General features: G+C 43.7%; 6 protein-coding genes across 7 annotated transcripts in view; 1 reads left to right on the forward strand and 5 right to left on the reverse strand.

Moving 5' to 3' along the window:
• otud5a (OTU deubiquitinase 5a) overlaps positions 1–4764 on the reverse strand; it is a 16521-nt gene extending 11757 nt beyond the window's left edge. The window contains exons 1-2 of one of the 2 annotated variants that reach the window (XM_083920293.1): positions 3952–4764; positions 399–489 (exon numbers count right to left, since the gene is read on the reverse strand). In XM_083920293.1, coding sequence (XP_083776419.1) covers positions 399–489; positions 3952–4533 — 673 coding nt within the window. In that variant the 5' untranslated portion in view covers positions 4534–4764. Of the gene's footprint in view, positions 1–398; positions 493–3951 lie in introns of both variants that reach the window. The other variant, XM_083920292.1, reaches the window with a different exon arrangement.
• Positions 4765–9248: 4484 nt separating this feature from the next.
• On the reverse strand, positions 9249–24416 carry LOC310951849 (leucine-rich repeat neuronal protein 1; the record flags this gene model as incomplete). The annotated part of the gene is made up of 13 exons (XM_083920289.1): positions 24381–24416; positions 18368–18514; positions 18143–18288; positions 17956–18057; positions 17181–17365; positions 14856–15098; positions 14652–14774; positions 14273–14395; positions 13015–13429; positions 11825–11957; positions 11572–11747; positions 10349–10507; positions 9249–9758 (listed from the first exon to the last, which is right to left on the reverse strand). Exons 2-13 carry the CDS (start codon positions 18447–18449, stop codon positions 9249–9251), a joined length of 2397 nt encoding a protein of 798 aa, XP_083776415.1. The 5' UTR covers positions 18450–18514; positions 24381–24416.
• Positions 24417–28205: 3789 nt separating this feature from the next.
• On the reverse strand, positions 28206–42931 carry elk1 (ETS transcription factor ELK1). The gene is made up of 11 exons (XM_083920291.1): positions 42022–42931; positions 39094–39302; positions 38171–38359; positions 37906–38079; positions 37590–37709; positions 36929–37306; positions 35969–36098; positions 35718–35872; positions 35548–35631; positions 35197–35298; positions 28206–33959 (listed from the first exon to the last, which is right to left on the reverse strand). The coding sequence occupies exons 1-11, from the start codon at positions 42044–42046 to the stop codon at positions 33861–33863; spliced, it is 1665 nt and encodes a 554-aa protein (XP_083776417.1). The 5' UTR covers positions 42047–42931; the 3' UTR covers positions 28206–33860.
• A 1113-nt stretch (positions 42932–44044) lies between these two features.
• Positions 44045–47793, reverse strand: uxt (ubiquitously-expressed, prefoldin-like chaperone). Its single transcript, XM_083920301.1, has 6 exons — positions 47533–47793; positions 47002–47083; positions 46288–46355; positions 46041–46148; positions 45742–45805; positions 44045–44692 (listed from the first exon to the last, which is right to left on the reverse strand). The coding sequence occupies exons 1-6, from the start codon at positions 47637–47639 to the stop codon at positions 44630–44632; spliced, it is 492 nt and encodes a 163-aa protein (XP_083776427.1). The 5' UTR covers positions 47640–47793; the 3' UTR covers positions 44045–44629.
• Positions 47794–49715: 1922 nt separating this feature from the next.
• Positions 49716–56871, forward strand: cdk20 (cyclin dependent kinase 20; the record flags this gene model as incomplete). The annotated part of the gene is made up of 9 exons (XM_083920448.1): positions 49716–49743; positions 50004–50113; positions 50842–50955; positions 51913–52101; positions 52361–52482; positions 53559–53621; positions 54807–54930; positions 55447–55602; positions 56677–56871. The coding sequence occupies exons 2-9, from the start codon at positions 50039–50041 to the stop codon at positions 56869–56871; spliced, it is 1038 nt and encodes a 345-aa protein (XP_083776574.1). The 5' UTR covers positions 49716–49743; positions 50004–50038.
• An 11372-nt stretch (positions 56872–68243) lies between these two features.
• magixa (MAGI family member, X-linked a) overlaps positions 68244–71156 on the reverse strand; it is a gene marked incomplete at its 5' end in the record, with an annotated part of 28054 nt that continues 25141 nt past the window's right edge. Inside the window, 3 exons of the mRNA XM_083920449.1 lie at positions 68244–69444; positions 70067–70205; positions 71025–71156. The exon at positions 71025–71156 is cut by the window's right edge and continues 15 nt beyond it. Coding sequence (XP_083776575.1) covers positions 68624–69444; positions 70067–70205; positions 71025–71156 — 1092 coding nt within the window. The 3' untranslated portion in view covers positions 68244–68623. The remainder of the gene's footprint in view (positions 69445–70066; positions 70206–71024) is intronic.

Below are 71156 nucleotides of genomic sequence, written 5' to 3' on the forward strand. Positions count from 1 at the left end.
AAAACATGTGTTAAAGTGCCCTCTAGGAGCCAAAACATGTGTTAAGGTGCCCTCTAGGAGCCAAAACATGGGCCTAATTTTAAACATTAAAGCATGAAAACATGTTTCAGTAGAGACACTAAATACATGAACCTGAAAAAGAGGAGAACAGGTCCTCTTTAAGAGTTAGTGTTGGGCCCTGTGGTATTAAATTATAAATAATATAATATAATAAACATGACAGAGTAAAAATAACTCTGCAATGTTTATAAATGCAGCGTCTAAATCAATACATGATCTGATGCAACACTGACACCTGCTGGAGACCACAGGAACAACACACACACCTGAGGGTACAAGGTGTGTGTCCGTGTGTGTGTGTGTGTGTGTGTGTGTGTGTGTGTGTGTCTGTCACTCACCCACGGCTCTGAACAGACACGCTCCGTCCTCCTTCATCTTCTTGATGACGAAGCCTTTCTTTTCCCGCAGAGCTTTTTCAAACCAGTGCTCCTGCTGAACACACACACATTTAGATTACACCGCTTCTCACATGTTGTCTTTAAATATGCAAATGAGGCTTTAGGTTACAAAACATGAGCTAATGTGAACTTTGGAAACAAAAGGTTCAACAGTTTGGCTTCATTTTGTCGACACATGAGAGTCAGTCCTGTGTTTTCTGCGTGTTTTTATGAATAAATGTTTTTAAATGAGGCTGTAAAAGGTGAAATATTGGAGTTAAAAAAGATATTTATTGTATTGAACTAAAAGATATCACCGGGAAACTTCCCCAGTTCATCTCTGACTTAACGCCGTTATTGTTTAGAGGAAATGTTCTGTTTAAATATGCAAATGAGGTGTTATCTAACGCTAACTTATGGTGGATTTAAGAGAAATCTACGGACAAAATCTCTCCAGAGAAGAGAAATAAGAATAAATAAATTGACCAAATAATGACGTTGGTGTCTCCTCCTAAAGCGACATGTTATAAAAATATAATAATGAGGCCCCGTCACCACGGAGACGTACAACTGTAACTGCACAACTTTAGTCTGGTTCAGTCGTCCATCCACAGCAGCCGGCGTTAAAACAGGATCTTTAGAAACCAGGTCCCAGAGTGGGAAGACTGGAACACGCCCCCCATGGCGTTTTGGTCTTGACGGTGAAAGCTCAAACCAAAGATAAACCAAAACCACGCCGGTTACAAGACGAAAACAAAACCAAAAATACGTTGAAAGAGAGAAAAAAAGTCGTTTTCGATCGTGTGGACGAACCCTGAGACCTTCAGGGCTTCCTCGTGTCTCTAACAGCGGCGTCCCGTTGAGTCCGGAACAAAATGACGACAAAAACCTGTAAAATGTGAAAAAACCGACACAAAACGACCGTTAAGTGACCAGAACGAAGCGCAAACGACTAAAACCGCAACAACAAAAGTGTGGAACCGGAGAGACGACGAGGTTCAGGAGCTTCTGTCGGTGACGCCGAAACCATCAGACGGATTCAGGGAACGCCACGAGGCGCTGACGTTTATGACCACGGAGGAGTCCATGCCACGTCCTCGTGCCACTCTTCCAGGCGCCGCCCCTCGTCTGAGAACAGCAGAACGAGTCTGACGGAGGATCTGCTGCCGCTAGAACTGTCTGCACCTCACTCAGTTGTTGCTGGGGACCTCCGGGAACTCCCCCCAAGACCCCCAGGGGGGTCCCCGGACCTCAGGTTGGGAACTCATGAACGATACCGACCAATCACAGCAGAGTTACCTCAGGAACATCTGGAGGATTTTCTTCAAACGTGGCGCAAACGTCCTTTTGACCCAACAGGAAAAAAAGAAAGAAGTGACGACGTTTTCTGTCCCAAAGGTCAAAGGTCGACGTCGCTGTGACATCATCGCGTTTAAACCGTGACTCTGCATCTTTAAAGCTGCAGCGCGTCACTTCCACGTGTCCGTAAACATCCGCTTCACCTCTCGCCGTGGAAATGGATTTCTTCACTAAAAACCGACACAAAACGACCGTTAAGTGACCTTAGAATTGTTCCTCCATCAGCCAATCACAGCGTGCAGCAGCCGACGCTTTGACGCCTCAGAGCCGCTCAGCTTTAAAATCACTACTGTCCGTCTCTCTGCAAATAACGAAGCGTTCAGTCGTGTTTTTTTCGCTTTTTTTCGCTGAAGACACCGACCTGCTGCAGGAAACCAGAGGGCGCCGCATTTACAGTCAGTGCGTTTACATGCGGTTTAAAACCTGATTATATTCAAGTTAAGGGCTGCTCCAGTTTCTCAAACGCCATGTAAAAGGGGGCTCCTTCCTTTGGGATTGACTTTGGTAATCCACTGTAATGGACTTTACTATGAGAGGAGCTGGTACAGGGGCCAGTAGGTAAGTCTTTAAAACACTCTTTAATAAACTCTGGCTTCACTAACTACGCTGTTGCTGCTTTGTTGTGTGTGTAGGGACTCTTCTCATGCTGCTGCAGAGCTTTGCTGTTATTTTCAGCAGCATTAGTGGTTAAAGAAGACCTTTGAATGCCTTTACCGTGCTGCCCCGAGCTAATCACTGTTAGCCACGTACGACTGTTAGCTACTCTCTAGGATTTCTCTGTTAATAGTTTAAACATTAAAAAAAAGTGTCTCCATGGCTTTTTTGATGAATGTAAGTGCTGAAAAAGACAATGGAATGATTTTGCGCATGTCAGTTTTTCAAGCCTTTCATTTTAAAGGACAGACAGGAAATGGGGTGAGAGAAAGAGGGGGAGACCTGCAGCAAAGGCAGGTTTGACTCCGACCGGCGGCCCTTTGCTGCCTCGAGGACCTTCAGACTCTCTACATGGGGACGACTGCTCTAACCGCTGTTCCACCGGCCGCCCCAAAGTCACTTTTTTAATAATAATTCAACATGTGAATGTCCTTGGAAATATATGGAAATACACTCCAGGAGAAGGACCAGGTAAGGACCAGGTAAGGACCAGGTAAAGGACCAGGTAAAGGACCAGGAAAAGACCAGGAAAAGACCTGGTAAAGGAACAAGAAAAGACCAGGTAAAGGACCAGGTAAAGGACCAGGTAAAGGACCAGGAAAAGACCAGAAAAGGACCGGGAAAAGGACCAGGAGAAGGACCAGGAAAAGGAACAGGTAAAGACCAGGAAAAGGAACAGGAAAAGGAACAAGAAAAGACCAGGAAAAGGACCAGGTAAAGACCAGGAAAAGACCAGGTAAAGACCAGGAAAAGGACCAGGAAAAGACCAGGAAAAGGACCAGGAAAAGGACCAGGAAGTGGGTCAGGAAAAGGAACAAGAAAAGACCAGGAAAAGGACTAGGTAAAGACCCGGAAAAGGACCAGGAAAAGACCAGGTAAAGACCAGGAAGTGGTCAGGAAAAGGAGCAGGAAATGACCAGGTAAAGGACCAGGAAGTGGGTCAGGAAAAGGACCAGGAAAAGGACCAGGAAATGACCAGGAAAAGGACCAGGAAGTGGGTCAGGTAAAGAACCAGAAAATGACCAGGAAAAGGACCAGGAAGTGGGTCAGACCGGATGTGAAGGTGTCTAATGTCCAGACCTGAGCCACCTGAAGGACATCGGACAGACGTCTCAGCTCTGATCTTTATGTTTCTGACATTTCCATTAGCTCCCCTTTAATTGAAGCGTCGGTGCTGTTGCTATGGTTACCCGCAGTTTAATGAAAGGGGGTTGAACCTTCAACCTGAACACAGGTGTCATTTTAACCTGGCAGCCAATCAGAGGACAGGACGAAGAAACGTCCACTTTAAAAAGATTCACTCTCGTTAAAAGTGAAAAATAATTTATTTTAATTATATTGAGATTAAAAATAACGATGTTGACCTTCAGTTTAATTGTCTCCTGTCACATAAATGAACGTAAATGAGGGTTTAAAGCTAATGCTAACATGCTAACAGCCGTTCACTGTTGATCACAGCTGTGTAGCAGCATTAGCATTAGCGTTAGCATTAGCCCCCTACCTGCTCCACGGTCGCCGGGTCCACAGACTGCAGTCGGGCCGCGTTCTCGTACTCGTCCTCGCTGTTGTTCCCGGCTCCTTCCTCGGTGTCCTGGCTGGAGCCTCCACCCCCGGGGCCGGTCACCCCGGGCTGTCCTCCGCCGGTCAGGGCCGCCACCACCCCCCCGGAGCAGCTGCCCGCCTGCCGCCGCCTCTTGCTCAGCCCGGGCCCGGAGCAGCAGCTGCCGACGGCTCCTCCGCAGCCGACGACCCCCGCCGACACCACGAGCTCCCCGCGGGACCCGGACACCATCCCGCCGCTGCTGTCCCGCCCGTCACCAGGACCCACCGGGGACACGGAGCCTCCGGGCGGAGGAGAGGCCTGCTGCGGCCGGGAGCTCGCCTCGATGCTCCGCCGGTCGTCCCGAGCGGAGGGCGGAGCGGGCTGATAGGACCAGGGCGGCGGGGAAGCTCTCGGCCGGGCTCCGGTCCGGCCTGCGTGCGGGTGCTGGTGCGGGTCTGAGCCGCTCCGACGGTCGCTGTCATCCGTGTGGTCCGACACCCCGACCCCGGAGCTGGACTTCTTCTTCGGGAGGATCGTCATGGTCTCGGAGAGGGAGGGGGGTCACAGGGAGACCAGAGGCTCTTTGGGGATCGAATGTTTCGGTGTTTTCTTCCTCCGGACCGGCCCTGCGGCTCCAGGACCCGAACTAAGGCTCTTAACGGACCGGAACCGACCGCAGGAACCGACTCGGCTTCTTTTCGACGGTTCAGTTGAACAAAAACAAAAACGGCTCCGGTTCTTCCTCCAGTCACAAAACATCAACACAACTGACGGAGGGCGGCGACGTCACTTCCTGGTCGCGACGGCAGTTTTGACGTCATGACGTTGATCGGGTCTTTATTTTTGTTGTTCCCGTTTAAAGTGTAGGGGAGACCGGGGTCGGTGCTCCCGCTGTGGACCGGCTCTCATCATCAGCTGCGGGTGTCTTTATTGCTTTATTTATTTAAACTTATAATTATTAAACATCAAAGACACAACAGGGTTCCTTATGATAGTTATCACAACAGTTATCTTAACAATTAGCATGATCGTTAGCGTGATAGTTAGTATGATAGTTATCTTAACAGTTAGCCCAATCATTAGCATGGTAGTTAGCACAATATTTTTATCACAATAGTTATCTTAATAGTTAGCCTAACATTTATCATAATAGTTAGCATAATAGTAAGCATTATATTCATCACACTAATTATCTTAATAATTAGCATAACATTTATCACACTAGTTATCACAAAAGTTAGCATGATAGTTAGCACAATACATTTATCACAATATTTATCTTAATAGTTATCACACTAGTTATTTTAATAGTTAGCGTAATAGTTATCAGAGGGGTTTTGGTTAACAATATATATTTTAAAGATTATTTTTGCTTTTTTAAATGAGAGACACCAACTAAGTTTTAAAAATGAGAGACTCAGCATCTATAAAACTCATCAAGGACCTTTATATTTGTAATAATGAATGTGAAACATGGCTATTTGTCTGAATTATCCTGTCATGAATTAAAATTATGATATTTAAAATTATAGTTTCTTAAAAATGTATTATGAACATAACATCTGAGACGTGTGACAAAGGTTGGATCTGCCACACGTCTTAGCTAGTTTCTTTACCTTTGACATGAACAAGCACGTATTTATAAGTTAGCATAATAGTTATCTTAAAAGTTAGCATAATAGTTATTACAATAGTTATATTAATAGTAAGCATAATAGTTATAGTTATCTTTATAGTTAGCATAATAGTTATCACTAGTTAGCATACTAGTTATCTTAATAGATGGCATAATAGTCCTCACAATAGTTAGCTCAATAGTTATAATAATTAGCATAATAGTTATCACAATAGTTATCTTAATAGTTAGCATACTATTTATCTTAGTAGTTATTTTAAGTTATCACAATAGTTATCATAATAGTTATCTGAATTGTTAGCATAATAGTAATATTAATCGTTAGCATAATAGTTAATAATAATAATTCATCATCGTTTCTTAGTTGATTCTATTTGTTTTTCATCTGAATCTGTGAAGTTATGGAATAAAAACAGACACCAGGCTGTGGAGTGACAAAGTGTTTATTTAAATTATCTTCAACCTCACACACACGCACACACACTCGCACGCACACGCACCTGCACACGCACGCACACACGCACACACACACACGCACACGCACACACACGCACACACACACACACACCTTTAGTTACAGTTAGTGCTCAGTGTTGAGTAATAATAATAATAATAATAATAATAATAAGCAATCTTCAAATATAGAGTGATACACTATAGAAAATACCCTGCATATAACTGTGGAGTGTCATTTCAGCGACACGAGGAGTGAGTTCACCCGCAGAGTCGTCTTTACAGCAGAAGAGTGGTGTAAATATGTACAGGAGATGAGATTTCAATGCCCACAGCATCCTTTGAGTTTGTTCCTGAAGAGTTTTGGTCGACAGACGCTTGAATATTTGGCTCAAAGTCCGAACGACGAACCTGCAAAGTGACGACCCAGATGATGATAGTTAAAACATATTAACGAGTGACTTCCTCCCGGTCGAACAGTTTGCAGGTCATCAAAACAGACGTGGTTTTAAATATGAGTGCAAAGTCATGCAGCAGCTCCACCTCCCAGCCTCCCGGTGCACCGTCAGGGTGGAAAACAGATGAGAACTGCACGAGTGAACAGGCGAGAGCACAGCGTGGTCACTGTGGGCGCCAGTGCACGGGAGGGGGAGGGGGAGGGGGAGGGGGTCGTCATGGCGGCACCAGTGACGAGCGTCGCCGCGTTCACGCAGAACAAACACAATAAAATAGAAGAGTGATGCGTTCATGCTGCGTCGAGAAAAGTGGACTTCCTGGAGGATTAAAGGTCCTGAACTCAGACAGGAAGTTAGTTTGTTTGTTTGTTTGTTTGTTTGTTTGGAAGCTGAAAGTGATGAATGTGCAAAATAAAGGTCGTCCCAGATGGCTAACGTTTACACACACGCATTAATGTGTGTGTCGTCTGCGTACATGTTGATGTGTTTCTGTTTAAAACTGTATTCAGGGTTGATTTTGAGTGACATCACATATGTGGGCGGGGCAAAGCATCAAACAGGAAGTTTGTTTGTTTGTTTGTTTGTTTGTTTGGAAGCTGAAAGTGATGAATGTGCAGAATAAAGGTCTGGTTTAAGTTTATAAACACGCATTAATGTGTGTGTCGTCTGCGTACACGTTGATGTGTTTCTGAGTAAAACTGTATTCAGGGTTAGTCTTGAGTGACATCACATATGTGGGCGGGGCAAAGCATCAAACAGGAAGTAGACCCTGTGATGCATCAGATGAGGGATAAGACAAAAGCTAGTTTTCATCTTTTAAGGTAAGAATACAATCATCATAAATAATGTGTTATTGTGTCATGTGGTCGTTGATGTTTAGAGTGTTTAAAGTAAATGATCAAAGAAAAACACGTATTAAATTATGTAATTAATGTTCTTAAAGCAGCTTAAATGATGAGTTTTTGGCCCAATCAGCCAAAAAGAAACAAAAATGGGTCAGTTACAAGTTCAGTTCTGCAGAAATATATCGTGTATATATTTATATATATAGTTATTACTTATATAAATATAAACTGTATCTGTATAAGGACACATTGTCTGCATACAGTGTGATCCCTGCTGGAGGTTTGAGTTACTCTGGTGTGTAATATAAGTAATTAACATGAATCTACTGGGTAAAATTAAATCGTACATATATTTAAAAGTAATCTATAAACTTATCTTTTCACTTTAGCTTTTCTTTTAACTAAATCTAATAATTTTTAACCAATTTTATCTGCTTTTTGTCCATTTTTTCTGCTTTTTGTCCATTTTATATATACACACATAAACTGTATCTGTACAACAGCACATCGTCTGCATACAGTGTGATCCCTGCTGGAGGTTTGAGTTACTCAGGTGTGTAATATAAGATATTAACATGAATCTACTGGGTAAAATTAAATCGTACATATATCTAAAAGTAACCTAAAAATGTATCTCTTCACTTGAGCTTTTCTTTTAACCAACCCTGGTAATTTTTAACTCATTTTATCTGCTTTTTGTCCATTCTTTCATAGTAAAGTGCTGAACTTTAATTCTAATTTCTATTTTTAATCCTTTAGTTTATTGTATTATCAAGTGTGTCTGTATTTATTTAAGATTTATTCTATTGTTAGCTTGTTTTACTGATCTTTTATCTCATAATTTCATAATTTGGCACATTTATTATACATTATACACGTTATATATTCCTGTTTTTATGTCCATTCGGTGTCTTTTTAACGGGAAGCACTTGGTGCCGGTCATTTCTTGGTTGTAAAGCACTTCGTGCTGCATTTCATGTGTGAAAAGCGCAAAACAAATAAAGTTTATTGTTATTATTATTGTTATTTTGTCTGACGCTTTGAAACATTTGAACTTCCTGTCAGGAGGTTTGAATTCAGGACCTTTAATTAACTCTTAAAGTCCGAGTGTCAGTGCTGCTTTCGTGTTCATCTCATGAACTAAATTACAGTAATTTGATTTTTCTTTGTTTTTTTTACAGTGCGGCTCCTGTTCGTGCGCTCAGAGACGGAAGAGAGGCGACGTCTGCGGAGAGGAAACATTTAGTCCTCCGTCGTCCTGTTTTAAACTCTCCGACTTCTCTCTCAGGTGTGTTTCTGCCCTTCTGTTTGTCTTCCAGGCTCCTCCCACTCTCTATCAGACTCCTCCCACTCTCTATCAGGCTCCTCCCACTCTCTATCAGGTGTTTTGCTAACCTTATGTTTGTCTGTCAGGCTCCTCCCCCTCTCTCAGGTTTTTCTGCCCTTCTGTTTGTCTCTCAGGCTCCTCCCCCTCTCTCAGGTGTTTCTGCCCTTCTATTTGTCTCTCAGGCTCCTCCCCTCTCTCCCAAGCCCCTCCCCCTCTCTCAGGTGTTTCTGCCCTTCTGTTTGTCTCTCAGGCTCCTCCCCATCTCCCAGGCTCCTCCCCCCTCTCTCAGGTGTTTCTGCCCTTCTGTTTGTCTCTCAGGCTCCTCCCCCTCTCTCCCAGGTGGTTTTCTACCCTTCTGTTTGTCTGTCAGGCTCCTCCCCCTCTCTCTCAGGTGTTTTTCTGCCCTTCTGTTTGTCTGTCAGGCTCCTCACTGACTCCTGTAAACTCTCTCTCTCTTTGCTGGTAACCTTTATCCGGTTTCTCTCCGTCCCTCCGTTAACTGTCTTTAACGTCTTTCGGCGCCCTCCCGCCTCCTCCGGCTACCACATGTACGTCTTCGTGGTGTCGATCTGACTCCCCCCGGCCTCCTCCGCCCTCTCCCCTGCCTCCCTCTCCTCCTCCTCCTTGTCCTCCTTGTCCTTCTCGGCCTCGCTCTCCCACAGCGTGATGAGCGGCGGGTACAGCTCGTTCAGGGGGATGGAGGTGGCGTGCTGCATGTACTTCTTCAGCGAGTGCCCGCAGGACTTGTGCTGCTGCACGCGGCGGCCCATGTAGAACACCAGCAGCGCCATGATGGACAGGGCAAACATGGAGCCCATGACGGCTGCCAACGCCACGCTGCTGCGCCGCGTCGCCACCAGCTCCACCGAGAAGCCCGTCTCCTTAGTGGTGACGTTCAGACAGGAAGTGTGGACGGGGGAGGAAGAGGGGGAGGAGGAGGAGGAGAAGGGGAAGGGGAAGGGAGGGGAGGAGTAGACGGTGAGGCAGACGTGGTACTCTGTGGCGGGGAGGAGGTGCGTCAGGTTGTACTCCTGGACGTCCACCGGGACCTGAGGGGGAGGACGGGGGAGACAGACGGGGGAGAGAGCAGTGTTTTAATCATTCATAGTTCAGTCAGGCCCCTCCCCCTCTCTCTCAGGTGTTTCTTCCCGTCTGTTTGTCTGTCAGGCTCCTCTCCCTCTCTCTCTCAGGTGTTTCTGCCCTTCTGTTTGTCTGTCAGGCTCCTCCCCCTCTCTCTCAGGTGTTTCTGCCCTTCTGTTTGTCTGTCAGGCTCCTCCCTCTCTCTCTCTCAGGTGTTTCTACCCTTCGGTTTGTCTGTCAGGCTCCTCCCCCTCTCTCTCAGGTGTTTCTGCCCTTCTGTTTGTCTCTCAGGCTCCTCCACCTCTCTCTCAGGTGTTTCTGCCCTTCTGTTTGTCTGTCAGGCTCCTCCTTCTCTCTCTCTCAGGTGTTTCTACCCTTTGGTTTGTCTGTCAGGCTCCTCCCCCTCTCTCTCAGGTGTTTCTGCCCTTCTGTTTGTCTCTCAGGCTCCTCCCCCCTCTCTCAGGTGTTTCTGCCCTTCTGTTTGTCTCTCAGGCCCCTCCCCCTCTATCTTAGTGTTTGTTAACAGACAGGTGTAGCGTCAGAGGGTGGGTGTGGTCACCTTGGCGGTGTAGCTGATCTGAGGGTTGTCGATGTGCACGGTGGCGCTGGTCCAGCGGGTCAGAGGGAGGGGAGCGTCCGGCTGGTTCTGACCCACGGACGAAGCTGCGCCGCTGGGAAACAACTTCCACTCCAACACCACCGACTGGGCGTGCACCACCTGCACAGGAAACAGGAAACAGGAAACAGGAGAGAGGAAACAGGAAACAGGAAACAGGAGACAGGAGACAGGAAACAGGAGACAGGAAAAAGGAAACAGAAGAGAGGAAACAGGAAACAGGAGACAGGAAACAGGAAACAGGAGACAGGAAACAGGAGACAGGAAACAGGAGACAGGAAACAGGAAACAGGAGACATGAAACAGGAAACAGAAGACGGGAGACAGGAAACAGGAGACATGAGACAGGAGACAGGAGACAGGAAACAAGAGAGAGGAAACAGGAAACATGAAACATGAAACAGGAAACAGGAGACAGGAAACAGGAAACAGGAGACAAGAGAGAGGAAACAGGAAACATGAAACATGAAACAGGAAACAGGAAACAGGAGACAGGAAACAGAAGACAGGAAAGAGGAGACAGGAAACAGGAAACAGGAGACAGAAAACGCGAAATAGGAGACAGGAGACAGGAAACAGGAGACAGGAAACAGGAAACAGGAGACAGGAAACATGAGACAGGAAACAGGAAACAGGAAACATGAGACAGGAAACAGGAAACAGGAAACAGGAGAGAGGAGACAGGAAACAGGAGACAGGAAACAGGAGGAAGGAAAGAGGAAACAGGAAACAGGAGGAAGGAAACAGGAAACAGGAAACAGGAGGAAGGAAACAGGAAACAGGAGACAGGAAACAGGAAACAGGAGACAGGAGACAGGAAACAGGAGAGAGGAAACAGGAAACAGGAGACAGGAAACAGGAAACAGGAGAAAGGAAACAGGAAACAGGAGACAGGAAACAGGAAACAGGAAACATGAGACAGGAAACAGGAAACAGGAAACATGAGACAGGAAACAGGAAACAGGAAACAGGAGAGAGGAAACAGGAAACATGAGACAGGAAACAGGAGACAGGAAACAGGAGAGAGGAAACAGGAAACAAGTGAGAGGAAACAGGAGACAGGAAACAGGAGACATGAGACAGGAAACAGGAAACAGTCATTAGAGCTTCATAAAATAAAACACACATGACAGCAGATTATTAAAGCGATAAAAAAATGGCGGTACCTTCGCCAGCACCACCAGAGAGGCTGCGGCGCCGGACGAGTTCCCCGGCCACGGCTGCTCTCTGCCGGGCTCGCCGCCCCACTGGCTCCTCCCACCTGACCCCTGAGAGTCCACGAACACGGAGACGCTCTTGGTGTCGGCACCCTCCATGTTCCACGCCACACACGTGTACACACCTGAGAGAGAGACGCACAGGTGTCAAACGTCTGTGTCATGAATCGTCACCAGGACAGAGGATGGGGCGCACACCGACCTGCGTCTGACGCCTCGGCGTGCTCGATGACCAGCGCCCCGGGCTCCAACACACGGTGCTTCTTCTTCTTCTTCCTGCTCAGGCCACGCCCCTCCTCTGATATGATTGGTTCAGCCACCGCCTCCGAGCTCATCTGGCCAGGTGAGACAGCGACAAGGAAACTGTTACTGTGATATTTAAATGTTTTTATTCTAAGGTCACAACTTCAATAAAATAAATAATAAAATAATAATAATAAATAAATTATAAAAAGTATTTTTAATAAGACAAATACATCCCAAAGTGTGATATAATAATATTAAATAATATTAATATTTATAATGATGACAATAATATATAAATAAAACTGACAATAAAACAAAATAAATAGAATAAATTGATTAATATTTCAAGTTTATGACTACTTTATATTTCAAATTTGATAAAAACTGATTCATAAAATAAAAACAATAATAAATGAATTAAAAAAGCAAATTTTAAAAATGCAAATACATCTAATCAAAGTGTAATATAATAACAATAATATTAATATTTATGATGACAATAATATATAAATAAAACTAACTAAATAAAAAAATAATAAATTAATTATGAATTCCGAGTTTATAACCACCACATCTTTCTAATTTGGTAACATTTTATTCTTAAATAATTATAATAAAAAGAATAATAAAAAGCTTATTTCAATAATGCAAATACATCTCAAAGTGTAATATAATAAAATTCATATTAATATAAAATATAAATGTTATTTTTAAATACACAAAAATATAAATATAATAAATTAATGAATAATTTAAGTTAATAATTAAAAATTATTTATTTATTTATTTGATTAAAACAATTGATACAAAAATAATAACAATTATAAATAAAAAATAAATATATAATAGAAATCATATTTTAATAATACAAATACATCTCAAAGTCTGATATAATAAAATATAATAAAAATGTATATTTAAATGTAAATATAATAAAATTAATTAATTAATAATTTCAAGTTAATGAATACTTTATCTTTATAATTAGATTAAAACACACACACACAGACACAGACACACACACACACACACACACACACACACACACACACACACACACACACACACACACACACACACACACACACACACACACACACACACACACACACACACACACACACACACACACACTCACACACACACCTTGTCTCCAGTGGGCGTTACCCAGTAAAACTGGGGGGCGGGGTCGGCATCGGCCCAGCACTCCAGTGTGATTGGCTGCCCGGCGCTGACGTTCATGGCGGGCGGGAAGGCGTGAGGAGAGATGTGAGGCAGGCAGCTGTTGGCCCCGCCCCCGCCCCACCCGGCCCCCACCACCTCCTGCAGCTCCCGACCAATCAGGTGCGGCGGGGAGGCGCAGAGGGTGATGGAGGACTCCAGCAGCTTGAGGTGCGATTGGTTGCCCAGGTGCGGTCCCCAGGAGGACAGGCAGTCGCAGCGCAGAGGGTTGGAGTGCAGCGACACCTCCTCCAGGGACGCCAGCGAGGACAGCAGCTCGCCGGACACCAGGCCCAGCTGGTTACTGTGCACCAGGAGCGCCCGCAGGGACGGCAGCTCGCTGAGCGCCGGGGGCGAGACACAAGAGAAGAAGAAGAAAGGAACAGCCAATCACATTACAGCAAACGATCACAAAAAAGACAGACAGAGAGAGAAAGACAGACACACACAGACCCACAGACAGACACACAGACACACACACACACAGATAGACCGACAGTTAGAGAGAGAGAGAGACACACACACACACACACACATGCACAGACCGACAGACACACACACACACACACACACATGCACAGACCGACAGACACACACAGACAGACAGACAGACACATACACACAGACACACACACGCACACACAGACACACAGACACACACACACACGCACACACAGACACACACACACACGCACACACAGACACGCACACACACACAGACACACACACAGACAGACAGACAGACATGAAGACAGAGACACACAAACACACACACACACACAGACAGACAGACACACAGACACACACACACAGACACACACACACGCACACACAGACACACACACACACACACACAGACACACACACACACACACACACACACAGACATACACACAGACACACAGACAGACATGAAGACAGAGACACACACACACACAGACACAAACACACACACACACACACACACACACACAGAGACAAACACACACACAGACACACACACACACACAGACAGACAGACATGCAGACAGACAGACACACACACACACACACACACAAACACACACACACACACACAGACAGACACACACACAGACACACACACACACACACACACACAGACACAGACACAAACACACACACACACACACACACACACACACACACACACACAGACAGGTACCTGAAGGCCTGCGGGTCGATGTAGGACAGCTGTGGGTTGCTGCAGATCTCCACTTTGGCGATTTCTGGAAGGTTCTGGAAAGATCCTCGCTCCACCATCAGCAGCTCCTCCATGTTGTTCAGACTGGAACACAAACACCATTTTATTTATTAATATTATTATTATTAATATTATTATTATTATTATTATAACAGGACAGAGGGGGGGGGGGGGCAACATGCAGCAAAGGGCCGCAGGTGGGAATCGAACCCGCGCTGTTGCGTCGAGGGCGTGAAAAACCGAGGATGTCAATATTAATCCGTATTTTTAGGTGAATATAAATATCAGGTGATCAGTATTAAAGGACTCTGATCGGGACATCTTGAGTCCTCAGACCGACCTGAGCTCCTCCAGGTGCTGAAGGTTCTGGAAATCTCCCTGCTGGACTCGGCGGATCGGGTTCCTGTTCAGGTCCAGGAACTTCAGGTTCGGGAGCACGCTCAGAGCGTCCCGGGGTACAGACCTGCGGAGAGAACCGCAGTCACATCAGCCCGTGCTCCAGCCGGAGCTGGTCAAAGTGCACTGCACCGGCGGGCGCGCTCACCTCAGCCGGTTGTCGTAGAAGGAGAGGCTCTCCAGGTAGTCGAGGCCCAGGAAGGCGGCGGAGGGGACGGAGGCCAGACCCATCCCAGCCAGCACCAGGCTGTGGAGGCGGGACAGAGGGAGGAAGTTCTTCTCCTCCAGACCCAGGATGGGGTTCTCCCCGATCATCAGGATCTCCAGGGATGGCAGGGAATCGAACCAGCGGCTGTCGATGGCCACCAGTCGGTTGGAATTCAAGTGGAGCCTACAGGACCAAGCAGAGGGCACTGCGTCAGACACTTTTACCCTTTTAGGAGGTTCTAATGATCATTTAAGTGGTTCTATGCGACCTTAAGGTAATTTCTCTGGTCACAAAGAAGGTTCTAGGGACGTGGTTCTAGAGATCTTGTCCCGTGGTCACTGAGGTGGATCTAAGGATCCTATGTCAAGGGCCCTTTGGGTAAGTGGAATACTAGGGGGCTCTTGAGGTCTTTTAGGGGTTCCTCTACTATTTGAGGGAGTTCTAGAGGTACTGGGAGGGTACCAAGGGTCCTTGTGGATGTTTAGGTGGTCTTAATAGCCTTTCAAAGGGTTCTGCTTGTCACTGAGGAGGTTCTAGTGCTCATCTAGGTAGTTGTGGTGGTATTTAAGGAAGTCTTGTGGTCATTTGAACCTCTAGCATTCCTTTAGGAGGTTCTATCGATCATTTAAGTGGTTCTATTTGAACTTAAGGTCATTTCTCTGGTCACAGAGAAGGTTCTGGGGATGTGGTTCTAGAGATCTTTTAAGAGATCCTATGGCCCCTGAGGATCCTATGTCAAGGGCCCTTTGGGACAGTGGAATTCTAGGGGGCTCTTGAGGTCTTTTAGGGGTTACTCTACTATTTGAGGGAGTTCTAGTGGTACTGGGAGGGTACCAAGGGTCCTTGTGGATGTTTAGGTGGTTTTAATAGCCATTCAGGGGGTTCTAGTCACTGAGGAGGTTCTAGTGCTCATCTAGGTAGTTTAGGTGGTATTAAAGGAAGTCCTGTGGTCATTTGAACCTCTATCATTCCTTTAGGAGGTTCTAGCGATCATTTAAGTGGTTCTATTTGACCTTAAGGTAATTTCCTGGTCACAGAGAAGGTTCTAGGGACGTGGTTCTAGAGATCTTTTAAGAGATCCCATGGCCACTGATCCTGTGTCAAGGGCCCTTTGGGACAGTGGAATTCTAGGGGGCTCTTGAGGTCTTTTAGGGGGTTCTTCTACTAATTGAGGGAGTTCTAGAGGTAATGGGAGGGTACTCAGGGTCCTTGTGGATGTTTAGGTGTTCTTAATAGCCTTTCAAATGGTTCTCGTTGACACCGAGGAGGTTCTGGTGCTCATGTAGGTAGTTTAGGTGGTATTTAAGGAAGTCTTGTGGTCATTTGAACCTCTAGCATTCCTTTAGGAGGTTCTTTCGATCATTAAAGAGGTTCTGTGTGACATTAAGGTTTTCTTTTCTGGCCACAGAGACGGTTCTAGGGTTCTTGTGAGTGGTTCCAGAGATCTTATAAGAGGTTCCTGTAGGCCTTTAGGTAGATCTAAGGCCCCTGTAGCTTTCTGTGACCCTTTTATTGAGGAGGTTCTAGAGGTTACTTGGGGACCTTTAGTTTGCTCTAGTGGACGTTGAGGTGGTCTCAAGTCGTTCTAGTGGTTGCTGATGGTGTTCTAGAGGTCGTTTAGGTGGTTCTTGTGGTATTTCAATATGTCTTGTGGTCATTAGAACCTCAAGCGTCGGTGTTTGTGGTCATTGAAGAGATTATATGGGTCCTATCGGGGGTTCTAGTGATCCTTTAAGAGGTTATACTGTCTATGACCTTAAGGTAGTTTGTTGTTCACCAATGAAGTTCTGCAGTTCATGTGAGTGGTTCTACAAATACTTTAAGAGGTTCTATGGTCATTGAGGTGGATCTAAGGCTTCTGGGATTTTCAAGGGTCTTTTCGGAGACTCTAGTGGTAACTTAGGGGCCTCTTGAGACCCTTTAGGTGGTTCCTTTGGTCCTGGTCTTCAAAGTTATTTTAGTGGTTACTGAGTAGGTTCTAGGGGCCAATATGGTGTTTGTAGTGATATCTTAGGATGTCTTAGAACGCCAGAGTTTAGGCGATTCTAGTGATCTCTAGAAAGAACTTTTAGGAGGTTCTATAGATCTTTTAGGATCGTATGGTGGTCATTTGGAAGGATCTAGTGTTCCTGTAGGAGGTCCTGGTGGTCATTGACAAAGTTCTAGTGGTTCTGTATGTAGAACTTGTGGTCCTGCAAGATTCAGGTGGTTCTAATGGTCAGAGCAAGAACGAGAACATGATGATGAAGGAGAAGCGGGTCTTACCGCAGCAGGTTGGTAAGTCCAGCAAAAGCTTTGGACCCGATTGAGGAAATGCGGTTGTGGTTGATGTAGAGCTCCTCCAGACTGGACAGGTTCCTCAGACTGAAGTCCTCCAGCTCCTCAATGAGGTTCTCCTCCAGGTACAGAGTCACCAACCGGTCCAGAGTGGACAGACCCATAGAGCTCACCTGCACACAGAGGAACAGAACCACAGTTCTTCCTTGAGCTTTGAGCAGAAGGACATCGCAAACACAAACATCGCCTTTCGACCGCCAGGGAACGGGTTCTTGAGCCTGTTCTGATCAGAATCATTAGAACCGTGGTGCCGTCGGAAGAAACCAGCCCGTGTTTCCATAAGTTTTGCACAGAACCATTGTAGTCAAGGACGGGTCAGCAGCGGAGGGCGGCCACAGAATGCACGCCACCGGTGTCGTCACGGTTGAACCACTTTAAACTTAAAAAAACGCTATTTTCCGGTTCCAATGTGGAACCGTCTCTCAGGTTCTGAACCAAGTTGTTTTTGGCGCCGAACAGTTCAAAAATCTGGTGCGAGAGCCAAAATGGTTGAGCTAATGTGGCTAATTCAGTTTACGTCAGCCAGGTGGACGTACGCCCCTCCCCCCAACGTCACATACATGCCCTTTTTTGGTCAGAGGAAATGAGGCGGAGACAAAGTCTGACAAGATGGCGACTCCCGTAGGCGAGGACGACTGGATCACGTTGAGAGAACGGACCCTGAAGGAGACGCTAGGTCCGTTTTTTTAAATTGATTCCAAACCTGTGTGAAGTGGTTCTGGGACAGGTCCAGTTCCGTCAGGTTGCTGAGACTCTGCAGTTCTGTGGTGATGGACGAGATGTTGTTACTCTGCAGCAGCAGCACCTGAAACACGCCGACAGCACGTTTAAGCCACGCTCACTTTCAGTCCACGGGTTCATTAGGACGGCGTTACACGGCGAGACGTCACCTGCGTGTCGTGGGAAACGTTGGCTGGAACTCCGCGCACGTGCAGCTCGTTGCAGTCCACCGTCCGGGCCTGGTGGTACACGGACTGTGGCGTGTACCAGGGCCGCGTCTCACACACGCACTGCAGAGGACACAGCGCAGCGCCACCTACGGGACACAACACACACCTCAGCGTTCACCTGCACCTCCACCTGTGTCCACCTGCTGTTTGTGTGACTGGCTTTACCTTGACTGGCCCCGCCCACTCCGGCACACACTGATGATGTCACCAGAGAGAGGAGGAGGGAGAAAAGGACTGCAAATCCCATGATGCACTGGGGGCGGCAACCGTGGCAACAGCTGGGGGTCAGAGGAGGCGTGGTCACATCTACAGCTAGAAGGAAACACACAGGAAGTGATGTCATCATATAATATTTTTACTTTTGACCATTTCTGACTTTATCATCTGGATTTCCAGGTTTAACGGTCGGTATGAGGGTTAAGTTAAGACGACTAAAGGTGACGGTTAAGTTTAGACACTAAAGGAGACGTTTAAGTTTAGACGACTAAAGGAGACGGTTAAGTGTAGACGACTAAAGGTGACGGTTAAGTTTAGACGACAAAAGGTGACGGTTAAGTTTAGACGACTAAAGGTGACGGTTAAGTTTAGACGACAAAAGGTGACGGTTAAGTTTAGACGACAAAAGGTGACGGTTAAGTTTAGACGACTAAAGGAGACGGTTAAGTTTAGACGACTAAAGGTGACGGTTAAGTTTAGACGACAAAAGGTGACGGTTAAGTTTAGACGACTAAAGGTGACGGTTAAGTTTAGACGACAAAAGGTGACGGTTAAGTTTAGACGACTAAAGGTGACGGTTAAGTTTAGACGACTAAAGGTGACGGTTAAGTTTAGACGACTAAAGGAGACGGTTAAGTTTAGACGACTAAAGGTGACGGTTAAGTTTAGACGACTAAAGGTGACGGTTAAGTTTAGACAACTAAAGGTGATCGTTAAGTTTAGACGACTAAAGGAGACACACACACACACACACACACACACACACACAGCAGGAAACGGGGACATCTTGCCTCTGCTGCCATGGCAACCAGCCAGGAAGTGACCTCAGAGCTGCTCTGTGATTGGTCCATTCATAAATGTACATTTTACATTATTTGATCTCGATGGAAAAATTATTTAAACTCTTTTTATTTTTCAAAATAAAATCCTTATTTTAGTACAAATGTTTAATGAACTCAAATGTGATATTTGGTGTCAAGAGCCCTGTGAATATAATGTATATATCATTATTATTACATGTTTTATTATTATTATTGTTATTGTTATTATTATTAATATCATCATATGTGAGATCATGTGTGGGTTGTCAGAGTAAAGCGAGCCGTTCTCATGTTGTGTGAGTAAAGTGTGTGTGTGTGTGTGTGTGTGTGTGTGTGTGTGTGTGTGTGTGTGTGTGTGTGTGTGTGTGTGTGTGTGTGTGTGTGTGTGTGTGTGTGTGTGTGTGTGTGTGACTAAAGTGTGTCAGTGAGTGAAGCAGCTGCAGACGGACGTCAGGTCACAGGGAAATAATCCACCTGCTGTTCTCTCCTGAGGAGCGTGCACGAGTCCACCAGTGTGCACGAGTCCACCAGCGTGCACGAGTCCACCAGCGTGCAGGAGTCCACCAGCGTGCACGAGTCTACCAGCGTGCACGAGTCCACCAGCGTGCACGTGTACACCAGCGTGCACGTGGCTGCAGACAAAAACATCCAGCTTCCCCCAAAGCATCATGGGAAACTTACAGTCTGACAGCTGCAGAGGTCCAGAACCACTTCCTGTCTGGATTCAAACTACAGCTATGAAGAGCACACTTAACGGTCACCTTTAGTGGTCTAAACTTAACCATTACCTTTAGTCGTCTAAACTAACCGTCTCCTTTAGTGGTCTAAACTTAACCATTACCTTTAGTCGTCTAAACTAACCGTCTCCTTTAGTCGTCTACACTTAACCGTCTCCTTTAGTGTCTAAACTTAACCATCACCTTTAGTCGTCTAAACTTAACCGTCTCCTTTAGTCGACTAAACTTAACCGTCACCTTTAGTCGTCTAAACTTAACCGTCTCCTTTAGTCGTCTAAACTTAACCGTCTCCTTTAGTCGTCTAAACTTAACCGTCACCTTTAGTGTCTAAACTTAACCGTCTCCTTTAGTGGTCTAAACTTAACCGTCACCTTTAGTGTCTAAACTTAACCATCTCCTTTTGTTGTCTAAACTTAACCTCTGTCCTCTCTGGATGTTATTTTAGTTTGGAGTTTTCCCAGATTGACCCTGAACGCAGCACGGGGACAGATCGTGTGAACCTCCTCCCTGCTGTTGTTAAACAGACTGGAGGTCCCTGAACGCAGCACGGGGACAGATCGTGTGAACCTCCTCCCTGCTGTTGTTAAACAGACTGAAGGTCCCTGAACGCAGCACAGGGACAGATCGTGTGAACCTCCTCCCTGCTGTTGTTAAACAGACTGAAGGTCCCTGAACGCAGCACGGGGACAGATCGTGTGAACCTCCTCCCTGCTGTTGTAAAACAGACTGGAGGTCCCTGAACGCACCATCTGCTGCTGCTGCTGATGGAATATTGATGAGTTGACATTAATAATTTAACGAGCGGCTCGTTAAGTGTCCTGCTGGAGACGCTGTGATTGGAGGAGAGCTGGGTAATTACATCTCAACACACACACACACACAAACACACACACACACACACACACACACACACACACACACACACACACACACACACACACACACACACACACAGTTACAGCTGAAGCCGGATTTTAAAGAAAGGACCTTTTAATAATGATTTATTTGATTTATTCAATAATGTTTGTAACTTTGTGCTTTATGAATAAAATTTATTATAATTAATTTCCGGCGCCCAAAAATGAGTCTTTGTTATTGACTCATTGTATTGATCTGTATTAATCTTTGTTGTCGACTCACGACTCGTGTTAAAATCTGAATCTCGGTCCGAAAACATTTGAAAGTTGAAACAGAAACGATGAAATCATTAAAGTAGCGAAACAGGAAGTAGCTGTTCTGTCGTAGTTTTACTTTACTTAGCTTTTATTTTATTAATGAATCAATAATTTTTTTATACCAGGCTAGTTTTTATTCTATTGGAGGTTAAAGTTTATGAATAATTAGGGGCGTGGCCTCTTGAGTGACAGCTAGCCTCTGGCCCTCACTTCTCCTCGGAGGCTAGTTAGCATCATTAGCATGCTAACTCTGTCATCTCGACCTCGACTGTGGTCATTCGTGTGGTGGTGTTTCCATAGTAACAAGATGGCTTAGGAACACACCGTGTTAGCGTTAGCTCTGTTATGCTAATTAAATAGACGCACTAGCACTATAACTTGCGGTATAAGTTAGCCTTAACTATCTATGACACAGACACTAGATGCTAATCTGTAGCAGCGGGAGGATTGGGGCCGTGACGCTGTTTTCTTCGCTAGAGACACAAAATGGCTCCCGTTCCCTCTCGTCCCAGGAAAAGATCTCAACATTGAGTCCCCCTCCTGTTTATCTAGCAGCGTGTTCTGTTAGCCACTTTAGCTCGCGAAGGGTGGAGCTAATGTGGCTAATTTAGTAAACGTCAGCCAGGTGGACGTCTCTCCCTCCCCCCAACGTCACATACATGCCCTTTTTTGGTCAGAGGAAATGAGGCGAAGGCTGACAAGATGGAGACTCCAGTAGGCGAGGACCATTGGATCAAGTTGAAAGAACGGACTTCGACGGAGACGCTACGTTTGTTTTTGATACTCAACGCCATCCACACTCAACGCCATCAACACCGTCAATACGTATCCTGTTGCAGTGACAGGAAGTTAACAAGGACCCAATACTGTTGCCTAGCAATTAGGTCCATAGGAACGATGGAGTCATCTGTGGGCGGAGCTTGGTAGTTGTTTAGCATCTGATCGGACAAACAAAAACACAAACGTGACTGACCGCCGTCTCACCTCCACCTGTCTCTCTCTCTCTCTCCTGATTGGTCGAGAGCTTCGTGTTGTGATCCTTTCATTCATGAATCCTGTTTTATTAATTATGACATCATCGCCTCTCCCTCAGCTCTGATTGGACGCCGGCCGGTGTCAGGTGACGCTTAAAGATGAACCAGTGATTACATAAAGCAGAGAGGCTGTTGCCGTGGAAACCTCCTGAATATGAAACAAACTGAAGTGAAGAAACTCGGTGACCTACTTCACTTTGTTACACAACGCCTCCTGTGATCCGCTGCACGCCGCCGCCGTCTCGCTCGCAGGAACTTCCTGTGAAAAGGCTTTCAGCTTGACGCCGTCAACAGTCAACGCCGTCAACACTCAACGCCATCGACACTCAACGCCATCAACACTCAACGCCATCGACACTCAACGCCATCAACACTCAGCGCCATCAACACTCAACGCCATCAACACTCAACGCCATCGACACTCAACGCCATCAGCACTCAACGTCATCAACACTCTAGTCTACGCCATAGTCACTCAACGCCATCAGACACCCAACACAGTCAACACTCAACGCCATCGACACTCAACGCCATCAACACTCAACGCCATCAACACTCAACATCGTCAACACTCAACACTCAACGCCATCGACACTCAACACCATCGAGACTCAACGCCATCAACGCTTGACGCCGTCCACACTCAACACACAGTTACGGAGTAGCGACACATTTTACTGTGAAAGTGACATTAAATAAAAAATAAAGCAGAAACTAAACTTGTTTGTGTAGTTTTTGTTTAGAGGCTTTTATTTTGACGGTGGTTTGATGTAAAGTGTTGCTGTAACGTTACTCTGGTCGTTCCAATGCTAACTGTGTTAGCTACAAGCTAACATCAGGGAAAGCTGTGAACTTGGTTTATGTTGTTCATTTAACTTGTTTGATTCTTTAGTTTTTTTTAGTTTTTTAGTTTTTTAAGAAGCTTTTATTGATAATAATTGATGATAGAAAGTGTTGCTATAACGTTAGCTACTCCACAGTCAGTCACCGCTAACTAGCTACATGTAGCTACATGCTAACATCAGGGAAAGATGCATCTTGTTTAATTTCTTCACATTCTCAGATTGTATCCTTGCTGGAAAATGATAGAATTTGTGTTTATGTGATTTAGAAACGTTTATTAGTTTGTACGGTAAAACGTTTTGCTATACCTTTACTCCAGCCTTTCTGCTAGCTAAGATAAATGCAGCTACATGCTAACGTTAGGGAAAGATGCATCTTGGTTGATGTTAATTTAACTTGTTTGATTCTGTAGTTTTTAGTTAAGAAGCCTTTATTGGTAAAATTTGATGATAGAAAGTGTTGCTATAACGTTAGCTACTCCACAGTCATAACTGCTAACTAAGCTACATGCAGCTACATGCTAACGTTGTGGAGGTGGCGCTATAATTGTTTGTTTGTATCACGTTTACAGCTACAGCAGTTTGTCGAGTGACAGGAAAATAATTCACTAGTGGATAGCAAACAGAAAAAGCATCAATAAGAAACAATAAACTGTAGAAAAATATAAAAAATATGAACAATATAAACACAGGGAAATATAAAATAACATATAATATTAAATATATAGCACACAACATATGTTGTATTATTCATATTTAGTTAATAATGTAATTTTTCAAGTCAAAGGTGTTTTATATCAAATAAAGTGAAAATCTTTGACATTTAAAGACTTAAATCACATTTTACAGAACAAACGAACATTCACCAGATTAATGATTATGGAAATAATCTGTAGTTGCAGCTTTGTTGTGTTAATGGTCATTATTATTAATATTATTATTATTATTATTGTTATTAAAGTGACGAAAGCAGAAAACAGAAAAACAAACAGAAATCACGTTTTTTAAAGTGTCAAATTAAATAAATCAAATTAAAATGGTGAGTTTGTCTTTAAACACTTTATCTATACTCAACATCCCACAATATCTTTATATATGTTTATATATATTATAATAAATATAAATATATATATAAATAATATTCCAGTGAACATCAACACAAACTTGAATCCTGCAGCTGGATGATGCGTTCAGGGACAGTCGGATTTCTGACCTTCCTCCAGTACATTTAATATTTACTGTTTTTAATATTTTTATTGTTTTTATTTTTATTATTAATAATAATATAAGTGTGTGTGTGCGCGCGCGCGTGTGTGTGTGTGCGTGCTGGAGGACAGACGCCCATCTTCTCACCTTGTTTCTCCTCCTGCTCCGCTGCTCCGAGCCGCAGCGGGACCACAGGCCGGGCAGAGACCCGCACAGTCCGGCAGAGACCCGCAGAGTCCGGCAGAGACCCGCACAGTCCGGCAGAGACCCGCACAGTCCAGAGGAGACCCGCACAGTCCAGAGGAGTCCGGCAGAGACCCGCACAGTCCGGCAGAGACCCGCAGAGACCGGCAGAGACCCGAGGAGTCGGGCAGAGGTGGAGGGTCTCTGGTTTCTTCAGGGTCTGTGCTTTTATCTCCCTCTCTCTCTCTCTCTCTCCCCCCCCCCCCCCAGCCACTGTGGTTATTAGGCCACAGGATGATCGACCAATCAGAGAGCTCGGATGCTGCAGAGGTGACGTAATGCTCCAGATTCTCCTGATGACGCGTCTCAACTTCCGCTCCATCTTTTTATTTATTTATTTATATAAATATAAATAAAAAATATGAAACTATAAAATATGAAACTATAAAAATATTAAACTATTAAAAAATTAAACTATAAAAATATGAAACTATACAAATATTAATAAATAATATATTAAATTATAAAAATATTAAATTATAAAAATATTAAATTATAAAAATATGAAACTATAAAAATATTAAACTATAAAAATATTAAATTTCTAAACTGTTAATCTAAAAAAATATGAAAATACAAAACTGAAAAACTGTAAAATATAGAAAATATAAAACCACAAAACAAAACAAGTGTAAAAACAGTAAAACCAAACCTTTTCTTCTGCGATATTATTTTAAGTTTATTATTATAAGTTTTGTTTAAATAATATAATATATTAATAATATAAAGAAACTAACGTTCACTCGAGGTTGATGACGTCATCGTCTTAATCAAATATAACGTTTACTGTTGAAATCAAAGTCAAACAGAAATCAACACGTTTTTAACAGAAAGACAAAGGTAAAAGAAACTAAATGACTTCATTAAAGAGTGTTTGTTTGCGTCTGAACGACTGTTTCATTTATTTCATTTTCTGTTTTCTTATAATAAAAATAAATGACATAATTTATTTATTAAAAATTAATGTTTGATACTAAATATAAACTTCAGCTTTCGTGAGGTGAAAAATATTTAGGTTGGATTTGAGAGACGGGTCACACACACACACACACACACACACACACACACACACACACACACACACACACACACACACACACACACACACACACACACACACGTAAACTCCTGCTCAGTAAAAACAATCCTGTTGCCTCTGAAATCCAGCTTAGTTTGGATTAATACTGAAGTAAACATTAATTCTGTGTGTGTGTGTGTGTGTGTGTGTGTGTGTTAGAGAGTGTGTGTGTGTGTGTGGTCAGGTGTCTCTCTGTTCTCCCAGGGTCCCTGAACTACACACAGCTGTAGAACAAATATAATTATTTATATTGTTTGTTTTAATCATTTAAATCAGAGGAAGCCACGCCCACTTCTGTACGACAGGAGCCCATCCCCATTCTCAGGGCGTCACATACGCGTCACAAATCACCTTTTCTCGTGACGTCGACACTTTTCTCTAAAAATCACTGAACATGATGCACAAAATATTTAAAAATGTGTGTTTTGAGGAGCAGATTTTGTGTTTAAATGTGATTCAAATACGTCAAATTAATTTAATAAATAATAATAATAAAACGTTGGTCATAAAGAAGCTTTCCTCACATTAAACGCGGCTGAATTTGCTTTACAGAAAAGAAAAAACACATTTAACCATAAAAGACAGAAAGTGAAAAATAAACAATAATTAATAAAATAACGTCGATAATAAAACAAACGAGACGACGTCAGAGAAGAAAAGAGAAATGAGTCAGCTGCAGTTTCCTGTTAGTGTTTGTTATTATGTCACTGCTGAGTGTGTGTGTGTGTATGTGAGTGAGTGAGAGTGTGTGTGTGTGTGTGTGTGAGTGAATGTGAGAGTGTGTTATTGATCAGTATCAGATCATCAGTGATGTCACAGATTATGATTCATCTGAAAACAAGAACATTTATTACTTCACCTACAGAAATAACAATAATATGAAATATATACAAATAACATCTAATAATTATAATAAATATAATATAAACTATAACATATATATATGATATCTAATAATTATAATATAGATATAAAAATCTTGATATATTTGTAGTATAATACTTATGTATAATAATTAATATATTAATATATAATTATATTTATAATACAATTCTATAATATATAATGGTAATCTATAATTATAATATATGATAATATACAATAGAATAACAATAAAATATTAAAACTATACTATAACATCTAATAGCTATAATGTATAATAGTAATATAAAACTATGCTGTTTTTAATATATAATTATATTTATAATAATTATCCAATACTGTCAAATAATTATATATAATTTAATAGTAATATATAGTTATATTTTAAATAAGTATATATTAATTATATTATAATAGTTTCATATGATTATATTTTAAATAACATAATCATATATAATACATTGAATAGTAATATTTGATAAATATATTAGTAATATATCATTTTAATAATTATATAATAAAAACATCATATAATAAATAATAAAACTGATATTTCTGCTTCATGATGATGTTTGAATATTATTATTTTACAGATTTATAATATTTATATATTTATTTTTTAAAGTTTTTAAAGCGACGTTTTCTCTCAGGTTATAAATAAATATTTATTTATTTTTATTAATTTTTTGTGTTTCTTTCATGAATAAAACCAAAGTCCAGTCCATAAAAAATACCTTTTTTAATATTTTCCAGTAAACGACGGAACATTTCAAAATAAAGGCAGGCCCCGCCCCCTCACATCAATAAACCCCTCAGCCAATCACAGCCGAGGAGGGGCGGGGCCACGCCGGCTCTGACAGCGCCGATTGGCCACAGAAACAACATGGAGAGAATATAGATTTAATATAAATGATCTGTGTTCAGATTACGTCTATGTACAAAAACCAACCGTCAGTCAGCCGCAGAGCTTCCTGTCTGACGTCAGCACGCTGCAAAGCATCATGGGAACGCCGCTGCAAAGCATCATGGGAACGCCGCTGCAAAGCATCATGGGAACGCTGCTGCAAAAAACGAGCGACGCCACTTTTCACAGAAACAAGTCGACGACAAACTTCAACCTCTGCTTAAAATATTATATATTTCATTATTATTAATATTAATAATTATATTTACAATCATAATAATAATATATATTTATTAATACAGTCATAATTATTATTAATATAGTTATTAATGTATTTACAATATTAATTATACATATTTATTATTAATACAATTATAATAATTTTTGTAAATATAATTATTATAAATCTAATATTTATTTTTTATTTACAAAAATAATATTTACATATATTTATAATTATGATTGTAAATATAATTCTTAATATATTTACAATAATAATTATACATATTTATAATAATTATAAATACAGTTATGATTCTAATTATTATTGTAGATATATTAATAATTCTAATAATGATTATAAATAAAATATTAATTTTGATTATTGTAAATATAATTATTAGTAATATATTCACAATAATAATAATAATACTACATATTAATAATAGTTATCATAAATAAAATTATAATTATTATTGTAAATATAATTATTATATTCTCAGTAATAATAATTATAAATATATTAATATTGTATTTAAACGTTATTATACATACTTATAATTATTATTAATAAAATTCAAACAATCATTATTGTAAATTAGTTATTATTGTATTTATAAATATAATAATTATAATAATGCTTCTGTAACGTTCTGGATTAAAATCACTGATTTAAATCTTCAGGAAACAGGAAATAAACGTCGTGTTCTCGTCGTTTCACGTTAAACAAAGTTCAAACTGAAACACTTTCGAGGTTTTCCAGAACTTTTCTACACAAACTTTTTAAACGATTCTTTCTTTACTTTCACTCACGTCTGCGTCACCGTGTTCACGCAGAGACGCTCGCAGAGACGCTCGACTCAACGCCGAATAAAAAGTGTGTTTCCCTTCTCGATCGCCTCCGTCCCCCGGTGTGAAAGCGCGGTTTGACAGTCGACCTCGGTTCGACATCGGTTCGACCTCGGTTCGACCTCAGTTCGACCTCAGTTTGACTTCAGTTCGACCTCGGTCTGACCTCAGTTCGACCTCGGTCTGACCTCGGTTTGACCTCAGATCGACCTCGGTTTGACCTCAGTTCGACCTCGGTTTGACGGTTTAACCTTGTCTGACCTCGGTTCGTGAAGCGAAGGTCACTCGAGCGCGTGGCCGCTCAGACAGGAAGCTCCGTGTGACGTCAGACGTTCCCAAAAGACTTTTTTCAAAGTGTGAAGAAAACTGCAGAGGACGAAAGCGACATGAGAGCGTCTCCTCTCTGGATCTTCAGACACAGAAGAAGAAACAATAACAACAATAACAACAATAATAAAAATGTGCCTCTTTAACGTTTAAACAACAGCTGGCGTCTCGTTCACGCCGTCGCTCGGCTGCAGAACTTTCTAGTTATTAAAGAAAATCCATCAAAGCTGCACTTTCATGGTTATTTTGAACGTTAAAAAAACATCTCGATATCGGAAAAACACCCAAACAACTGTTGAAATTGTGTTTCCCGATGAAAACGATCCAACGCTCAAAGCGGCACATCATTACCCAGAATGCACGTCTGTTCCTGATCGGTATAAAAACATTCTTCCTGTTCTGCTGGTGAGAGAAACGTTCAGAACTGTCGTCCGAACTTCAGCTCTTCTCTGAGGAAATGGCTTTTTTTCTTCTTCTTCTTCTTCTTGAAAACCCATGAAGCGGCGAGCGCGTTAAGGCTTCGCCGCTCTTCGACCTCGAACACGATTAAAAACGCCGGCGTAGAAAAATAGAGTCATGCTGTAAAAGAGAGAGAACAGTCGAAACACCACGGCTCGGTGCTGCGTTCACGTCACCGCCGAGGCTGGGAAATGTCAGCGTCAGGAGCCGGAGCGAGCTGAAAAAAGGGACTTGAACGTGCGAACTCACGGTTCAAAGGCTGATTAATCACCTGATCCCCCGTCAAACATCGTTATAACGTAGAAAACAAACTATTTAAAGGGTGAGTCCGGGGAAAATGGACCCGTGGTCCTTTTCAGCATGAAAACACATCAGATAATCCACGGAGACGGGTTTTTACGGAGAATGCTCGACGCAAAGGGCTAACGCTAATTAGCTCGGTGCGCTAAACGCGACCAAAACGTCTTTTTTAACCTTTAAAAGTGTCTAAACTAAGGGCGCACTCACACTGTCCTTCCGCACCGGGCTAAAGCAGGTTTTGCGGGTCAAGCCTAGTGCGTTTGAGTGTGTGTGAGCAGTGTGAGTGCAACCGCTCCACACATAACTGTGGCACGCTTGCCGTCCACGGCCCGTTTGGGAGAGGTGGGCTTTAGTAAAGCACGTTTGCACGTGTACGAGCACGAGCGTGCGCACGTGTACGAGCACGAGGCCTACGGCGGTTCTGAGGTCATTTCCTGTGCGCCTGTTGGGACGTAGAAAAAAGAAGGAGGGACCATGCGCGGACATTTCAAACAATGGCGGTGAAAGGTTCACGTTGGTGTGATGCGGAGGTGGAGTGTTTACTGCAGATTTGGTCGATGAAAAGATTCAAAAACAGTCGACAAGACGCACAAAAACTCAGAGGTCTACGGAAAGATCTGGAAACAAAGCCACGCATCGCCATGACGTCATCAATGCGTGTGACGTGTTACGGCGTGATGACGTATAGGCAGCAAGAAGCATTCTCCGAGGCCCAGGTAGTGTGAGTACAAACGGGCCTGGAGGGGGGGACAAGGACCCTAAAGCACGGGGCACGGGACGGAGGCACAGTGTTCACCCGTGTTTGCGTGAATTAGGCCTAAAACACTCTCTGGACTTTACTATGAGAGGAGCTGGTACAGGGGCCAGTAGGTAAGTCTTTAAAACACTCTTTAATAAACTCTGGCTTCACTAACTACGCTGTTGCTGCTTTGTTGTGTGTGTAGGGACTCTTCTCATGCTGCTGCAGAGGGTTGCTGTTATTTTCAGCAGCATTAGTGGTTAAAAAAGACCTTTGAATGCCTTCACCGCGCCGCGCCGAGCGGATTATTTGATGTGTTTTCATGCTAAAGAAACGTCCATTAACACCGGAGTTACTCTTTACGACATAAAGACGAAATAATTCAGTCACGAAACGCTTTGAAGTGATTCATCAGATACAGTTCTGATATTTAAAAGATCACTGACGCCATAAATATTTAAAACAGATCGAGTAAAAAGTTGCGTGTGACTGAAACAAACGGAGTTCAGACCAAAGGTAAAACATTCTTCTGCTTCTTTTCACTTCCTGCACTTTAAAAAACGACGGCTGTTTCATTAAAAACTGATAAACTTCAGCTTCAATCGGCTCCTGACCTGTGTGTGTGTGTGTGTGTGTGTGTGTGTGTCTGTGTGCGCGTGTGTGTGTGCGTGTGTGTGCGCGCGTGCAGCCTCGTCGTCACACACAGAAGCGTAGCAACACGTTAACAGCGTCATCACGAGGAGGAGGAGGAGGAGCTTCGGACGCTCCGCAGCAACAACAGCAACAGCAACGACGACAACCTGCAGGTTGGCAACAACAGTCGGGTCAGGTCGCCGTGGCAACCACAGCGAGCATCAGAAACAACAGTAATAACATCAACAACAACAACAACAACAGTCTGTTTTTTTAGAAGAGCCCGTGACGTCTCAGCTTCACTTTGATTCGTGGAAAAATGGAGCTGTTCTTTTTTCCCCCGCACGTTTTGATGAAGAGGAGGAAAATGATGAAGATGAAGATGATGAAGAAGATGAGGATGAGGATGATGATAGAGATGATGAAGATGAAGATGCCACAAGTGCAAACCTTCTTCACCTGGACCGACTTCACCGCGACGGCTTTTTTTAAAATTCATCTCAACGACTCGTTTGGTTTCTCTTTCATCATCTTTTTGTTTTTCTTTTGCAGCCGAATGTAAACAAACAAACAAACAAACAAACAAACAAACGATTGTTTACACGTCGTAATAAAAAACTGCGGGTTGAAACCAAACCTGAGCCGTTCGTTCGTTCGACCTCTTTAAACTCTCAAACGGAACAATTTAAAGCTTCTTTTAAAGCAACAACGCGGAGGATTTGCTCCCCCTGCAGATGAAACCGGATCTTCTCTCGACTGCTGTCGCCGTGGTTACGTCACCGGGGGATACGCGTGCATTTGTTGACACGCGGAGGGCACACGCGACGCAGTCTGAGTGGAATGTCTTCACCACGGGTAGGACGACCTTTAATTCAGCACGGGACATCATCTCATGGGTTGGATGTGCAGAAATGTCAAAGTGCTTTAGTTCACGCAGCTCACACCAAAGAGTGAAGCAGTCGATGTTTGTGATGCGACACGAGTCATTTAAAGTTGTACTCCGTAAGATTTCCATCTATTTAAGTTCCTCTCCATCACAGAGTGAGTTAAAACAATGATTGATCATGTGACGCACTAATGAAAGCGCTTGTTCCCTCTCTAAATGCAAACACGCCGCCATCTCAGCGACGCTGCTGACAGCGGTCGGTCTGACGGTTGTGCTGCGTTCACTTGGAATCTGAAATCTGGAACAGTCGGACAAGACGCACAAAAACTCTGAGGTCTACGGAAAGACCTGGAAACAAAGCCACGCATCGCCATGACGTCATCAATGCGTGTGACGTGTTACGGCGTGATGACGTATAGGCAGCAAGAAGCATTCTCCGAGGCCCAGGTAGTGTGAGTACAAACGGGCCTGGAGGGGGGGACAAGGACCCTAAAGCACGGGGCACGGCACGGAGGAACAGTGGGAGGGCGCCATAAGAGTACTCGAATATTGAAATGACTGAAAACACCCATCCCTAGTAGAGGGTCAATAAAGATGGCGGCTCGCCTGCAGTTACATGTCACCGCCAGAGAGACCGCAAGAAACAACGCATCAACTCTTCTGGAGTACAACTTTGACTTCTTGCGAGTTGATGAACCATCACAGTCAGTTTGTGAATTCATTCTGAAGGTTGAAAAACTCCGCGCTGTTGCTTTAAATATTTGAGTTATTCTTCCGTTACCCTTCAACCCGTCACAGCGGAGGAGTCGGACGCCGCTGACGCCCGTGACGCGGCTTCGGCGTTGCAGAATGAACGGGAGACGAACAGGAATGTGTTGAAGCGTTTTAGAAAACGTTGAAAAATGACGCGTCGACTCAAAACATCGCCGACGTCGATGGCGGGCGGATCAGCGCGTGACCTCTTAAAGTCTCGAGTTCACTGAAGCTTTGATCGTCACGGAGGTGCGACGCTTCATAAATGCGCCTTCACGCCCCGATGAGGCGGCGAGGAACGTGAGAGTCTTGATGAGGAAGCCGACGCCGGGTCGACTCGTGCGTTTACAGCGACGGCGTTGTGCTTTTTCCTTTCTGTCGTAAACGTGCGTTTCACACAGACGGCTTCACGCAGCGGCGCCCGTCAGCGTACGCTCGTGAACCTTAAAGTCACGAGCTGCAGTTTTAAAGCGTAGAAGACGGCGCTTCTCTCTCCCTCTGAGCCTTTAACAACGTTGTGTTCAGGTGAGAACTTGTGGCGCCATCGTGCGGAGGAACGACGCGGAACCTTTGAGGCTTCGTGAGCGAAACATTCACGGTTCGAAAGCTGCGACCACGAGACGTGAAAACGAGGAGCGGTCGAACACGTCCGGAGGAACGTGACCGAGAAACGTCCGTTAGAAAATATACAATCTGTCACGTTAGAGAAAAGAACTTGGCTGTGTACAAACTCCTCCTGGTCACCCTCCTCTGTGATTGGTCCGTTCGAACATGAGTCAGAGGAGGACGTCCAATAACAGCCCATGCATAACTGGAGAAAGGCGTGGCCTCTTAGCGGCCGATAAGAGCGAAGCAGAAACCCTCGAATGGCCCTAAAAGAGTGAAGGCGTCCAGCCGGAGTTTATAAATACAGTCGGGAATATCAAAGAAATAAATAAGTGCCCTCGTGAGCGTTAACGAGGCTCGACAGGAAACGCCGTCAGGTCTTTACCCCGCTCCGGTTCTTATCTCGTGATGAGGTGAACCCGTGGGTCTCTGCGGCTCCGGCAGAAGAAGAGACGACACCGGGTCCAGAGGAGCGTCCCGTCGGCTGCAGGTTAGAGGAGGATGAAGCCCAGACATCCTCCCTCTCTGCGCCGTTCAAACATCCGTCACCTCCGGCGTCCCGGACACTGGGACGCGTGTGCGTGAAAGGTCCCCGTTAACCGTCAAAGCTGCCGGTCTTACCAGTCCGGAGAAAGCTCCTGGTTCAGGAGGAGGGTGTCAGAGAGGATCCGGCGGTGCTCCGACCCTCCAGGGGGAGGTGAGGCGCCCTCAGAGCCCAGGGAGGAGCTGCGTGAGGCGGGGAAGGAGGCTCAGGGCTTCTGGGGTCCCGGGGAGAGGACCACCGGCGTGGAGAGGCCGTCCACGCTCAGCGCCGGGATGTGGATCTGGTTACTGCCGTTGGTGGGAAACTGAAGAGGAGCAGAGACACACACACACACACACACACACACACACACACACACACACACACACACACACACACACACACGAACATGCACATACATACACACACACACACACACACACACACAGTTAAAAAACAATCTCCCTCCAGGGATCAATAATTATTAATGATTTCTACTGTAAAGATCTGATGTTTGGACTCCTGTCTGGACTAATTTTTATATATATATATATATAAATATAAATATATATATATAAATAAATATACAGATATACTGACACGTGTGTTTCTGGGCTGAACCAGCAGGAGGCGACAAACACTTTATAAAACAACAGGAAGTTTGTTTTAACATCAGAGGAAGAAAAAGATTCATAACTGTCACTGAAGCAGATGTTTATTCTTATTATTATTATGTTATTATTATATTATCATCATTGCTGTTATTATCATATTATTGTTATAGTATTCATAATTATTAATATTATCACAATATCATCTTTTTTATAACTATGTTGACAATAAATAATAAAGACAAACAGGAGGCTGTGATGTCCCACACTGACACCAGCTCCTGAACGCCTCTATGTGTGTGTGTGTGCGTGCATGTGCGTGTGTGTGCGCATGCGTGTGTGTGCGTGCGCTCGAGTGTGTGGTAGAGGAGATTCATTAGAATAACAGTATATTAAATATATTAAATGTTCTTTTATCACATTCACGTTCATCCAGCAGCTGAGAGAAGAGAACTGTGAGGCTTTTATTGTGAAAAACTGAATCTTTCATGCAAACAGGTGAAGCTGAAACTGTCGGGCTTTTATTGTGAAAAACTGAATCTTTCATGCAAACAGGTGAAGCTGAAACTGTGAGGCTTTTATTGTGAAAAACTGAATCTTTCATGCAAGCAGGTGAAGTTGAAACTGTGAGGCTTTTATTGTGAAAAACTGAATCTTTCATGCAAACAGTTGAAGCTGAAACTGTGAGGCTTTTATTGTGAAAAACTGAATCTTTCATGCAAACAGGTGAAGCTGAAACTGTGAGGCTTTTATTGTGAAAAACTGAATCTTTCATGCAAACAGGTGAAGCTGAAACTGTGAGGCTTTTATTGTGAAAAACCGAATCTTTCATGCAAACAGGTGAAGTTGAAACTGTGAGGCTTTTATTGTGAAAAACTGAATCTTTCATGCAAACAGGTGAAGCTGAAACTGTGAGGCTTTTATTGTGAAAAACAGGTGGAGGCGTTTTACCTGGAAGGAGAGTTTGGCCGGAGAGCGAGGAGCGATGGGACTCAGCGTGCTCCAGAAGTGGATGGTGGAGGGAAGAGGACTGGGGGTCAACAGGACCGGAGTCTGCACACACACACACACACACACACACACAGTCAGAACACACACACACACACAAACACAGTCAGAACAGCACACACACACACAGAGTCAGAACACACACACACACACACGCACGCACGCACGCACGTGCACACACACACAGTCAGAACAAAAACACACACACACAGAGTCAGCACACACACGCACGCACGCACGCACGCACGCACGCACGCACGCACGCACGCACGCACGCACGCACACACACTTTACCAGGGCGTGGGAGGTGATGACCGTCGGGGTCAGCGTGTTGGTCGCTGATCCAGGAGCCAACAGACTGTTAACGGCTGCGTTGACCTGCAGTCAGGAGGAAACAGGATGTGATGTCACAGGGGGGCGGGGCCCATGTGTTACACTCAGTGTTACACTTTAACAGCACGGACCTTATCCAGGGAGAGGCCGGGGGGGAGGGAGGGGGAGGACGGCAGCTCCAGGCCCCGCGGCTTCTTCGGTTTGGGAGGAGCGGCGTCCGTGGTCACCGATGAGGTCACCGATGAGGTCACGGCCGCGGAGGAGGTCACGGCGGGGGCGGCGGGGTCTGACAGAGACGGACGGACACAGGAAACTGGTTCGTTAGAGACAAACACGCTGTGACACATTTTTAAAGCCGTCTGTTGAGCGGCAGGTGTTTTACCCGTCAGCGTGTCCTCGCCCGCCCCTCGCTGCTGACCTCCGACCCCCGGCTCCACGCAGGGAGGGGGCGGGCTCTCCACGATGGTGAGGGGGGGCTCCAGCTCTGCTGAGCCACAGATCAGCTGAGGGACCTGGGGGAGGAGCAGAGGGACGTTTTCATCATTGTTTATTATTTATCATTATTTAGTATTATTTATTATGACCAATTAATTTTTTTCTTTCATTATTTATTATTTTTTATCAATATTTATTATTATTTATGATTATTTAACATTATTAAGTATTATTAATTATGACTGATTTATTTTTATTTGTCATTATTTAAGATTTTTTACCATTGTTCAGTATTTATAATTGTGTATTATTTGGTATTTGTCATAATCTATTATTTATAATTATTTATTAATTATTGATCATTATTTATTTTTTTATTTACCATTATTTATATTTATCATTATTTATTAGTATTTATTATTGATCATTTATTATTATTATTCATCTTATTTATCATTATTTTTTATCTTTATTTATTACTATTTATTAGTAGTATTTATTATTTATCATTATTTATCATCATTTATTATTATTATTTATCTCTATTTATAATTATTTATCTTTATTATTATTATTTTTATTTATTATTATTATTTATTTTAATTTCTTATTATTTTTTAGCAGTATTTATTATTAATCTTTATTTATTATTATTTATTAATATTTATCTTTATTATTATTATTTATTATTATTTATTAATATCTTTATTTATTATTATTAATCTTTATTTGTTATTTATATTTATTATTATTATTTATCTTTATTATTATTATTTATTATTATTTATTAATATCTTTATTTATTATTATTAATCTTTATTTGTTATTTATATTTATCATTATTATTTATCTTTATTATTTATTAATATCTTTATTTCTTTATCATTATCTAGGAGCCTCCTCTCACCTCCTGCTTCTCCTCCAGAGACACCATCTGCAGCAGCTCCTCCTCCGACGGCAGGTTCTCCTCCTTGATGACGATGGGGGGAGGAGGAGGACGGGCGGGGGGCGGAGCCACAGAGGGCGCTGCCGTCATGGCCGCCTGCTGCTGCTGCTGAGGGGGAGGAGGGTTGATGATGACGAAGACTGGCGGGGGGTGAGACGGGTGAGGAGCGGCGTGGGGATGAGGGGGGAAGTCGTCCTGCTGCGGCGCCATGGACACGTGGGGGGGAGGCACGGGGCTCATGGACCCGCCCACAGGACCCAGGGGGAGGAGCGGCGTGAGGGAGGACGGGTCCCCGACGCTGGTGAGATAAATCTGTGGGGGGTCGCTCAGAGGAGGAGTCTGGGAGAAAAACACACACACGAGGAGTCAGACACACACCCCTGTGACCACGGAGAGGGGCCGGGCCACACACACACACACCTGTGACCACGGAGGGGGGAGGGGCCACACACACACACACACACTTGTGACCACGGAGAGGGGCGGAGCCACTCACACACACACACACACCTGTGACCACGGAGAGGGGCGTGGCCACACACACACACCTGTGACCACGGAGAGGGGCGGGGCCACACACACACACCTGTGACCACGGAGAGGGGCGGGGCCACACACTCACCTGTGATTGGCTGGTGGGCGGGATCTGAGGGCTGAGCGCCGGAGTCACACACGGAGACGGGTGAGTGACGATCACCTGGAGGGAGGAGTCGACTCCCCCTGACTCTGATAACACACACACCTGAGGAGGGGGGGAGGAGGAGGAGGAGAGAGGGGGAGGGAGGGAGGGAGAGAGAGGAGGTGGAGGAAGAGAGAGAGAGGGGGAGAGAGAAAGAGGAAGAGAGGAAGAGAGAGGAGTAATCAGAGCTAACAACAGGAGGTCACAGATGCTAAAAATAGCACTCGCCGTCTCGTGGCGTCTCGTGGCGTTCCCTCACCTCTCTGTGCGTGCGGTCGAGCTTGGAGGCGGGGTCTTGTTGGAGCAGCAGCTCTGTTTTGATTGGCCGGGGGCCGGGCGACGCCTGCAGTGATTGGATGGTGAAGGTGGAGTAGAGGCCGGACTTCATGTAGTCGTTACGGGAGCTCTTCTGGGCGCCGACGGGTGACGAGCGCTGAGGTCGACACACACACACACACACACATTAAAGCGTCACTGCCGTGGCGTGAACATCACCGTGTCTGCAGACGGCGGTCGGAGCCTACCTGAGGTAAGCCCTTTGACGGACAGGGGGAGGACACGCCCCCCGGGCCTTTTGATTGGCTGTTTGTGTCGGCGGCGGCGGCGTCCCTCCTGGCCTCGTCTCCGTTGCTCCGCCCCTCAGGCAGCGAGGGGTCGGGCTGACTGACGAACTTATACACGAACTTCTGACCGCTCACCTTCTTTATGATGTTCTGAGGAGAGAAAGCATCAGTCAACAACAACAACAACACAAACAAACAGACAAACAGACACACAAACAAAGACACAAACAAAGACACAGAGACAAACAAACAAAGACACAAAGACACAAACAAAGACACAAGGCAAACAAACAAATACACAAAGACACACAAATACAAACAAACAAGACACAAACAACGACAAACAAATACACGTACAAGCATAAATCCATAATTTAGTGAAGAAATAAACAAACAAACACACATAAATCCATTAATGAAGACATAAATACAAAATACAGTGAATAAACAAACACAAACAAATACACAAACAAACACATCAGCAGTATTTAAGTACTAATGCAGTATCAGAGCCGTACCTTGTCGTAGTAGTATCGAGTATTACAGTATTATATTATAGTATTATATCAGTAGTATTAAAGTAATGATGCAGTATAATAGTGGAGTACCTTGTTGTCGTAGTAACACAGCAGTAATACAGTATTATATTATAGTATCATATTAGTAGTATTAAAGTAATAATGCAGTATAATAGTAGAGTACCTTGTCGTAGTAGTAGCGCAGTATTACAGTATTATATTATAGTATTATATTAGTAGTATTAAAGTAATAATGCAGTATAATAGTAGAGTACCTTGTCGTAGTAGTAGCGCAGTATTACAGTATTATATTATAGTATTATATTAGTAGTATTAAAGTACTAATGCAGTATTATAGTAGAGTACCTTGTCGTAGTAGTAGCGCAGCGCTCGGCTCAGCTTGTCGTAGTTCATGTTGTGTTTGTTCTTGCGGAGCCCCCACAGTCGGGCCACCTCCTCGGCGTCCAGGAGCTTGAACTCACGGTCCTCTCCGGTCCAGGAGATGAGGTGACGCTGGCGCTGGTCCTCCAGCAGGTGGAGCAGGAACTGCCACAGCGTGATGGACGGGTCCATGGCTGAGAGAGGGACACAGCCATACACACACACACACACACACACACAGATATCAGAACCACACACATCTACGGTACACACACACACCTCATTAACATTGGCTGACCTGTTACACAACTAACCTATCGCCATGGTGAGAGGCCTTTCATCAATGGTAACCATGGGAGACGGACAGCGGGCCAGAGAGGTATAAACAGACAGAGAGAGAGAGTTGAGAGAGAGAGAGAGGGGTGAAGAGGCTGCTGCCCTGCTCAAAGGCACTTTCACCACTGAGGACTCGTTAATGTGACAAATGAAACAAAGTGTGATGAAATATAAGCGGCTTTCTCCTCAGCACAGAGTCTTTTATTCTTTCTGCTTAAAAGTCTTAAAGGATGATACTGTGAGCAGAGACAGATCCTTGTCACATTGCCGTAGCAGGTCGTGGTAAGTTGTGGCAGGTCGCAGCATGTTGTGGCAGGTTGTCGCTGGTCGTGGCATGTTGTCGCAGGTCGTGGCAGGCTGTGGCATGTTGTGGCATGTTGTCTCAGGTCGTGGCATGTTGTCGCAGGTTGTGGCATAATGAGGCAGGCCGTAGCATGTTGTGGCATGTCGTGGCATGTTCTTGCAGGCTGTGGCATGTCGTGAAATGTAGTGGCAGGCCGTGGCATGTTGTCTCAGGTCGTGGCATGTTGTCCCAGGTCGTGGCATGTTGTGCCAGGTCGTGGCATGTTGTGCCAGGTCGTGGCATGTTGTGCCAGGTCGTGGCATGTCGTGAAATGTTGTGGCAGGCGGTGGCATGTCGTGTAATGTTGTGGCAGGCCGTGGCATGTCGTGAAATGTTGTGGCAGGCCGTGGCATGTCGTGTAATGTTGTGCCAGGCCGTGGCATGTCGTGTAATGTTGTGGCAGGCCGTGGCATGTCGTGAAATGTTGTGGCAGGCCGTGGCATGTCGTGAAATGTTGTGGCAGGCCGTGGCATGTCGTGAAATGTTGTGGCAGGCCGTGGCATGTTGTGGCAGGCCGGGGCATTTGTGCCAGGCCGGGGCATTTGTGCCAGGCCGGGGCATTTGTGCCAGGCCGTGGCATGTCGTGAAATGTTGTGGCAGGCTGTGGGCTAGGGCTACAATTTTTTGCTATAACATAATTTATTGCACAAACACGACGATCGGGACAAAGGCAGGGAGCCTCCAAAATGAAGTCGCCAGGGGAATATTTTAGTCGAGTGGCAACGGCTGCAATAATACTGTAATAACAGAATAATAACAGGGTAACACTGACTGCTGTAATACTGTAATAACAGTGTAATAACAGCGTAACAGTGACTGTTGTAATACTGTAATAACAGTGTTATAACAGCGTAACAGTGACTGTTGTAATACTGTTGTAATACTGTAATAACAGCGTAACAGTGACTTACAGCAGGAGGTTCAGTCCCTCTGGACTCATCAGAAACATGTCACATCACAAACACTGCTCAACACTTACATCGGCGTGTGTCAGTGTTGCCATGACAACGTGTGAATATTACATCACTGACTGTAACCATGATAACAGTCAGCATCACGTCTGTAAAGATCCAAACCTCTTCCTCTTATTGATACTTTATGTTGATATTAATTATTCATTTATTAATGAACCTTTATTAGCCTCACAGGTGTTGTTGTGTGTTATTAATTATTATTATAAAGTAATTCACAGAAAACAATGTGATAAATGAATATTCTTTAACAGATTAGCTAAATAAATATGAATTATATGTTATTTTGTCCGTTTTATCACTAGTAGAAATGCAGCTGTAGCAAGTTTGTCTCTGTCCTCATTCATATCTGACTTGCTATAAACTATATTAGCTATAAAAGATATCATCTATAAAACAAAATTATGGATTTGTTCATTAAGAAAAACTTGCTTTGTTCTTAAAATATTACAACTTTTACTTAAAATATTCCAACTATTTTCTTCAAGTCTTCCTACTTTTTTCTTAATCAAGAGTGAAAATAGGGTTCAAACACCAGTAAATATTAGAAAAATATCAATAATATATCAATAAAATACCAGAAAAAATGTCAATAACGGATCAGAAAAATACCAGTAAATATTAGAAAAATTATAAATAATAAAGGCATAAAAAATACCAGTAAATATTAGAAAAAACGTTTGAATATCCAAAATAATAGTAGAGTATAGGTAGAATATTTTAGAAAAGGCTGTTGATTTATGTAAAATGTAGGAGAAATATCACTAATATATCATTGATATCACATACCAGTAAAATATTAGAAATATATCAATAATAATAATATATCAGAAACAAATACCAGTAAACTTTTAAATATCCCAAATAATAGTAGAATATTTTAGAAAACACACAACAAATCCAACCCAGCAGCATTCAGTGATGACAATACCTGCTCCAACACACACACAAACACACGCACACACATACAAACACACACACACACACACACACACACACACACACACACAAACACAAAAACACACACACACACCCCGAGCTGCAGGCCTCAGCAGCTTTCACACACCTGTTGCAAAGCTGCTGCTTACACACACACACACACACACACACACACACACACACACACACACACACACACACACACACACACACACACACACACACACACACACACACACACACACACACACACACACACACACACACACACACACACACACACACACACACACACACACACACACACACACCTCCATCTCTCACCGTTTATCAGCGGGTTTGAATCCATCTTCAGTGAAACGTCCTCTGTTTATCCTCTTCCTGTTGTGTGTTGAGTGTGTGTGTGTGTGTGTGTGTGTCCGTGTTGTCCTTTCCGGTTGTTGTTGTTGTTGTTGTTGTTGTTTGTGTCCAGCTGTCAGAGCCGGGCTGTGGAGGCTGAGGAGGAGGAGGAGGCGACGATCAGCAGCTTCTCCCGCGACCTGCTGGTGTTACATAACCGCTCCTCGCTGCTGCTGTCGGGCTCCGGAGCCTCCATGCTAACAACAACAACACTCACCCACAGCTCGGACCCGTTTAAAGTCCCCTCTGCCGCAGAAACACCGTCCACAAAAACACTAAAAAGTCCATTTATGTCCCGGACACCGCTGTAACTTAGCAACTAAGTGCTCTTTAATACAATAACGCTGTTAAAGTGGGGTTTATCAGTCAGTGTGGAGGTGCTAATCGGCTAACTAGCGATGCTAACACTGACGCTAACGGTTAGCGGTTTGGTTTTGGCGGTAAAATGTTGATACTTTAATCTTATCGAAAGGTTCAGAAACAGAAGATTTTAAGACAAAAGTTTATCAAACTTCATTTTTTTGTGGGGCTTAAGCTGTTAGCCTTGAGTGCTAACCACCTAGCATAGCCTAGCTTAGCCTAGCCTGCTGCTGTTACAGCCTAGCCTAGCCTAGCGTAGCCTCGCCTGCCGCTGTGACAGCCCCCCCTCCTCCTCCTCCTCTCTGCGGGCTTCAGATCACCGCGGGGCCGCGGTTCACCACAGGCCGCCCGCAGGCCTCCGACACGGAGGGAGAGTTAGTCCGTAAACCCGGCCCGGTTCCGTGTCCGTCTGCCCGGTTCCGTGTCCGTCCGCGCTCATCACTCAGGTGTTTGTGTTTCTTCCTGAACGCCTCCTCACTTCTTTCACCTGTCAGGTTTCCGCCATTCACACACACACGCACACTTCCGGGGGGGATTTCAAAATAAAATATATCAGTTGATTATTAACCGGAAAAACTTATTTTTTTTTACTATTTATCCTTTTTTTTCCACAATTTTTCCCCAAATATTCCGACTTTTAAAAAGCTAAATTTGTGACTTTGTCTAATAATCGAAATATTATAACTTTTTTCATTAAAAAACTACTTCTAGCCCGCCATCTAGTGTCTGAAGATCGTCCTCACAACAACAAAAAACACTACATAAGTAAAAATCAAGAAGTATATAAAGTTTTATCATCGTCTCCTCCTGATGCACAAATGTTTACGTCAAAATAAGAGTTCAAATAAAGTTCTGAGCTGAATTCTCGTCATCTTTTATCAAAGAGACGAGCTGCAGCGTTATTATTCTGCTCGTTTCAATTCTGATAATGTTTAATTTAACATCTGTTTAACGATCAGAGTTTTTAAGAAGAAGAAGAAGAATTCCTTTATTTGTCCCGCAATGGGGAAATTCAATTTTCACTCTATTATCAATTCTCATGTTACACACACACACAGGCCCGAAATACACACACATGCACAGACAGGACCTATACACATGCAACTAATGGAGAGATGTCAGAGCGAGGGGGCTGCCAGTGACCGGCGCCCTGAGCAGTTGGGGGTTCGGTGCCTTGCTCAACAGCACCTCAGCAGTGCCCAGGAGATGAACTGGCACCTCTCCAGCCACCAGTCCGCTCCATTCATGGGCCACACAGGGACTCAAACCAGCAACCCTCTGGTTCCCAGCCGAGTCAAGTCCAACCTATGGACTGAGCTACTGTGTCTATAGTTTTCTCTGTGATCCCTCGTCTTCTAAAAATGTTATAAAATCACAGACGTATCCTCATACGCTCAGGTCGATCAAATTAATAATAAACCCATAAAAATAAAATAGAATTGCTCTACTCAATCTACTCTAATATTCCAACTTTAGCTAAAAATATTTGTCTTTTTTCTTAAAATATTCCAACAGAAAAGAGAAAAATGACAGAAGCGATGTGAACTGATTGTTTCTTTATTCTGGAAAACAGAATAAACAGCAGCGAGTGTCACGTCTCCACACACCAAACATTCAAACCACAACCTTTAACGCCCTGAACACACTGGGAATCAGACCAGAGGCTGTAATCATTAAAGGTCAAAGGTCAAATGCTGCAGGATTCACGTCCTTCATGTGAACGGAGGAGCCACAAGTTCAATTTCATCATTTTGAACAAAAACATCCAAACTCCAGGGCCGAGAAATGAAACAGGAAGTGCCGAAACTGCAGTTCCTCCACCGGCCACATGGGGCAGCGGACCACAGCGTGCACAAGTGCAGTCGCAGAACTTTCCTGGTGCAGGTGCACTGGTGTAACAGAGAACAGCATCTGTGTGGCAGCAGCGTCACTGAACAGAACAAACACTGGATCGTATCAACATGTTTGGTTTCACTGAGTTAAGGACAAGAGTTTGATGATAATCCACGTCCTGCAGCACGTCTCCGGCGCCGGCGCCCCCCTGTGGAGGCGTTGGTCTTTTCCTGCTGCAGACGAGAGTTAAATTAAAGTGACGGGTTCTCCGTCTGCAGCAGCAGCAGCAGGTTTTATTCAGCGTGTCGAGCGTCTGAACGTCTGAACGTCCTCCGATCGTCTAGAAAACTTCTCTTCTTCTGCTGTCGGGCAGGTCTGTCAGTCCCTGCAGCTCCCTCAGACCCTGAGGAGGAGGAGGAGGAGGAGGAGGAGGAGGAGGAGGAGGAGGAGGAGGAGGAGAAGAAGGACGAAGAGGAGGAGGAGAAGGAGGAGGAGGAGAAGAAGAAGAAGGACGAGGAGGAGGAGGAGGAGAAGAAGGAGGAGAAGAAGAAGAAGGAGGAGGAGGAGGAAGAGGAGGAGGAGGAGGAGGAGGAAGAGGAGGAGAAGAAGAAGGAAGAGGAGAAGGAGGAGAAGAAGAAGAAGGAGGAGGAGGAGGAGAAAAAGAAGAAGAAGAAGGAGAAGGAGGAGGAGGAGGAGGAGGAGGAGGAGGAAGAGAAGGAGAAGGAGGAGAAGAAGCCAGTCAGTCTCAAACACTCTCCAACATCTGATCAGAGGATCGTTAAATTTCATCAATACTGAAAAACACGATCGAGTAACAGAAGCCGCCACTTCCTGTCTCTGTACGTCTTTATTTACTTACATGTTCGGCATCAGAATACAATCGTTTTTGTTTTAAATATAAGTAAAATATCAGGAAAAATATCAATAATATATCAGAAGAAAATACCAGTAAAAGAGTAAAAATAATATCACTAATATACCAGAAAGAATCGAAAATATATCAATAATATATCAGGAAAAAAATTAGAAAAAAACGTTTTAAATATCAAAAATAATTGTATGATATAGTAAGCATATTTTTAAAAAGTGCTGATTATGTATCAGAAGAATAACCAGTAAAATATAGATTTTTAAAAATACCAATACAATAAAATCATCAGAAAACTAAATATATATATTTTAAAAACAGTAAAATATCAGAAAGAATATTCCTAAAATATTAGAAAAACATTTTGGTAAAATATCAGAATAATCAAAATTAGTGAAATATTCAAAAACAAGTAAAAATATAGGAAGTTAAGTAAAATCAAACTTTATATGTGGTGAAAAATAAAGAGAATATCTGGTGATTTTCCTAAGAAGAGAGAAGTCATGTTTGAATCTGATCTGATTATTATTTGATCATTATTATGATTTATTAATTATTGTTGATTCCATAAAGAACAAACTGACCTCCAGCACCATCCGGATGTTTGCTTTAATCTTGGCGGAGTCTTTGGTGAGCTGCTCCGTCGAGCTGCAACACAGCGTTAGCATGGTTAGCATCTCTCACCCACAACAACAGACACAGCTAGCATCGAGCTAACAGACACAGCTAGCATCGAGCTAACACATTTTCTCTTCACCAAAATCTGTGTTCAAACTCACAAAACTTGATTTTAACGTCTATCTGAGGTGTAAAGTGTGAACTACAGTCTGCTGTGAGTAGAAAAACACCACAGAAGAAGAAGGGGGCGTGTTGCTGTACTGACGCCGTTAGCTGACTCGTCTTCTTCTCGATGAACCTCAGCGCCTCGTCGTGGGTCATCTCCACGAAGAAGCCGAAGCCGACCGCCACGCAGATCCTGGACGAGTCCTCGCTGACGGAAGAGGAGACGAGAAACACGATGAAACACTATGAAACACGATCAAACACGATCACACTTTCAGATTTAAAGGTAAAAGTGTTCAGAGTTCCTAGAAAGGTGAAAAAAGCTCAGTGTGGTTTCAGCAGCTCACACTTCGGCCTGGACGAAGAAGTTACAGCCGAGGTCGACGTCTGTCTTCAGCTGCTGAGAGCCCGACTCCTGCAGGAATGACACGATCACTTAACATGTCACTTACATTTGAATTTCATACTGAACGTGTCAGAGCTCTGAATAAACTGTGTTTCACTGTGTTTCACTGTGTTTTACAGTGTATTTCACTGTGTTTCACGTGGTTTTTATGTGTGTTTTATACTGTGTTTCTGTGTGTTTCAGTGTGTTTTATGACGTGTTTCAGTGTGTTTAAGTGTTTTACAGTGTATTTCACTGTGTTTCACTGTGTTTTACGTGGTTTTAAAGTGTTTTAGTGTGTTTTACGTGATTTTTATGTGTGTTTTATACTGTGTTTGGGTGTGTTTCAGTATCTTTTAGTGTGATTCAGTGTGTTTCAGTGAGTTTCGTGATGTGTTTCACTGTGTTTTATGGTGTGTTTCAGTATCTTTTAGTGTATTTTTAGTGTGATTTAGTGAGTTTCATACTGTGTTTCAGTGTGTTTTATAGTGTTTCAGTGTGTTTTATAGTGTTTTAGTGTGTTTCGGTTTGTTTTATAGTGTTCAGTGTGTTTAAGTGTGTTTCGTAGTGTTTCGGTGTGTTTCAGTGTGTTTTATCGTGTGTTTCGGTTTGTTTTATAGTGTTTCTGTGTGTTTAGTAGTGTTTCAGTGTGTTTCAGTGTGTTTCTAGCGTGTACCTGCAGACTTTGTATGATGTTCTTCAGCTGCAGATACTGAGAGATCTTCTCAAACACAGAGTCTCTCTGCTCCAACACCTTCCTGTCAAACAACAAACACACGTTTAAATCCAGCTGCACATTTGTACGTATTATTTAACGTTATATTATAAACAATAAATAACAAACAATAATCTATTTAATATAGAAGACAAACAATAGAAAGTAAACAATAATATCTTAAATAGAGAAGCTAAACAATAGAAAGTAAACAATAATATCTCGGTTGAATCTATAAAATAGAGATAAGAATACAAGTAAAATTAAATTCAGGGAAAATGAAATGAGATAAGTGAAGTGTAGAGAAACGTATTAAAGATAAACAGAGATTAAACACATATGACTGTGTTTTATACAGTGGATAAATAAACAATAATAATAATATTAATAAGTTACGACAGTAAATAAAGACACACCTGCAGCTGTTCTGGGACTGAAACAGACTTTAATAAAACATTATAAATCACATAACAATGTAAAAATGTCTCTTACCGTAAATCTCTCTGCAGAACTTCACTGATGAAGTTTTCATACTGAAGAACCTTCTGATCCACGTTAGCATTAGCATTAGCATTAGCATCAGCAGGGGGCGGAGACATCTTCTTCTTCTTCTTCTTTTTTATCCTCTTCTTCTTCTTCTTCTCTGTTTGTCTCTTTTAATCCCAACTCCTCCGGTAACCGGCTGAATATCTCAGTGAAGTCGCCGTTAACGTTTCTGAGCCCCGGTGAGCCCGCTGACGCCTCATGTAAACACCGTTGTGCACCGGATGAGGATTCGCGAGTACTTCCGGGTTTCAAAATAAAAGCATGGAGCGCCACAGACGTTACAGATCTAAAGTCGTAAAGGTTGAACATGAAGAATCTTTATTAAAAGCTTTATTCTTTAAAAAAATTAATAATAACAATAATAATTATAATACACCCACAGAGTTTTTAGGGGAACTGAATATTAATATTTATACTTAATATTTACAGTTTTTTTGAGGGGTTTGACAATGACTTCCTGTCACGTTCTGTTTCCATGGTAGCAGCCAATAGCGTTGGGAGTTGCTGCAGGTTGCCAGAGTTGTCTGTTGTTGGGTGCAGCTACTGTAGGCTAACCTGCTCTGGTTCTGGTGAGTCTCTGGTTCTTGTGAGTCTCTTCTACCTGCTCTGGTTCTGGTGAGTTTCTGGTTCTGGTGAGTCTCTTCTACCTGCTCTGGTTCTGGTGAGTCTCTGGTTCTAGTGAGTCTCTTCTACCTGCTCTGGTTCTGGTGAGTCTCTGGTTCTGGTGAGTCTCTTCTACCTGCTCAGGTTCTGACGAGTCTCTGATTCTGATGAGACTCAGGTTCTGGTAAGTCTATGGTTCTGGTGAGTTCTGTTGAGTCTCTTCTACCAGCTCTGGCTCTGGTAAATCTCTGGTTCTGGTGAGTCTCTTCTACCCACTCTGGTTCTGGTGAGTGTCTGGTTCTGTTGAATCTCTGGTTCTGGTGAGTCTCTGGTTCTGGTGAGTCTCTGGTTCTGGTGACACTCTGGTTCTGGTGAGTCTCTTCTACCTGCTCTGGTTCTGGTGAGTCTCTGGTTCTGTTGAATCTCTGGTTCTGGTGAGTCTCTGGTTCTGGTGAGTCTCTTCTACCTGCTCTGGTTCTGGTTAATCTCTGGTTCTGGTGAGTCTCTTCTACCTGCTCAGGTTCTGACGAGTCTCTGATTCTGATGAGACTCAGGTTCTGGTGAGTTCTGTTGAGTCTCTTCTACCAGCTCTGGCTCTGGTAAATCTCTGGTTCTGGTGAGTCTCTTCTACCCACTCTAGTTCTGGTGAGTCTCTGGTTCTGGTGACACTCTGGTTCTGGTGAGTCTCTTCTACCTGCTCTGGTTCTGTTGAATCTCTGGTTCTGTTGAATCTCTGGTTCTGGTGAGTCTCTGGTTCTGGTGAGTCTCTTCTACCTGCTCTGGTTCTGTTGAATCTCAGGTTCTGGTGAGTCTCTGGTTCTGGTGAGTCTCTTCTACCTGCTCTGGTTCTGGTTAATCTCTGGTTCTGGTGAGTCTCTTCTACCTGCTCTGGTTCTGGTTAATCTCTGGTTCTGGTGAGTCTCTTCTACCTGCTCTGGTTCTGTTGAATCTCTGGTTCTGGTGAGTCTCTGGTTCTGGTGAGTCTCTTCTACCTGCTCTGGTTCTGGTGAGTCTCTGGTTCTGTTGAATCTCTGGTTCTGGTGAGTCTCTGGTTCTGGTGAGTCTCTGGTTCTGTTGAATCTCTGGTTCTGGTGAGTCTCTGGTTCTGGTGAGTCTCTGGTTCTGGTGAGTCTCTGGCTCTGGTGGGAACCTTCTACCTGCTCTGGTTCTGGTGAGTCTCTGGTTCTGGTGAGAATCTTCTAGCCTGGTGACGTCACTGTAAACAAACATGGCGGACCACTGTTGCTAACGGTAACTCGCTTCACGTAGTTATTTCAAACCGTCCCGCGTGTGAACAAATGTGTACGAGTTTTTAATTCAATTCAGTTTAATATAACTTGATTTAATGTAATGTTATTTATTTTAAACCGTCCCGCTTGTGAACTTAGTGTATTATTTTTTCTTTTAAGGGCCGGAACTCTGCGTCTCTCGCGTCTCTGTCGCACACATGTGACGCGACACCAGCAGCTAGCGCGTTACCAAGGCAACGTTAGCAGCTAGCTCCGCTCAGAGGCTGCGGTTGTTTCTTTAAATGTTGATGTTTCCTCACAACAGGTGATATTAACGCGGTTATTTTACACGCCGAATTAAAGCACAATATTATAGCGTCTAAATTATCATAAAACATGTTCGGTAACTTTATATTTTATTAATTAAATAAGAGAAAACTTTATAAAGTGATAGATTTGTTAACGGAGTTCGGTTTTGCTTCTCTCCGCTGATGTTTTCTGCCTCAGACACAGTTTAATATTATTAACAGCTGCTTCAGTTCATCTGATATTATTATTTTAATTATCTTTTATTTGAATTATGAGGAAACATTTGGTGTAACGGCTGAAGGTCCGGCTCCATGGAGCAGTACAGTATTCTGGGCCGGGTCGGAGAAGGAGCCCACGGCATCGTGTTCAAGGCCAAACACATCGAGGTAATGATGATAATTATTAATAATAATAATAATAATATTAATAATAACAGAACTGATACTTTATTAAAGCGTTAACATCACACTGTAGAAAAACTCAGTTACAGTAAAAGTCCTGGATTCAAAATGTTCCTGAAGAAAAAGAACAAAAGTATCAACATCAACTTAAAGTAGTGATTTAATAAATCAAATTTACTTTAATTTAATTTAACTTAATTTAATTAATCTAATTTAATTAAGCATGACTTGATTTAATTTAGTTAAATTAGGCTTGATTTAATTCTATTTAATTTAATTGAGCTTTATTTAATTCCATTTAATTAAGCTTCATTTGATTTAATTTAATTTAATTTAGTTTATTAAAGTATTAACATTCAATTCTATTCAATTCAATTTTATTTACAGTGCCAAATCCTAACCAATGTCATATAAGGACACTTTACAGAGTAGGTAAAGACCACACTATGACTTATTTATGATTTACACAGACCCAACAATTCCCCGTAGAGTACGGTGGCAACGAAAACCTTCCCTATTTAATTTCATTTAATTTCATTTAATTTCATTAAGCTTGATTTGATTTAATTTAATTTAAAATCCTAAAAGTCCGACTTCCTTCTGATGTTCTGGACATGAAACAACTTTTATTGTGAAAAACAGAGGAAGTACGTCTCACAGTTAATGAAAGTTTGACTCATCAATAATCAAAGTATTGACTCTGTCGTCGTCAGACCGGAGAGACGGTGGCTCTGAAGAAAGTGGCTCTGAGGCGCCTGGAAGACGGCGTCCCCAACCAGGCGCTGAGGGAGATCAAGGCCCTGCAGGAGATCGAGGACAACCAGCACGTGAGTGTCACAGCACGCCGTTTAGGGGTCGGAGCATGGCGTGTTGGGGTCAGAGGACGGCGTGTTGGGGTTAGAGGGCGTGTTGGGATCAGAGATCGGCGTGTTGGGGTCAGAGGACAGCGTGTTGGGGTCAGAGGATGGCGTGTTGGGGTCAGAGGGTCAAAGCACGGCGTATTGGGGTCAGAGGACGGCGTGTTGGGGTCAGAGGACGGCGTGTTGGGGTCAGAGGGTCAAAGCACGGCGTGTTGGGGTCAGAGGACGGCGTGTTGGGGTCAGAGGACGGTGTGTTGGGGTCAGAGGACGGCGTGTTGGGGTCAGAGGAGGGCGTGTTGGGGTCCGAGGACGGCGTGTTGGGGTCAGAGGACGGTGTGTTGGGGACAGAGGACGGCGTGTTGGGGTCCGAGGACGGAGTGTTGGGGTCAGAGGATAGTGTGTTGGGGTCAGAGGGTCAAAGCACGGCGTGTTGGGGTCAGAGGACGGCGTGTTGGGGTCAGAGGACGGCGTGTTGGGGTCAGAGGAGGGCGTGTTGGGGTCAGAGGAGGGCGTGTTGGGGTCAGAGGGCGTGTTGAGGTCAGAGGACGGCGTGTTGGGGTCAGAGGAGGGCGTGTTGGGGTCAGAGGAGGGCGTGTTGGGGTCAGAGGGCGTGTTGAGGTCAGAGGACGGCGTGTTGGGGTCAGAGGAGGGCGTGTTGGGGTCAGAGGAGGGCGTGTTGGGGTCAGAGGGCGGTGTGTTGGGGTCAGAGGACGGCGTGTTGGGGTCAGAGGGCGGCGTGTTGGGGTTAGAGGACGGCGTGTTGGGGTTAGAGGACGGTGTGTTGGGGTCAGAGGACGCCGTGTTGGGGTCAGAGGGCGTGTTGGGGTCAGAGCACGGCGTGTTGGGGTTAGAGGACAGCGTGTTGGGGTCAGAGGACGGCGTGTTGGGGTCAGAGGACGGCCTCACTCTCCTCTTCGTCCTCAGGTGGTGAAGCTGAAGGACGTCTTCCCTCACGGCACCGGCTTCGTCCTGGTCTTTGACTTCATGCTGTCCGACCTCTCGGAGGTCATCAGGAACTCTGAGCGACCTCTGACCCCGGCTCAGGTCAAAGGTTACATGATGATGCTGCTGAAGGGCGTGGCCTTCCTGCATCACAACAACATCATGCACCGGGTGAGACGAACACCTACGCACATTTACACCGTGTGACTTTCTCTTCCTGTAGCCCTTCAGAATAAAAGCCCAGCTCTGTGTGTGTGTGTGTGTGTGTGTGTGTGTGTGTGTGTGTGTGTGTGTGTGTGTGTGTGTGTGTGTGTGTGTGTGTGTGTGTGTGTGTGTGTGTGTGTGTGTGTGTGTGTGTGTGTGTGTGTGTGTGTGTGTGTGTGTGTGTGTGTGTGTGTGTGTGTGTGTGTGTGTGTGTGTGTGTGTGCAGGACCTGAAGCCAGCAAACCTCCTCATCAGCTCTTCGGGTCATCTGAAGATCGCAGACTTTGGTCTCGCTCGCTTGTTCAGCGATCGGGGGGACAGACTGTACAGTCACCAGGTGGCCACCAGGTGACGCGCGCCTGCTCCTCACGACTTCATCCTTTAAAAACACACACAAACGTTACCATAGTTACGTCATGAACCGTTCTGAGAACCACACACAAATGCAGACACGGAAACAGGATCACGGGAAACTAAAACTAAAACTTGGAACAAACTAAATCTCTCAAACACAACGTGGAGCCAGCGAACAAGACACGATACCGAGTAGATGATGAGACGATCTGGCGCCGGACGTGTCCAACATCCGGCTTCTGAGACTGTTGGAGAGGTGATTAGTGGGATTGAGTCCAGCTGGTCCAGAACCACGCCTCCTGTCTCCAGACACACAAACACAGACAGAGGGAGACAAACACAAACACAAGCACAAAAGGAAAAGGGAAGGGCTGCCAGGACTGGGATCCTGACAAGTAACACATTAAACACATGCAGTTAGGACGATTGACGGATCTCAGTGACCATTAAAGTAAAGAAGTACCCGTCTCCACCGCTCAGAATCCTCGATGTTGACTCCTTTTGGGCTCCTGCGTCCGTCACATTTCCTCTTTACCTCGCTCCACTTCCCTTTTCTTTAACCTTCTCCGTTGGGGCGAGCAGAGTCGTCTCGCTAGTGTCGGCCTTTTCCTTCCTAAAAGGTGCATTTTAAAACCTTTGATCCGTTCTTCCAGTTCACACAAACGACGTCGGTTAAGTGTTTGACTCTGCGGTTGTTCTGGAGTCTGGTCTGCGATGGCCTCCGTTGGATACCGCAGCGCCCCGTGAGTCGTCAGTTTCCTGTTGGATTTCGGCCCACGTGTCGTTTATTGCTCCTGTTTCCTTCTGTGGTGACAGACGCTCCGGTAGCTGAGCTGCTAAGCTAATCGCTAGCTGCGCGGAGTGTACAGAGAGGGAAAAATCAAACCCCCTTCAACGCCGGACTGAAACAAACCCAGCCGTTCAGATTCAGGAGGGTCTTCATGTTTATTTAATAATATTTACTGTGTGTGTGTGTGTGTGTGTGTGTGTGTGTGTGTGTGTGTGTGTGTGTGTGTGTGTGTGTGTGTGTGTGTGTGTGTGTTTGTGTTTGCGTGTGTGTGTGTGTGTAGGTGGTACAGAGCTCCTGAGTTGCTGTACGGAGCCAGGAAGTACGACGAGGGAGTCGATCTGTGGTGAGAACGCGACTAAAGGCTCATTTCTGCTCTACGTTAGAGACGCATACGGATAAAGACGCAGCCTTCTGTCCGTCCTCTGCGTACATTTCCTCCGTATTTCTGAAAGCTGGCAGATGCGTACGGATACGGACCAAACGTTGCAGTACCACCTTAAACCCTGGGGGCAGCTGTACACAAAAAAAGTGGCGTGAATATCAGGAGCGAGCGAGTTCTAGTTCGTTCTAATCGTCTCTGTCCTCGTGCTTTCATGCTCCTCTATGTTGGAATGGACGTTGATCCAAACGTCCTCTAGAGGGCGTCGCTCAGATTCAAAAGTTACTCCAATGAAGTTTTGACCTCAACAAACATGGCGACCACGGAGGAGAGAACCATCCTGCGTCTGTTGAGAAGGAGGCAAAATGGCGGCAGCGTTGTAGACGGCGGTGGTCTGTGAGACACTAAAGACGTCCCAGAGTGACAACCAACGTCTCTTTCAGTATCTCAGGATTTCCGTCGGGGCTTCGATGACTTGCTCGCTCCTGATATTCACGCCACTCTGTGTAAAGTGCCCGGACAGAAGTCTCCGTCTGCAACCGTATGCGTCTCTTACGTAGAGCGGAAATGAGCCTTAAAGGGTCATTCCAGCGCAAAATCACCCCAGGGTCTTTTTCCGCACTTACAAACATCAAACAAGCCGTCAAGACACTTTTTTCCGTGTATGAACTATTAACAGAGAAATTCCAGGAGATATGCTAACAGCCGGACGTGGCTAACAGTGATTAGCTCTGAGCAGTACGGTGAAGGCATTCAAAGGTCTTTTTTAACCACTAATGCTGCTGAAAATAACGGCAAACCTCTGCAGCAGCATGAGAAGAGTCCCTACACACAAAACAAAGCAGCAACAGCGTAGTTAGTGAAGCCAGAGTTTATTAAAAGAGTGTTTTAAAGACTTACCTACTGGCCCCTGTACCAGCTCCTCTCATAGTAAAGTCCATTACAGTGGAAGGAGCCCATTGGTGCTTTGTTGTGTGTGTAGGGACTCTTCTCATGCATCAAGGTTCATCAATATGAACCGTGAGCAGGCACCTGCAGAGCTGAAGCGGAGCAGCAGGGGGCGCTGCAGACACACGAGTCCCATAAAGAAAAGGACTTTCTCTTCCTGTAGCCCTTCACAATAAAAGCCCAGGCCTGCGTGTGTTTCAGGGCGGTGGGCTGCATCTTCGGGGAGCTGCTGAACTCGTCTCCTCTGTTTCCCGGAGAGAACGACATCGAGCAGCTCTGCTGCGTCCTCAGGGTGCTGGGAACGCCGACGCGGGACAGCTGGCCTGTAAGACGACACTCAGGGGCTCGTTAGTCCACACACACCTGTGGGTTCACCCCGTTCACCTGGGTTTGGATTCATTTAATGAATTGATTGATTTAATTTAATTAAATTTGCTTTAGTTAATTTTAATTTAATTTAGTTTAGTCTAATTTAATTTAGTTAAGTTTAATTTAGTTTAGTCTAATTTAATTTAGTTAAGTTTAATTTAATTAAGTCTAATTTAATTTAGTTAAGTTTAATCTAATTACGTCTAATTTAATTTAGTTAAGTTTAATTTAATTAAGTCTAATTTAATTTAGTTAAGTTTAATTTAGTTAAGTTTAATTTAATTAAGTCTAATTTCATTTAGTAAAGTTTAATTCAATTGGATTTAATTTAATTAAGTTACGTTTAATTTAATTGGATTCAATTTCATTTGTTTTGATTTAATCTAACTTAATTAATTAAGTTTTGCGTCTGTATATGAATAACACGAGTAGATCTGTGATGTCATCAGCGTGTGACTGCGTCGCTCTCCAGGAGATCGTCGAGTTGCCGGATTACAACAAAATCACGTTCAAGGAGAATCCAGCTATCCCGTTGGAGGAGATCGTCCCGGACACGTCCCCTCAGGCCGTCGACCTGCTCTACAAGTTCCTGGTGTATCCGTCCGGACAGCGCTGCTCCGCCCGACAGGTAGGGAACAGGAAGTGGCGAGTCAGAAGGTGGCGTTCCTCAGGGTTCCACCTGAGGCCCCCTTTTCTTTTCTGTTTTATTTAACGATAAAGTCCAGAAACGCAAGAACTACATCACTCTCGCTCACTGTTTCTGGACCCCCAGTGGTCCCTGGTGGTATTGCAGGGAGTCTCTTTGTGAAATGCATTCTGGGAAATGTAGGATTCAGTTTTTTTTGGCGTTTACGTCTCAGAATTTTACCTTTTTCTCTTAATTCTGTCACAACAACAACAACTGAAGCTCTGGAGGGACCCTTTAATTGATTAGTAGATTAATAAATTCCATTAATTCAGTTCTTTTTTATTTACGCTGCCGAATTAAGACACTTTACACACAGAGTAAATTTAGACCACGCTCTCTGATTTAATCCATTCCAGTCTAAACAACAGCTGTTAAAACAAAAGAAACACTTTAAATGTTTTAGTATCCGTCTAAAACTAAAGATATATATCCTAACTGCCCAGTTTTCAGACTTAATTTGATTTAATTTAGTTTCATTTGTTTTGATTAAACTAAATTTACTTAAGTCGCATTTAGTTAAGTTTAATTTAGTTTAATTAGATTTAATTTAATTTAATTTGATTTAATTAGATTTAGTTAAGTTTAATTTAATTTAATTAAATTTGATTTAATTTAATTTAATTTTATTTTATTTTATTTTATTTTATTTAATTAGATTTGATTTAATTTAATTTAATTAGATTCAATTTAGTTGAATTTGTTTTGATTTAATTTAAGTCGAATTTAGTTCAGATGTGTTAATTGATTATTTGGTTATTTGTTGATTGGTTAATTTATTTATTAATGAATGTATTATTTGATTTATTGATCGGTTGATTCGTTGTTAATTAGTTAATTGGTTCATATGTTAATTAATATATTAAATGATTGGTTAATTGATTAAGTGGTTAATTGGTTAATGTGTTGGTTTATTAATGTGTTAATTAAAGAATCGATTGATTGATTGATTAATTCACAATTTAATTGATGTATTAATTTATTGATGTATTGGTTGGCGCCCCCTCGTCTCTGCAGGCGCTGCTCCATCCGTACTTCTTCTCGTCTCCACTTCCTGCTCACCACTCAGAGCTGCCCATCCCTCAGAGGGGGGGCCGACCCCCCCGCCAGCGTCTGCAGGCTCCGCCCCCTGACTTCTCGGTGGACGTGCCCCTGCAGAACAGCGTGGTGGACCCCGCGCTGCTGCAGGGACACGCCTCCTGTCTAACGTGACTCTGATGACGTTTTAAACACTTTTTTAGATTTTAATTTATTTTAATCACGACATGAATTCAAAATAAAATGAAAATATAATAAAGCATTTGTAAGAAGCTTTTATTAAACTTTAATAAAACAAAATATTAGAATTATTATTTTAAGAATCCTCTTTTATCTTTGCTGCAGGGACACGCCGACGTTTTAAACACAACTTTATTCCTTTCAACCTCGACAAAAGCGGCTCATTCCACATCCGCTGCTTCCCCCTTACCTTTCACAATAAAAGCCCAAGACTGTGTAAGCGTTGACCTGTTGATATGAATCTTTCCCAGTCGTGGTCGGGGCCGAAGATTCAAACAAACCTCAGATCAACAATCAACGAAGACGGTGTGAGTGCGCCCTAAATGAACAAAGTTGGTACTTTTAACCACTTTGAAACTTTATAACAATGCAACTTTGTTTTAAATGGTCTGGATTTGTGTTTATGTTTAATAAAAATAACTTTAACTGTTCAATAAAACGTAGTGACGTAAAAAGTAGAATATTTACCTCAGAGAGAAAATGGAAAAACTCACTAAACGAAACTCATTAATCAGATAATTAATCACATAAAAATACAATATACAACATACTGTATACTTTACAATAAATATACACATTAATTCAGTCAATTTAGTTTAATTGTTAGTGAAACTGTGACCTCCCACTTCCTGTTCCACTTCCTCCGTCGGCTCAAAACCCCAGAGTCTTTACGGAGCGACGTGACTCGTCTGCAGCTCTGTGAGTATCAGCGTCACTTTATTTACATCATAATTAACTATAAATCTTATTATTTAACTGTTTGTTTCTCTTTTATCACGTCTTTAATGTTTAATGAAGCGTCATAATTCACTGTAAACGTATTATTTAACTGTTTGTTTCTCTTTTATCACGTCTTTGATGTTTAATGAAGAATCATAATTCACTGTAAACGTCCTCGTGATGCTCGTTTGGTCTTTAAAGAACGTTTCTGTTTCATCTTTTGTTTTATGTTTTTCTTTAATTTAATTTTTCTTTCGTTTTATGGTTTATCTCTGATCGTTTTGTTTCATCTTTTGTTTCTTTCATCTTTTATCTTCTTCTTTCATCTTTTTCTTTCATCTTTTATCTTCTTTCATCTTTTTCTTTCATCTTTTATCTTCTTTCATCTTTTTCTTTCATCTTTTATCTTCTTCTTTCTTCTTTTATCTTTTTCTTTCATCTTCTTTCATCTTTTATCTTCTTTCTTCTTTTATCTTCTTTCATCTTCTTTCATCTTTTATATTTTCTCTTCTTTCATCTTTTATATTTTATCGTCTTTCATCTTTAATCTTCTTTCATCTTTTATCTTCTTCTTTTATCTTTTATCTTCTTTCATCTTTTATCTTTTATCTTCTTTCATCTTTAATCTTCTTTCATCTTTTATCTTCTTCTTTTATCTTTTATCTTTTATCTTCTTTCATCTTTAATCTTCTTTCATCTTTTATCTTCTTTCTTCTTTTATCTTCTTTCATCTTTTATCTTCTTTCATCTTTTATCTTTAATCTTCTTTCATCTTTTATCTTCTTTCTTCTTTTATCTTCTTTCATCTTTTATCTTCTTTCATCTTTTATCTTCTTTCATCTTTTATCTTCTTTCATCTTTTATCTTCTTTCATCTTTTATCTTCTTTCATCTTTTATCTTCTTTCATCTTTTATCTTCTTTCTTCTTTTATCTTCTTTCATCTTTTATCTTCTTTCATCTTTTATCTTCTTTCATCTTTTATCTTCTTTCATCTTTTATCTTCTTTCATCTTTTATCTTCTTTCATCTTTTATCTTCTTTCTTCTTTTATCTTCTTTCATCTTCTTTCATCTTTTATATTTTCTCTTCTTTCATCTTTTATATTTTATCGTCTTTCATCTTTAATCTTCTTTCATCTTTTATCTTCTTCTTTTATCTTTTATCTTCTTTCACCTTTTATCTTTTATCTTTTCTCTTCTTTCATCTTTTATCTTCTTTCATCTTTTATCTTTAATCTTCTTTCATCTTTTATCTTCTTTCATCTTTTATCTTTAATCTTCTTTCCTCTTTAATATTCTTTCATCTTTTATCTTCTTTTATATTTTTCTTTCATCTTTTATCTTCTTCCATCTTTTTATTCTTTGATCTTTTTGATCCTATGAAGTGATTAGCTCTCTCTCTCTCTCTCTCTCTCTCTCTCTCTCTCTCCGCCTCTCATCCATCTTTTTTATCTCCTCCTCTCAGACGCACAGTGATGATGTCAGAGTATTTGCAGCCCTCTCATTGGTCCTCTGTTGTTATGACGACTCCACACACAACATCAGATTTTAACACACTGGTCAGAACCACGTTTCATATTCTTCTTGATTCCTCTGCTCTGTTCTTCTTCTTCTGTTTTTAAACGACTCTTGTTTCTCGCAGGTTAGCCCCGCCCCTTCACACACTTTCCTCCAATCGCCAAACATTTCCCATGAGGCCGAGCGGCTGACCGCTGCCAGTCACGACTTACTCGTCAATTCCTCTCACTGGTTGGACGACTCCAGCTGTCAATCACTGAGCTCTGCCTACGCCCCGCCTCCTCCTCCCTCCTTTTATGGTCCTCCTGCTGTGACTCCGCCCCCAACCTGCCACCTGTCCTCAACACCTGGATGGAGCGGTTACTATGGAAACCATTACCCCTCCCCCTCCTCCTCTAGTGATTGGTTGTTACCTGACGGTCTCTCATGTGGGCGGAGCAGCGCACCAGGTGAGATATCGACCTGTGTGTGTGTGTGTGTGTGTGTGTGTGTGTGTGTGTGTGTGTGTGTGTGTGTGTGTGTGTGTGTGTGTGTGTGTGTGTGTGTGTGTGTGTGTGTGTGTGTGTGTGTGTGTGTGTGTGTGTGTGTGTGTGTGTGTGTGTGTTGCAGGATGTTTGATGTTTTCGTTGGTGTGTGTGTGTGTGTGTGTGTGTGTTCAGAGCGGCGTGAGTGTGTGAGCTGCGGGACCAGCAGTGCCCCCCTGTGGAGGAGAAACGCTGCCGGCCGTCACCTGTGCAACACCTGCTGCCTCCACCAGAGGAGCCGCAACAGACCGCTGCTGAGACCCAAGAGGAGGACTGTGAGACACGCACACGCACGCACACACACACACACACACACACACACACACACACACCTGATGTTTGTGTTTAATTCTTTTTACTTATTGTTCCCAGATCGTGACTCAAAGGAAAGGAACTCAGTGTGTGAACTGTCTGACTGAAACGACGACGCTTTGGAGAAGAAACTCTGCAGGAGAACCCGTCTGCAACGCCTGTGGCCTGTACTACAAACTACACCAGGTACGAACTACACCAGGTACAAACTACACCAGGTACAGACTACACCAGGTACAAACTACACCAGGTACAAACTACACCAGGTACAGACTACACCAGATACAGACTACACCAGGTACAGAATACACCAGGTACAAACTACACGAGGTACAAACTACACCAGGTACAAACTACACCAGGTACAAACTACACCAGGCACAGACTACACCAGGTACAGACTACACCAGGTACAGACTACACCAGGTACAAACTACACCATGTACAGACTACACCAGGTACAGACTACACAAGGTACAAACTACACCAGGTACAAACTACACCAGGTACAGACTACACCAGGTACAGACTACACCAGGTACAGACTACACCAGGTACAGACTACATCAGGTACAAACTACACCATGTACAGACTACACCAGGTACAGACTACACCAGGTACAGGCTACACCAGGTACAGACTACACCAGGTACAAACTACACCAGGTACAAACTACACCAGGTACAAACTACACCAGGTACAAACTACACCAGGAACGAACTACACCAGGTACCGACTACACCAGGTACAGACTACACCAGGTACAAACTACACCAGGTACAAACTACACCAGGTACAAACTACACCAGGTACAAACTACACCAGGTACAAACTACACCAGGTACAGACTACACCAGGTACAAACTACACCAGGTACAAACTACACCAGGTACAAACTACACCAGGTACAAACTACACCAGGTACAGACTACACCAGGTACAGACTACACCAGGTACAAACTACACCAGGTACAAACTACACCAGGTACAAACTACACCAGGTACAGACTACACCAGGTACAGACTACACCAGGTACAAACTACACCAGGTACAGACCACCCCAGGTACAGACTACACCAGGTACAGACTACACCAGGTACAAACTACACCAGGTACAGACTACACCAGGTACAAACTACACCAGGTACAGACTACACCAGGTACAAACTACACCATGTACAGACTACACCAGGTACAGACTACACCAGGTACAGACTACACCAGGTACAAACTACACCAGGTACAAACTACACCAGGTACAGACTACACCAGGTACACACTACACCAGGTACAGATTACACCAGGTACAGACTACACCAGGTACAAACTACACCAGGTACAAACTACACCAGGTACAGACTACACCAGGTACAGACTACACCAGGTTCAAACTACACCAGGTACAGACTACACCAGGTACAGACTACACCAGGTACAGACTACACCAGGTACACACTACACCAGGTACAGACTACACCAGGTACAAACTACACCAGGTACAAACTACACCAGGTACAGACTACACCAGGTACAGACTACACCAGGTACAGACTACACCAGGTACAGACTACACCAGGTACAAACTACACCAGGTACACACTACACCAGGTACAAACTACACCAGGTACAGACTACACCAGGTACAAACTACACCAGGTACACACTACACCAGGTACAGACTACACCAGGTACAAACTACACCAGGTACAGACCACACCAGGTACAAACTACACCATGTACAGACTACACCAGGTACAGACTACACCAGGTACACACTACACCAGGTACTACAGACATGTACTTGGTGTGTTTCAGGTGAACCGGCCTCTGGCGATGAAGAAAGACGGGATCCAAACCAGAAAACGTAAAGCGACCAATAAGAACAGGAGCAGCAGGAAATGTGACCAATCAGAGAGCCAGCAGCTCCTCGCTGGCCCCGCCCACTGAGGAGCTGCTCTGACCTCAGATTCTTTCTTTCTTTCTTTGTCTTTTTTCAATAAACCTTGATCATATTTGACACTTTTTGTTTTTCTCTGAGCCTCGTTCTGATCTGTCTCTGCAGAGATGAAGGTTTCAGTGTGTGTGTGTGTGTGTGTGTGTGTGTGAGTGTGTGTGTGTGTGTGTGTGTGTGTGTGTGTGTGTGTGTGTGTGTGTGTGTGTGTGTGTCTAACTGTTGTGCAACTCAGGATCTTCTGGTTTTCCGGACTCAGAAGAAAAAGGCCAAGAGAGGAAAAGGGAGCTGAGCAGCAGGAACAGGGCGGTTGGTGGTCGGAGGCCGGCCGGGCGCTGATGGTGCTGATGGATGTCACGAGCAGATTAGCAACCACAACACACACATGCAAACACACACACACACAGACAGACAGTAAACGGTCGGTGAGCGTACAGTTTGAGACATCTTGTTCTCTGGTCGGACACATTGTTAAGCAGGGGGCCCCTGAGACCCTCTCTGTCTCCAGGGGCCCCCTGACCCCTGGTCCTGGACTAACTCTGAGAAGTTGTTGGAGCCAAATTTAAGGCGTTAAATCATCCCATGATCTTTTTCAGCACTTACATACATTAAATAATCCATCAAGACAGTTTTTTTCATTTAACAACTGTTAACATAGAAATCCAGGAGAGTGGCTAACAGCTGGACGTGGCTAACAGTGATTAGCTCAGGGCAGTACGGTGAAGGCATTCAAAGGTCTTTTTTAACCACTAATGCTGCTGAAAATAACAGCAAACCTCTGCAGCAGCATGAGAAGAGTCCCTACACACACAACAAAGCAGCATCAGCGCTGTTAGTGAAGCCAGAGTTTATTAAAGAGTGTTTTAAAGACTTACCTACTGGCCCCTGTACCAGCTCCTCTCATAGTAAAGTCCATTACAGTGGAAGGAGCCCATTGCTGCTTTGTTGTGTGTGTAGGGACTCTTCTCATGCTGCTGCAGAGGTTTGCTGTTATTTTCAGCAGCATTAGTGGTTAAAAAAGACCTTTGAATGCCTTCACCGTCCTGCCCCGAGCTAACCACTGTTAGCCACGTCTGGCTGTTAGCGACTCTCCTGGATTTCTCCGTTAATAGTTGTTACACAATATTTTATTTGTTGTATAAAAGTGCTGAAAAAGACGACGAGATGGTCTTTGTCAGCATGAAAATCCACCAAATAAGACGTGTATAGAGAACAACCGGAGAGACGCTAACAGCCGGACGTGGCTAACGGTGATTAGCTTGGGGCGCTGAACGCATTCAAAACGTCTTTTTTAACCACTAATATTAACTGGTGAAACTGGATTAACTTGTGTAGCTGGATTAACTGTTGTAACTGGTGTAACTGGATTATGAACGACGTCACATTCAATGAAAACACGAAACACCGTTTGAATAAAAGCATTTTATTAATATCTGATAATAACGTATCATCTCAGAATAATGCAAGTCATTTATTAAATCTCTGTTTTCGCTGCATCACCAAAGCGAAACATCACTTTATAAATCTGTACATGAGTGACATCATCAGGGCCACGCTCTACACTCAGCTGATGTCACTTCCTGTCTGTGGCTTAGCTACACAATAGCTGTATCTGCTCGCCGCGCTCTGACGCCGTTAACGTCTAAGGCGTTCAGTTCACAGGGCGGCCTGCAGGGGGCGTCACTCCCACGGACGCCGTCATCTTTAGTTCATATGTTTCATCAAAACTTCCATTTCATGCAAAAATAAAAAAGTCAGATTCTACGCCAGCGTCTGATTTTAGTCACAGTTTTGATTTTTCTCCGTGGAAATGAAAACATAAGTGGTGCGTTGTGTTGTTGCGCTGCGTTTACGCTCAAACGCTTCAATTTAGAAGAAGAAGAAGAAGAAGAATGTGACATCATCGAAGTTTCAAAACATTACACCTCTGAGCTTTTCAAAATAAAAGAAAGTCAGATTCTGGTCTTGTTTAAGGTGGTATATTTGTCAGAAACTGGACTGGTTTAAGGTGGTATATTTGTCCGATTTTGGACTTGTTTAAGGTGGTATATTTGTCAGATTCTGGACTTGTTTAAGGTGGTATATTTGTCAGATTCTGGACTTGTTTAAGGTGGTATATTTGTCAGATTCTGGACTTGTTTAAGGTGGTATATTTGTCAGATTCTGGACTTGTTTAAGGTGGTATATTTGTCAGATTCTGGACCTGTTTAAGGTGGTATTTTTGTCAGATTCTGGATTTGTTTAAGGTGGTATTTTTGTCAGATTCTGGACTTGTTTAAGGTGGTATATTTGTCTGATTCTGGACTTGTTTAAGGTGGTATATTTGTCGGACTTTGACTGGTTTAAGCTCGTATATTTGTCAGATTCTGGACTTGTTTAAGGTGGTATATTTGTCAGATTCTGGTCTTGTTTAAGGTGGTATATTTGTCAGATTTTGGACTTGTTTAAAGTAAATAAAAGACCTCAGTTTCTGTCTGAGGCAGCAGAAATGACGGTTCATCATCTTAAACCTGAAGATTAATTTGAGATATTTGAAACATTGTGTTTAAAAAGATAAAGTCAGTCTCAGCTCTGTTCTCTCTCTAAGTTGTTGCAGCAGGTTTTGTGTCGACATCGTTTGTTCCACAGATTTGATGTTAAATAAAACCATCTTTCACCAGCTGGATGATTTCCTTTTGTCCCAATATTCTGACTTATTAAATGTAGTTTTACAATAATATTTTTATCTCAAAATATTGTGAGTTTTGAATTGAAATATTCAGTTTTCTCTCAATATTTATATCGTCATTTTGTTTGATTTTGTTTATTTCGTTTTTTTGTTTCAGGGACCTTGTACAAAATTAATTTGTTACATATTCTGACTTTTCTCTTGAAATATCCTTATTAACTGAAATATTGTGACTTTTCTTTTAATAAAAGAGTCTCATGTTTACAGATCATAAACTCCAACACTGTTTATGGACCCACGATGCACAAATATTAAAGTTTCCATTTAAGGAACAGGTGCTGCAGCAGAAACACCAGAACCACCACAGTTCAGGATCGGACCGTTTCCTTTTTGAGTTTTAATTCTTTCACAGTTAAAACCTGAACTGGACTCAGTTTGACCCTGAAACAGCCCAAATAATAATAATAATTATAATAATAATAATGATAAGGACGATATTTATTATTATCATTATTAAATACAATTAATAATGATAATAATAATCATAATAATAACAATAATGATAACAGTGATAGTAATAATGTCAATAACAATGATAACAATAATAACAACAATGAAATAATAATAATAATAACTAAAAATAATAGTAATGTTGATAATAACGACGCCCCCTGAACGCACCTCCGGGCGGCGACGCTCAGTGACGTAAATCAAACGCACCCACGGAGTTTTCCCGCGGTTCACAGGTGCATTGTGGGTGTGGTTTGGACGTCCCTGTGTCTACCTGCAGACAGGTGGAGCCCAGAGGGTTAACACCTGAAGAGGAACCGACAGGTGAGACAACAACACACCTGCGCGGCTGTTTCCGGTGAGCTAACGGACGCGTTTCACCATGGAAACGGAAACAGCACCAACACGGCGGCCATCTTGGTGAGGGCAGCGGAGTCTCCTCTGGGAACGCCCCAAATGGCCGTTAGAGGAACTGCGGTTCAGCCCCGCGCCAAAGTTCATGTTCAACATCTTACTGATACGATAATGAAGCTAGCGTTAGCGTCGGTTAGCATCTGGATATGAGCTAGCGTTAGCGTCTTTTAGCCTCAGGATATGAGCTAGCGTTAGCGTCTTTTAGCCTCAGGATATGAGCTAGCGTTAGCGTCATTTAGCCTCAGGATATGAGCTAGCGTTAGCGTCATTTAGCATCAGGATAAGAGCTAGCTTTAGGTAAGCTTTAAAGACTTCTATCATCATATTCAACATGTTTCTAACAGGAAAATAAGGTGGTTTATTTGTAAGACTTTGGGCTTATTTAAGGTGGTATATTTGTCGAATTTTTGACTGGTTTAAGGTGGTATATTTGTCAGATTGTGGACTTGATTAAGGTGGTATATTGAATTATTATGCTAGATACAAACTCGTCAGGAATTAAATTTACTATCATACGAGATAATTAGCTTGATTTAAAATGTGGGTCCATTTTAATAAATGAGTGTTTTTAATTGTAAATGTGAGAAAAGTTCAGTGGACATCGATAACTGTGACAGGAAGTCGCTAACACAGCTAGCAGAGCTTAGCGTTAGCAGCTTTACAATGAACCCAAATAGTGAACGCAGGAACTGCCGGACGATTGTGTAAAAGGATCTAGACGAGTTATTTCCTGTTAAATCGTGACGTAACACCCTTTCAAAATATGATTTCCGGGTCCAAGTCTGGTATTTCTCCAACGCCACTGTCCCGTGTTCCCCATTGTTTGTTTTAAAACAAGGTAATTATCATTTTACCTCTTTCTTATGGATGAAAAAATTATCGTACTTGTTCACATGTTCGGCCGTTTTGTTTCAACGGAGCGTTTGGACCCGGAAATCTTATTTTGAAAGGGTGTTACGTCAGACTGAACAGCCAGATCGCACCAGAATTGAGTTTTACATGAACTTTTTAATACAATTTTCTGTCTTAATGACGTATTCATAGCTCCACTGTGCCTTATCGTATCTTATCTCATTTTGAGAGGTTATACCTTAAATAATAATCTAAACGTTAAAAATAACATTAACGCTGCGGCGAATGTTTCAAATAGTTGTTGAGACCACAAAGGCATCGCAACGCTTTGGTGACCCCTGCTGGAGGTCGACGTTTACACTTTATCAAAGCGACACAGTTCAGCGTGGTGTTCCCCTGTGGCGTCCCCCAGTGGCGTTCCCCAGTGCCGTCCCCCCGTGGCGTTCCTCTGAGAGCAGATCTGATGATGAACCCTTTGGACCAGAACCTGAATATTCCGACCGTCATCAGGAGCGTTAGAGTCCGGGCTGCGTGACGATCAGAGAAGCCACCGTCAGCACGCCGTCTTTAGAAAATGCATAGAAGAAGAAGAAAGATCCAAAAATGCCCTTTAGGGGGAGCAGGCTGAGGGGGCGGGGCTAAAGGGCAGCAGGGGTTTGTGGGAGTTGTAGTGCGACTGCAGACAGACAGACGGACAGACAGACAGACGGACAGACGGGTGTGATGGATGGAGGAGTTTCACAAACACCAGACACGTGTTTTTTAAACGTCAGGATTTCTTTACATGCTACATTTGATTCTTTTTATTTTGTGTTCTTTACGGGAACAGTCCGGCGTCTTCAGACAGTGAGGCTCCGGCGACGCAGACGGGACGCCGGCCCCTGACGCCGCACCCTGACGCCTGCCCCTGCCGCCAGCCCCGCCGTCGGCCCCTGACACCAGCCCCTGCCGCCGGCCCCTGCCGCCGCCCCCTGACGCCAGCCCCTGACGCCAGCACCTGACGCTGCCCCCTGACATCAGCCCCTGACGCAGGCCCCACTGCCGGCCCCTGCCGCCTGTCCCTGACGCTGCCCCCTGACGCCGGCCCCTGACGCACCTTTCGTGTGAAACTTCATCCGATACTGAAGCAACAGCTGCTGAAGGTAAACGAAGCTGATGAAATGATTTTCACTCATCAGTTTGAGACCGAACGTCATTTTAGGTTAATCCTCAACACTGGAGTAATTTATCAAACCACGGATGAACTGACGATTCTTAATAATAATAATAATAATCATTAGTTTCAGCTGTGGCACGGATAAATCTGATAAAAACACGGTGCATGAGAGTCGGCGTCTTGGCGACGCTTGATGAGACGTGACAGGACACGGGGGCGGGACATGGGGGGGCGGGACAGGAAGTGGCGTGTCTGCGTCTGTCGGTCTGCAGACGAAGGCTGAAATAAAATGAGGCACTTGTTATGATCCAGAGCGCCACCATGGCTGTTGCTATAGAAACGTGTGTGTGTGTGTGTGTGTGTGTGTGTGTGTGTGTGTGTGTGTGTGTGTGTGTGTGTGTGTGTGTGTGTGTGTGTGTGTGTGTGTGTGTGTGTGTGTGTGTGTGTGTGTGTGTGTGTGTGTGTGTGTGTGTGTGTGTGTGTGTGTGTGTGTGTGTGTGTGTGTGTGTGTGTGTTATGGCTCTGTCGCGTCATCGGGGCAAAGTTCCTTTTTACAAGCAAGCAAATCAGATCATCTCTGTTCTATTTAATCTCTAATAATAATAATAATAATTAATATTAATAATGATGATGTCATCGAGCCTTTACATGTTTATAAAAATAAAAAACCATTCCCGTGATATTCACATGCTCAGATTACGCAACAGCTTCAGTCTCTAAGGTTCTCACGTTGTTTTGCATACGAGGTTAAAGTTCAGCGTGGAGGTGATGATGTCACAGAGGAGGATGCACTGAAGGATGATGGGAAATATCAACGCAGACGGTTAACGTGGCGGCTGTGTGTGCAGCCGCTATGTCATCGGCCAATCAGAGGCCTTAAAAAAAAACAAAAAAACACCAGCCAATCAAAAACAAGCACGTGTCTGCTGTCGTCCAATGAGACGCGGGAAGAGGCGGGTCTTCTCTCAGCAGGCCAATTAAAAAACAGCCCTTTTTTTTTAATAAGTAGCCAATAAAAAAAACATATCAGCGAATGAAGAGCGACCTCCTTGTGAGCCAATCAGAGCGAGAGCAGCTCCCGCCCACCGAGCCGACTGCCAATCAGAACCTTCGTGAGTCTCTGTGGGCTCGGCTTCAGCCAGGGTCCCGGGGCGTCCCCCTGCTGCCACGGCGACACGGCTCTCCTCCAATCAGAATCCTCCCTCCACCCCGCTGTGGCGACGCTGGCTGCTGATTCGCTGTCGGAGGGCCGCCGGCGCTCGCCGTCATCGTCCTCGTCCATCGGCATGAGGAAGGAGAACGCTGCACCGGAGCTCCCAGAATGCTTTGCGTGGCGGGCGGTGCTGTGCGCCTCCTTTCTGTCGGCGTCCAGCGTTCTCCTCCTGCTCTTCGTCTCCTCCACCTCCACCTCCACCCCCTCCTGCTGCAGCAGCGTGTCCCAGGATCGAGCACCGATCCTGGGTAAGCTCCTGCTCCTCCTCCCCTGCTCCCTCTGGTCGTCCCGCTTCTCCTTCTGCCTGACAGTCTGACTCCTCCTCCTCCTCCTCTCCTCCTCCTTCATCCTCCTCCTCTCCTCCTGCTCCTCCTCTTCCTCTCGTGCCTCCTCCTCCACCACGTCTAGGTCCAGATCAGGAGGCCCTCCTCCTCCTCCTCCTGTGTTTCGTTTGGTTTCTCCCTCTCTCCTCGTCCTCTCTCCTCCTCCTCCTCCTCCTCCTGTGTTTCGTTTGGTTTCACCCTCTCTCCTCGTCCTCTCTCCTCCTCCTCCTCCTCTTCCTCCTCTCTGCAGGCTGAGGGAGGCGGTTGCCACGGTTACTGTATCCCCATCGTGCTCCTCTGTGTGTGAGGAGGAGGAGGTGGGGGAGAGGGCTCCGTCCTCAGGGCCTGAAGACAAACAGAGACATTTATATTCTTCAGTGAAACTAAAGAGCTTTAATTATTTGTTGTTGTTGATGAAAAACAAAGATGGAGGGATGAGGAGTGAAAGGAAATGAGAGGAGGAGGAGAAACAGGAAGTTACCAACCGCGAGTTTTCAGTGCGTCCAATCACGTAGAAGCAGGGCTCACCCTGTTTAGAGTTGGTCATGCAGAGAGACAGGCTGGACAGCTCCACTGAGGAGGAGGAGGGGGAGGAAGAGCAGGACAGGAAGTACAGCAGGAAGAGACAGGAAGTACAGCAGGAAGAGACAGGAAGTACAGCAAGAAGAGACAGGAAGTACAGCAGGAAGAGACAGGAAGTACAGCAGGAAGAGAACAGGAAGTCAAAGATCACAGTCGAGAGAGAGAAAGTGTGTGTGTGTGTGTGTGTGTGTGATTCTGGACTTGTTTAAGGTGGTATATTTGTCAGATTTCTAACTTGTTTAAGGTGGTATTTTTGTCAGAATCTGGTTTTGTTTAAGGTGGTATATTTGTCAGATTTTGACCTATTTAAGGTGGTATATGTCAGATTCTGGACTGGTTTAAGGTGGTATTTTTGTCATGTTAGATGCGGTATATGTCCTCTCACCATAGTCGGGCACGTATCCGTTCCCTTTCTTGAGGATGAGGTGGATGCGGTGACCTCCTCTCCTGATCTGCTCCACCGCCTGACTGTGAGTCATCCCTGACGTGCTGTCGCCGTTTATCTCCACCAGCTGATCCGACACCTGAACCAATCACAGCGAGGCGAGCGTCAGTACGACAGCGCCCCTCTGTGGTCACAGCGCTTCATTAACAGCCTTTCATCAGCTGCAGGCTTTTAATGTGAAACATCTGCAGGAAGTGCTGACTTTAAACATTTATGGAGGCCAAAATAAATAAATGACGTGATCAAATATTAATGTGGCACTACAGATACCACAAATAATAAGTAAATATAGATCTCTAAACAGCTGACACACTGATTTTATATTTAATCTAACCCTCTAACATCAGTATTTTAACCTGGACACTTCAGCTATCAAATCTTTTAGTAATTGAGTATTCCATCGATTAATCGAGAAATTGGATAAAAAACATATGATTTTGCGTAAAAATGGATCATAATTTGCGTTATTTTGCAAAAAAAGGTGTGTGTTGAAGGCAATACACTCGCAAATTACTATAAATAAGTTTAATTCAAAGTGGTGCATAAAACTCTCTCAGCACTCTCCGTGCTGTTGTGGTTGAACACTTTCAGTTCACAGTGACACTTTCACCTTTTTGGCTTCTTTTTTAAATTGTGAAATGATCCCAAACTTATTCTCTGTATTTCCCGGATGTAGCGGCGTGCGTCCGCAAAAGCGCTCCGTGTGGAACAAAGATCCCTGAACAGGACACAGAATGAGAGACGGGAACTAAACGAATCTGATGAGTTTGTAATCGAGTAACTAGTTTCAGCTTGACTGGACACGACTCTTTTAAGACAATAAAACTGAAACACTCAGTGAGACAAAACAGAGAGACTTCCTGCAGCTCCTTCACAATAAAAGCCTCCCCGTGTGTACCTGTATCTTGTTGCTGCGCTGGGCCGGCCCCCCCTCCATCAGCCCCAGGACGTACAGGCCCATGTTGTACTCGCTGCCCCCCCTCAGAGAGAAACCGAAGCCTGTAGGACCACGTTCAAGGTCCACACTGTA

Source organism: Echiichthys vipera (assembly GCF_963691815.1).
Source record: "Echiichthys vipera genome assembly, chromosome: 9".
Classification (NCBI taxonomy): domain Eukaryota; kingdom Metazoa; phylum Chordata; class Actinopteri; order Perciformes; family Trachinidae; genus Echiichthys; species Echiichthys vipera.

Excerpts from the sequence above, each read along its gene's own strand:
- elk1 (XM_083920291.1), bottom strand. The coding sequence starts at position 42,046 with ATGGATTCAAACCCGCTGATAAACG. Across the intron at positions 37,710-37,905 it reads TCGACCGCACGCACAGAGAG|GTGTGTGTGTTATCAGAGTC; the intron begins GTGAGGGAACGC and ends CCCCCTCCTCAG. Across the intron at positions 36,099-36,928 it reads CTCTGGAGGAGAAGCAGGAG|GTCCCTCAGCTGATCTGTGG; the intron begins GTGAGAGGAGGC and ends CTCCTCCCCCAG.
- uxt (XM_083920301.1), bottom strand. The coding sequence starts at position 47,639 with ATGTCTCCGCCCCCTGCTGATGCTAATGCTAATGCTAATGCTAACGTG. Across the intron at positions 47,084-47,532 it reads GTTCTGCAGAGAGATTTACG|GAAGGTGTTGGAGCAGAGAG; the intron begins GTAAGAGACATT and ends GTTGTTTGACAG. Across the intron at positions 46,149-46,287 it reads TTCTTCGTCCAGGCCGAAGT|CGAGGACTCGTCCAGGATCT; the intron begins GTGAGCTGCTGA and ends CTCTTCCGTCAG.